Source organism: Poromitra crassiceps (genome assembly GCF_964638095.1).
Source record: "Poromitra crassiceps genome assembly, chromosome: 27".
NCBI classification, from domain to species: Eukaryota; Metazoa; Chordata; class Actinopteri; order Beryciformes; family Melamphaidae; genus Poromitra; species Poromitra crassiceps.
The window spans coordinates 792155-853102 of record NC_139650.1 but is presented as its reverse complement, the minus strand read 5'-3'; the positions used below and the strand labels follow the sequence as shown (position 1 = coordinate 853102).

Below are 60948 nucleotides of genomic sequence, written 5' to 3'. Positions count from 1 at the left end.
AAGGGATTTGGAACTCAGTCACGTCCCCATCGGCCTTTAAGGAAGCTAGTACAGGCTCATTAGGGTGACATGGCTCATTTATCTTTCCACTACTCTCTTCTGGTTGACACACAGGAATTAGCATATTGCTAGTGCCACCGCACTGAACTGTCACTTTCTGATTGGAAATGATTAAACGTTGAGTAATAGTCATTTAAATGTTTACTAAGCTTGTGCTATTGTTTTTTTTTAATGAATGCAGTGCACATTATCTAGACCAGGGGTTCCCAAAGTGGGGGTCGCGACCCCCCGGGGGGGGGGGGGGGGGTCGCGAGATGATTTCCAGAATGTGTGGTTGGTGACTGCACATGTATCGGAGGAAGCGTCCTAGTACAACTCTCCCCAGGTCGGCAGAGGGGGTGGAGCAGCGACTGGGACAGCAGGGGGAATTGGCCGAGTGAATCAAAAAAAGAAAAACTTGATCAAAAAGAAAAGACAAAAGATCACAGAGACCATCTTGCTTGATGGGAATCTGATGCTTGTGTGTCCAGACTTGTCTCTTAATTGTAAGTGTCTCCTCCTCAGCCTCATTAGAAGAGACTCAGCTGCCCACAAACTATGACGGCAGGAGTGTGAATCTGGCTCATGTTTTGCTGTGGTGTTTCCCTCTTCGTACTTCCCTGAGTTAACTGAGAAAGACTCAGAACAAAGAACGGTGGACTGTCCTCTCTCTCGTTTGAAAAACCTGTTTAATTTCAAAATGTTTTGCAAACTGCTCCACTCTTTTTTTCCTTCCCTGTCACAGATTCCAGGAGGAAAATAAAGAGTTCACACTCACAGAACACTTGAAAACATTCACACGACACGCGCACAACCTCAAACCATTTCAACGTCCCTGCGTACGCAGAGAGGCGCCAGCGTAGAGATGAGTGAGGATAAAGCAGCCGAGACGGTGGAAACTGCCCCGGCTGAGGTCAACGCCGTTCCCAATGGAAAAGGCTATGAGGCCGGGGATGAGACCACAGCATCAGCCAAAACGCCACCTGCAGAGGAGGACACTGAGAAGTAAGTAGACTCGTAATTATACCCATTATCATGAGCATTGATATACACCACGCTCATACATGTGCTACATGGTCACACTTTTAACCTGTCACAGTATTCAGAAACTCTTTCATTTGAAGATCCTGTCCTGGCTAGTTGTCATTATTTAAAGGGATAGTTCACAAAAGGGATCATGCTCACAGCATGGATTGTGCTGAGAAAGAACTCTACCAATCGACATCATCATTTGGGACCCCAGTAAGAATAGCTGTAGCATTTGCTGCAGCTAATGGGGATTCTAATAAACTAAACTAAATTGGTGAGTACTAGCAAATCGGGCTAGGCTTTAAAAAATGTGAACTACCCCTTTAACCCATTGATACCTGATGCAGCATTTGCGTGTATATCACTTTCAGACCTGCAGCAGCGTGTGTGTTGTTTTCCCTTTCATCCCGGCTGCGACGCAGAGGCGTAGTGACGTATATCGTTGTTTCAAGACATGTGACCGATGAAATGCATCGTGATTAGCTGAAATAGACTTGGCGAAGGTGAAATGCATTGTGGGTTTCGTAGTTTTTTTCTTTTTGCCTGGACGGTTTGGAAAGTTTTCCAAAGCTGAACTACAAATGACTGACAAGGCAAGTCAAGGAAGTGGCATTGATCCAGACGATTCCCAAACACGGCAACTCTAGTTAGAGGATGAAGTGAATGATGCTGATGTAATTTCAGATTTATTTATCTCATGTTCCAAATCTGCTCAGCCTCAAGGCTTTAGTGAACGTTGGCAATTCCGCACGTTCTGCTGCACGGTGGCAATTTAGCATGGCTGCGTTTCAGACAGTAAGATAAGTGACGACCCTGAACGGAGTACGACTTACTTTGAGGACGACAACATCAATGAATAAGAAGATTCAGATTATGATGTGACTGTTGACACGCTAGCCAAGGCTCATTGGGTGAGTGACAGTTTTGAAGAATTTGCTGTTGTATTTCAAGACGACTGCGAAACGGCGATTGCTAAACGTTACTGTTGCTGCAGTAAATGTCCACGTTCACCAAAATCTTCTCAGCCTGTGTAGTTGCTAGAAACATGAAATAAAACACATCTGAGACCTTAACCCCTTGGCTTTTCATTTGGAAGGGTTACATTTGCCATAATGTTCATTAACATTTCTTAAAATGCCTTTTAATTATTTTATTTTCTGGGGTTAAAGATGCAATAGGGCACATATAATACTATTACTTCTTTATCACATGTCATCTCTCATGTGTCACATCACATTGACATGCTGTGTGCCTTATCAGAGATATCACATGTCGCCTCTCATGTATTAGTATTATAGTGACTGTCCAATAACCAGAAGGTCCCAGATGCAATCCCAATATTGTGCACACTAACTTACATTATCTTTCCCAAGTGTCCTTGAGCAAGACACTGAACCTGCTACCTGATTCTGAATGCCTAAATGATCAGGACACTGTATTCTTGTCTTTATACTTCTATCTAATACAGTAGATGCTTCTATTCAAATGCATCTGTCCAGGACACAGTTGATTTGCATACAGAAGTCCCCTTCACTGTCATTATTTTGTCACTGAGGCTGTTGTTTTTCCACTTTGTGCTCTCGTTGGGTGATGGATGACGTCTCTCTACACTGCTTTGTAGGCAGGTTGTTCCCAATAGTGCCCAGAATGCCAGGTATGTACCAATGATCAGCAAAAAATGTCTTTCAAATTCAGTGTGCTGTCTGTTTCACTTATTATTATGAGTAAAATCGTTATGCCACATGGACAGAAAAGTCACTTTTATAAGTTATATAGTAACTTTTTTAAACGTTTTGTTCGTTTGCTCTCTCTCTTCTTTTCTTTTTGCGGGTTAGGGATATTTAGCTCTGCTCTTGTGAAACGAATGGATCCAGGGGTTGTGCTTGAGTGACTTCTGAGTGTTCTTACGAGTGTTTTCTCCCATTAGTCCCCACAGAACTGAGGGCACAGCAGAGAGCCAGGAGTTCTTATCAAGCATGGAGGACAAGAAGACCACGCGCTTTACAGATGTAAGTTCAAACAAAGCCAGCAAACTCTTCTTAATTGTAGCTAGGGATGCACCGATATGAACATTTTGGCCGATCGCCGATATTTACCGATGTCGATATGATCTGTACAAAAACACATTTGTATGATAATCAAATTGTGTACATAGTGAAAAACACATGTAAACACTGTGAATTTGAAAAAGTAATGCATTTCTTTATTTCCAAAACATTTGGAAAAGCCCGGATTTACCGCATTGTTTCCTCTCAATGTGAAAATGTTGGCTGATACCGATAACCGATATTAATATTGCGACATCGGACCGATGCCGAACGTGTTAAAAAATGACTAACATCAGCCGATACCGATATGAACGCCGATATATCGTGCATCCCTAATTGTAGCTTATATATTGTATATATACTTATACCTGTTTATTCATCTCTCTACAATGGCATCAGTTTGAGGGGAAAACCTCGTTTGGGATGTCAGTCTTCAACTTGGGCAACGCAATCATGGGAAGTGGAATCCTGGGTCTGGCGTACGCCATGGCCAACACGGGCGTGGTCCTGTTTCTGTAAGTGCATAGTATGAATGGATGGATGAGTAGATGGAACGTCAATACGTGACTGCATGTTTGGAACATTAGAGCTAAATGAGGTCTCACAGATGTTATCTGACTCATTTGTTTTCCGTTAAGCTCTTTCCACTGGAGGTCTGCTTCGCACAGAAATAGCACTTAATTGTTAGCGACTGTTAACCAGTAGCAGCACGCCTTTTGGTTTATGACAGCAACACATAAACTGATGAAGCGAAGCATGTTTTATAAATGAATATGCTGAGATTAATTTGTCTTCAAGGCCTATGGAATAATGTCAAGTATAAAAGAGGTAGGGCTCAGATTGACTTATTAGTGCTAAACCAATGTAATTACCATGATGGATTTCTGCATGGTCTATTCTCTGCAGAGACCATATGCATACTTGAGGGTCAGAGAACACCACTGTCTAATGCAGCTGCTACACTGATCATATGATTTCATTATGAACAGTAGGTGTTTTTTATCCTCTCTCTCTGGTTTAGATGCTCTGGTGGTCCCATGACCTTTCAGCTGCAGAGATGTCTAATCAGTTGTCACCCTTTGTGAGCAAGGATTGAACAGTGACACGTAGCACATAGCAGTAGCTAGCAGCATAGTCAACCCATCACTTGGAATGAGAGATATTGGGTATCAGGCCTGGAATCATCCCTCCCCCCTCAAAATCACAGAGCATTAAACCAACACAATGATGTGCATTTTGAGTGGTGTGGTGAGTTGTCAAGAAAGTTACAGCACACAACTCTTATATATATACTGTATATGTGAATTACAGCACACAACTCGTATTCACCTTATGTTCCAACACAGGGGTCAGCCAGTTACTTCCCATTGTGTTTACATTTCCTGTGACAGTGCGGTAGTGACCAGGTAAAACAGACAGAGGTGTTTTGAACAGGAAGTCATAACACAACTGGGTCAAGTCAAGTGGGCGGGACTACATAAGGTGAATACATATACTGTATATGTGGCAATTTGAATAAAAACTTTAAGCAGCGCAGCCACTTCTATAAGTGACTTTGTGCTTGTATGGTGAGATTTGGGGGAGTTCACCGTGATTTGGGAGAGTTCACCGCGATTTTGGGGAGTTCACCGCGATTTGGGGGAGTTCACCGAGATTTGGGGAAGCGCACCGAGATTTTGGGCAGACTGGCTCGAGGTGACAAGGAAGGGGGTGTGGCCCCGACGACCCTAGGTCCCTGGTCTGCACAGACAGACAGAGGACGGTAGCGTTCCGTTCGTCGGTAATACACGCACGCACGCACACACGGTCACACGCATGACACATTCACGCACACACGCACACAGTTTAAGACACGTCTGGAAATTAATGGCGAATTCATTTCCTCATGGGCGAGACTTTGGCACGCAAGTGAGTGGCTCGAAACACACACAGGCCAGTAATGCACGCGCACACACTAGGGATGGGCATTTCTAGCAAAAACACTATTCGAAATTCGCTGGCCAAATTCGAATTTAATTCGAAATTCGAAAATAAAAATAAAAATGTAAATTTTTTTTTTTTTTTTTTTTTTTTTGGGAGTGAAATGTTGCATTGTCTCCCCTGATTCTAAGTCTACGGCTTTATTAATTAATATAAAAAGCTTCTGCTGTGGATTTTTAGCTCAAACAAGCATTGCACCACTGAAGTAAAGAACATGTTACATGACATTGACATTTTCGAAAATAAAAAACAGTTTTGACAATCATGAGTGGTTCATTAAATATTTAGTAGGCTCAGGTCTGAGTGCCAAAGGGGTGCCAAAGTCACCCCCTCTCCCTCTTCATGGGATTTCATCCGCCATTCATTTTTCCATAAACCTTGCTTAAAATGCTTATAAAAATTGTTTTACTTGCTCAAACCAAGCGATTTGACTATACTTAGAATCAGGGGAGACAATGCAACATTTCACTCAAAAAAAAAAAAAAAAAAAAAAAAAAAAAAATCGAATTTCGAATTTCAATAATAAAAGTCGACCTTGATAATAACAACGATTATTCGAAAATTCGAAATTCGATGCCCATCCCTAGCACACACACACACACACACACACACACACACACACGCATGCACACACAGCACGGATGGGCACGTGGACGGACGCACGCACAGGTCGGACGTTTGCTTCAACACCTGGGTGTGATTTTTCACCTTTGTTTAGCTCCTCCAACAATGAATCTTTTTAACAGCTACTGTTTGCACAGGTCGATGCATTCAAAAGTTATTGTCTCTTCATGATTCTGCTGACTGCGTGTTTCTCAAAATAATCTGGCTCATGTTTCTAGAAGGCCATCTCACTAGATAGCATAGGAAACATCAACACCTGCACCTCCTCCTCATGCTGTTTTGACACCTCTTCCTATCAGTGTTATATTGCAAGTTGCCTCCCACTGAATCTGGCTGAGCCAACTTCTCTAAGCCCTCATAATACTTAGCTGAATACCCGTCTCTTTTTGACTGACCATATAGTCAGGCCTCGCTCACAGAGTAGGCATGCAGCCTCTCCTCTCTCTGCCCAGAGGGTTTTCATCATCCACTTCACTGGCTGATTCTAACTCCGCTCAGGTGTGTGCTGCTCCAGAGTTCACTGGCTGATTCAAACTCCGCTCACCTGTGTGTTGCTCCACTCTGGAGCTCTCCATGGTGCCGAACCTGTGTTGAGGCATTTAGGCCACTAATTAGCCATTTTTACCCATATTTAGTCGGTCCTAATTACCTAATTAAAAAAATCTGCCTCCGTTAGGTCACCCGCAGGGGTGCTCTTTACACTTCCTGAAAGATTCAGCACGATTGCACGTAAATTGGCATAGCTGTGGCCGAACACAATTCTGCTCACTCACTCACATATTCGGACACAAACACTTCGCATTCTTATTAGGATTAGAAAATTCAGGCAGCCCAAATTTTGAACCAAGCATCCCTGGATAGGATTACGATACAAAGCTCCGCCAAGGGGTCAAACAATGCTTTGGATATTTGTACTAATGCCATGGCTCAGCTTAATGGATTTGTAGCTAGGGTAGGGTGTAAACCTAGATGTTCTTGAAATAAAGTCTGCACACTGATCATTAAGGTTCCGGTCAGTTTATTGATGTTTTGATCATTACGATCTCGATCTCGATGAAGATCGTAATGAGCGAAACGTCAATAAACTGATGTGCGCACTCTACTTCCTACTCTTCATAAACCTATAGATGTTCTCTTCCCATTTTAGGTCACAGGCAGCAAGGACTTTCTGTATTCAAGCTAATTTCAATGCTAGACACCCATCGTCCACTCACATATTATTCAAGGACTGTCTGTATTCAAGCTAATTTCTTAGGCAGTCGTGTCTAGACGATTTTCCATCGTGTGTGAGAAAGCTCCTTATTGTGAGCTGAGTGGTGTGACCGTGCTTTTTCAAGTCGTCTGCTGTCTGGAATGACTGAACCCTGTGTCACCAAAGGCTGCAGTCTTTCTGTAAGTGATTATTCTAGGCTTAAGTATCTGATTAATACACTTTAGCTTTTGCACTAATGTTAGACCAAGTGTGACAGGTAGCTGCCATATGTATGTATTTATTTATTTATTCATTTATTTATTTATTTATCCAGTCAGTGTTACTCATTCCGCTGCTCGGGAGCTGCATGCAGCTCGTTAAGCTTTAATTGGCGGCTCGCAGCACACTTCATTCAACGTGGAATATTGCATCATCGTGCCCTCCTAGCGACTTTATTTCTCAAAAGAGATCTGGCGACTTTCTGACCGTTGAATCACAAAGCATTTGGCAATAAATTGGTATAAAATGGTAAAATGGTATGGCTGATGCCTTCAAAATAAAAGCGTTCACTCTGTATTAAACTAATTCACTCAGAGCCTTCAGATACGAGGCAACTCAATAAATTCCATAACAGTAGCTGAGGCTACATGACAGCTCAGTGCAGCTCATCAACAGATTCAAGACCTGAAGAATTTATTCAGGACTTTGTGGCTGTATTGTTTTATATACTATTATTAAAAACTATTAGAAATATACTGTTATATCTTATTGTTTATTATTTATTTATGCATTCATCACATTATTAGACACTCTGATGATTAAAAATAGCGTAAACAGTAAAATACAGACAGAATTCAGGTGTTTTGCGGTAAAAGTGTCTCTCCTATTGACTTGTCCTGCCAGTGCGGCTCTCATGGAAAAAATAGTGAGGATCACTGATTGATCCCATTCTAGATGTAAAGCTCTGTCCCTCTGTCTCCCTGCCTCTTCTGTGCACATCAGTGTTACCGCTGCCTTGCATCACATGAAAGCTACAGAGAGATAGACGCAGGGTCGTGACATATTCTCCAAAGAAATACAAGCAGTTTGTCTGTGGTCCACACAATGAGCTGCAGGGTGGCAATTGCCGCTATATACTCTCTTTTGTTGTTGTTGTGTCATTCTGAATTGTAGGCTGCACTCCCAAAGGGGACAGAAGACCTAAATGAAAGCAGTGCATTTTCCTGAACCCAGGGAGGAAAACTATGACAAATGAAAACCCAACAACAAAAAATCATCCAGATGTACTGTGGTTGTTCTTGTTCTCTCCACTGACCGGGTCACCTGGACTTTTGAACAGTTGAACCATAAAGGATTGTCAGGCCTTCTACTCATCCACTGTTCTTTAGACTGCTGTGAGGCATGACGCGGCCTAACGGTATATGAGGGTGTGACTCGATTTGGCCCCTGTCAGAATGCTGAAGCTGTGAGAAACGCAATCTGGTTTAGATTAGGCTTCCCCTGTCAGAATGCTTAAACTGTGAGAAACACAATCTGGTTTAGATTAGGCTTCCCCTGCCAGAGTGCTGAAGATGTGAGAAACACAATCTGGTTTAGATTAGGCTTCCCCTGTCAGAATGCTGAAGATGTGAGAAACACAATCTGGTTTAGATTAGGCTTCCCCTGCCAGAGTGCTGAAGATGTGAGAAACACAATCTGGTTTAGATTAGGCTTCCCATGCCAGAGTGCTGAAGATGTGAGAAACACAATCTGGTTTAGATTAGGCTTCCCCTGTCAGAATGCTGAAGATGTGAGAAACACAATCTGGTTTAGATTAGGCTTCCCCTGCCAGAGTGCTGAAGATGTGAGAAACACAATCTGGTTTAGATTAGGCTTCCCCTGTCAGAATGCTGAAGATGTGAGAAACACAATCTGGTTTAGATTAGGCTTCCCCTGCCAGAGTGCTGACTGAAGCTGTGAGAAACACAATCTGGTTTAGATTAGGCTTCCCCTGCCAGAGTGCTGAAGATGTGAGAAACACAATCTGGTTTAGATTAGGCTTCCCCTGTCAGAATGCTGAAGATGTGAGAAACACAATCTGGTTTAGATTAGGCTTCCCCTGCCAGAGTGCTGACTGAAGCTGTGAGAAACACAATCTGGTTTAGATTAGGCTTCCCCTGCCAGAGTGCTGAAGATGTGAGAAACACAATCTGGTTTAGATTAGGCTTCCCATGCCAGAGTGCTGAAGATGTGAGAAACACAATCTAGTTTAGATTAGGCTTCCCCTGCCAGAGTGCTGAAGATGTGAGAAACACAATCTGGTTTAGATTAGGCTTCCCCTGTCAGAGTGCTGAAGATGTGAGAAACACAATCTGGTTTAGATTAGGCTTCCCCTGTCAGAGTGCTGAAGATGTGAGAAACACAATCTGGTTTAGATTAGGCTTCCCCTGTCAGAGTGCTGAAGATGTGAGAAACACAATCTGGTTTAGATTAGGCTTCCCCTGCCAGAGTGCTGAAGATGTGAGAAACACAATCCATTTTAGATTAGGCTTCTGCTTTATGGTTGATTGTAATACACCTTGCAACATTCACATTGCACTAAGGACGTGTGTGAAGTAAGGATACTTTTAGTACCACAATGAGCCACAATGTGACTCCTGTCTGTTCAAGGTTGTTGAATATACTCGGATAGTGTTCCTATAACACGTGCTGTAGCTATACGCTTGGAAATCTTCCGTTTTTCCTAGTGGCCTGAAATGTCATGTTCCACACATTATTGTTGGCGGGCGCAGAGGCTTTGGCCCTGGCCCTGGTAGGAATGCAGTGGGGGGAACGCTGCGAGGAGGAGAGCTACAGTAACTCAAGTGTGTCAAACTGTCTGACTATCAGCACATTGGTCTGATTATCAGCAGATCTGTCCTCCCACCACCACTGCAGAAGCTGAACCCTTCACCACAAGTTGGCCTTGCATTTTTCCACACGCACGCACGCACGCACGCGCACACACACACACACACACACACACACACACACACACACACACACACACACACACACACACACACACACACACACACACATAGACACACACACACACACACACACACACACACACACACACACAAGCACGTGAATGGACCAAGAGTTGAAGTTGAGGTGAAAGACATGCCGCCTGGCCATTCCAAAGAGAGAGAGAGAGAGAGAGCTGGGTTGGATTATATATGGCATTGGTCGAGTGCCCAGGGGCACCAGCCAAGAAGTGCCTTGACGGGGGGCAGTGCACCAAATGATTTGCAGACGCCGGCATCCGCGGCCAACATTACTGTCTCTCAGAGGCTGTAGGAGGCTCATTTTTAAAGCTGGGTAGGGTGAAGATACTGTCTCAGAAATGACACGCTGAAGAACTTTTTGAGGAGAGTTTGTTGGGAGCATGGGGAATGACTGCTGTTGTGATTGGGATGGGTTATTCCACCATTGTGGTGCATTGTTAGAGAGTTCATCTGATGTGTGTTGTTACTTCCTGTGGTAGAGGGCAGATGTGTGTGGTTACTTCCTGTCTGTGGTAGAGGGCAGATGGACTGAGAGGGCAGCCCATGGTGAACTGGAGCCACAGGGAGTCCAGTCCTCCAACACATTCTCTGCTCCAGCATGGAGGAAATGTATCTCTATACTGCTGCAGCTGTATAAATACTTTACAGTGCTGTACAGCCAGAATGTAATCTAGAATTGCTTCCAAAAGTAAAAAACAAAACAAAACAAAAAACAGATAATAGTTATTATAGTCCTGTTTTTGCTGCTGATGAATATTTTGATTCAGATTATTTCTTCTTCTTCTGATTATTTGTGGTCTGTCTTTTTCAGGATACTCCTAACAGTGGTTGCAGTCCTCTCAGCATATTCCATCCATTTACTGCTCAAGTCATCTGGTATTGTAGGTATGTACTGGACTGTATGTAGGTATGTATTGTAGGTATGTACTGGACTGTATGTGATGTGATTTTGGAGAAACATTGTGAGTCCACACGGTTCTCATTTTCCCAGGACGCTTTGGGTTTGAGGACAGTCCAGCGCACCGACCCAAAGCGACATATTCTGATTTGCAAACCTCTAAATTATGAATAATAATGATAGGACTTATATAGCGCTTTTCTGAATACTCAAAGATGCTTAAATTACCCTCCAATGTCAGATCACAGTGTTCCAACTCCTAATTGCAAACCCAACGCCATCAAACGTAAGTTGAATCAAAATGTGTCCTTCACAACCCCAGGTATGGACTGAATGCACTGAGTTATGTTCTTGTCTGGTGCCTCAGGTATCCGTGCTTATGAGCAGCTGGGCTACAGGGCGTTTGGGACACCAGGGAAGATGGCTGCAGGCATCGCCATCACGCTGCAGAATATTGGAGGTGAGGCCTCTGTCACACACTCACTGCCATCTCCACACACACACACACACACACACACACACACACACACACACACACACACACACACACACACACACACGTCAAGTACAGCTAACTCACCGTTGCTTCTGGCTTCTTTATGCCTGTCAGAATGATGAAGTGAATCATTTTAGAATGTGTTGACAGCGGAGGCAGATATTAAGACTGACATGAACAACACCATGACACAAATGCAAATGGAGATTTGGTTCACAGATGATTTAAAAGTACGTGGTTTAGAAGAATATCTGCATAATGAAAAAGCAACAAGTGTTTTGTGCTTTTGTTTTGGATTGTGTGTGTGTGTGTGTGTGTGTGTGTGTGTGTGTGTTGTGTGTGTCTTTTACAATACAATCTAAATTTAGAGTGATAATCCCTCTCCCCCTCCCCTGTGACAGTTTCCAGGATAATAATACTCATAATATCCTATGATTGGGTGTTTGCATCCTGCTCGGGATTAACACGTGTGCTCTAGTGTGTATATGTGTGTGCTGCTGAGTGAGTGTGTGTGTTTGTTTGTTTGTTTGTTTGTTTGTTTGTGTGTGTGTTTGTTTATTTGTTTATTAAAAAACTGCTGAGAGTGTGTGTGTGTGTGTGTGTGTGTGTTGCTGAGTGAGTGTGTGTGTGTGTGTGTGTGTGTGTGTGTGTGTGTGTGTGTGTGTGTGTGTGTGTGTGTGTGTGTGTGTGCTTCCGTGCGTGTGTGCTAGCCTGTGTGTATCTCGGACTCATGGCTCCACCTGTACCTCCCCTCCACAGCCATGTCCAGTTACCTGTACATAGTCAAGTATGAGTTTCCTCTGGTCATCCAGGCCTTCCTGAAGGTGGATAAGCCTGCAGGGTGAGTGGTCCGCTCTATGCATAATGCAGAATGATTCATTCCATTCACACCGCAGTACTGATACACATCATATCATGTAGAGAGGAGTGCACATCTTCAAACTTACATGTATAAGAGGTTAAATCCATATATATATATATATATATATATATATATATATATATATATATATATATATATATATATTTATAAAACGGCTCTCTCAAATCAAGCAATCTGATTGGTTCACAGCCATTGTATAAATCCAATAACCCACTCCAATAACCCATGGCCATGGGTTATTGGTTGCCATGGCAACTCTCTTACTAAAAGCCTTTGGTTACCTCAAAAAAAACAAATGGCGGAGACAGCTGTCAGATCCTTGTGAATCGATCTTCGCTTATAACTTTACTAATACTTCGCAGATATATTTGCCACAACACACTAGCTCTCATGCTATATTGCTTAAATATATATATATATATATATATATATATATATATATATATATATATATATATATATATATATTACTGCTGTCTCTTTAAGAATGACGCGTTTTAAAACTTACTTCTTCTCCGGTAAAGACGGCCGCTTTGCATTGTGGTATACCGGTGAAAATGTAGGGTACTTTTGCTGTTCACTAGAAATCGCTGTGCATTGTGGGTATTGTATAGTGGACTAAATAGTGAATCAAATTAACAGTTGAGAATTCTGACAATATAAAAATAAATAAAGGCAACACACTAAATAGTCCACTATTTCTGTCATATGGACCGATTCCGAACAGGGTTAAGGATTCAAAAAGCAACATCACTTGTGCCTGAGTTCACACAGTCATGCTGGCTGGCTGTGCCAGTTGGCGGGCCCGGTGCCCCCGAGTGTGCCGTGCCGCTGGCCTAAGAACAGCTGTGAGACTGACCCCCGGGAGGAGAGGGCAGCGCGGCCACAGAGAGAGAGGCGCACATCAAAACACGGTTAGACTCCAGGGCTGCAAACGTAAACCACAGGATATCACTGGCCAGTGCAGGTGGCCTTGGAGACACAAACAGGACTCACTTCCATGGTTGGAAGTTGAAATGTAAGCCCACCTCCCCCAACCGCCCAGCGCAGTCTGAGCCTTTCTGTGAGACATGTAAAGCAGTGGGTGAGGAGCAGGGAGGAGGACAGCGGTGCACTCTGTTACACAACCCCTGGCCTGGATGAATGGAGTGTGGCACAGAGCTTCATGCTCATTTTGCCAGAGAGGGTTTGTACCCTCTCATTTAAATATACAGTGATGATTACACTTTACGGTGCAACGAATATATCAGAAAAGCGTAGGCACTTGGCACAGAACGCTTGAAGCTGATTCCAACTAGTAGATTAGTCAACTATCAAAACCACTAGTCGACACTGTGCATGATAGTCGACTACTCGTTACTTTCTGGTTTTAGGATTAAACAATATAAATCAATAAATCAATTGAAGATATATTTGTTTGAACAATAATTTTCTACGTGATGCCATGTTAAATCAACAGAAATGAAGGTATTTCGAGAGGGAAAGACTCCTGTCTACAGTATGTTGTTACTGCAGTCAAACAGGTGCTCTCTCCAGCGAGGACAGGTTGCTGGGGTTGTGCGGCTCATTCGTAAACAGCCTCTCCGTGCCAACCAGGACTATTTCACATAAGATGGGGCTTGTCCCACCTACATTAGTTAACCTTTTACTGGCTGTTTTTGAGACCTTTTTGACGAAAATTGATAATCTACATTATAATCTCCCACGATTAATCGACTAGTCGACTACCTTGTGGGACTACTAAAATTCAGTATTCCTGAATGCCCTTGCTCAGACATGTTGAGATTAGGGGCAGGAGGGTTCATGCCAGGTTGACTACAGGCCACAGTTGGCCCGCGGTATCGGCCGATAATGGTTATAAAATGAAATATCGCCCAACACGAACATTTCTGCCGATATGACAGGCCGATAAAATGATGCTTTAATTATACCCAAATGCTCGATGCTTGTTCAATGCTAGATAAATGCTCGACGCCATGTCCCCGGGGTGAGGGTGCGTGCAAAATTAATATAATAATATGAATACTATAATGAATGATGGAAGGATGAATCTTACAGTTTTGCTTTTATAATCAAATGTTACATAAATAAAAAAATATGACAATTTACATGAAGTACATTAGTTTTCTTATTTTGCTCAGTGAATGTGTACATTTGGAAAAACATTGTGTTTATGTCTGCATCTGCCAGTGGGCCATCACGATAAGAATAAGCATAATAATGTGTTCATTCCTTCATTCATTCATAGGGTGACTTGATGTTCTCTGAAATTAGGTGGAGAGATAATCCGTGCATATATCAGTAACGGCGTTGGCCAAAAGAGTTAGAAAATATCGGATATCGGGGGGGGGGGGGGGATCCAATATCATGCATCCTTAATTGATATACTAGTATATACTAGTATTTTAGTAGATTGGCTAAGAGCATGCTGGTTGTAAGTCTTCTGCTATATGTTCTGGTGTCAGGCAGTGTTGTTTTGCTTGTGTGTAGCAGTGTGCTGTGCTGTGGGCCGTGGCCAACAGACAGTCAGTGTGTTTATTGGAAATGACAGCCTGCGTTGTCCCGGTGGCATCATGTCACTCTCTCAGTGGGGGTTTTGTTTACATTGATATACTGTGTGTGTGCAGCTGCATACAGCGCTGCCTATTTGTGTCCGTGCGTGTGAGCAGCTCAGCGTGGATAATGAACTTCACAATCAATAAACCAATCAGTCCACCACTCCAGCTATTAGAGAGCTACTACTGGTGGTGGTCAGCATGGAGTGTTAGTCGCTGTTTCTTTATGCATTTCTGCCTGTATTATCAGGTTTTTGTCACTGCTTGTACATATGAGTGTAATTCTTGTGCATGTATGTGTGTAAATAAGTGTGCGTGTGTGTGTGTATCAGTGTTGATTAGTCGATCGACCGAAAATTAATCACCAATTATTTTTTTTATAATCGATTAATCGTTAATTTTTACGGAAAAACAAAAACAAAAAAATAAAATAATCTCGTTCCAGCTTCTTAAATGTGACTATTTTCTCGTGTCAAAAGAAGACATTTTTTGAGGACGTTATCTTGGGCTTTGGGGAAAAAGTGATCGACATTTTTCACCATTCTGTGACATTGTATAGACCAAACGACTAATTGATTAGTCGTCAAAACAATCGTCAGATTAATCGATCATGAACATAATCTTTATTCGCCAGCCCTAGGCCTAGTATAGTGTTGATGAGTGATTGTATCCCTGGGCCAGATGGCAGGGCAGCTGTAGAGGACAGACTGACAGGAGAGATGAAGAGAAACGTGTGTAGCCTACAGATGCTGTATTGCTGTGACAGTCTGTATCACCGTGACGTCTGTATCGCCGTGACGTGTGGATCGCCGTGACGTCTGTATCGCCGTGACGTCTGCCACCTCACAGAAGACATGGAATTAATCACTGACTGTTTCCGTCTAAAAATAGCTCGCAGTCTGTGTTTCTTCCCCTGGACGCGGCTGGGCTGTGTGAGAGAAGGCACCATGTGATGGCTTGTGTCAGTGGAGTCTGTGTGTCGTACTGTGTGTTTGCCTCACTTGACTTATTCCTCTCCTCCATCCAGTCGGGCTGTGGTGTCTTGTAGTGCACCAGTGGAATGTGTATCCACAGGCTGGACAGGGCCTGCACTCATAGGCAGCGTCTAGACTTCAGACCTCAGTTTCCACACCCTAACCTGCCTTGACCGATGGATGGCAGGAGAATGGCACCATGGCTAGGACCACTTTAGAATAATAAAAGTGCACCACCCTTACCAACCTAGGAGTGATTCATCAAATAATGTGCACCTTCTTTCCTAGCTATCGGTACAGTAGTCAATATATGACACATTGAAAATGTTTAAACAGCATACAGTACAGTGAGTGGAGTGTTTAAATCAAGTAATTCTAAATCAATACTGTTGATTTCTTTGTGTCTTTTCCCCTCTCTCCAGTGAATGGTATCTGGAGGGAAACTACCTCGTGATCATAGTATCAATTGCAGTAATTCTGCCATTGGCTCTGATGAAACAGCTAGGTGAGTGTGTCATATTTGGTCTCTCTTACAGTGTGATGCTAATCTAATCAGTGTTTCAGTCTGTGGCTACAAGCAAGGTTTGTATACAAGTTTGTCACAAAATGTGAATATTTTCCTCTTCTGTCTTTCTCCTCTCCTTCCTTTCCTCTCTCCTCTGTTTTCCCTTGACTACGTCCCTCTTCTTTCTCTCTCCGAGCTGTCCTGTCTGTCCCGTCTTACATGGCAGACTCCCCTGCCTTTTCCACTCAGACCAGATGCACAAGGCCACATGCCAGGGCACAAAGGCAATTGCTCTATTGACATCGTGAAGGGCGATTTTCGGGCAGGCTACATTAAACTGAGACCACTGACGCTTTTAAAGCAACTGACTGGTAGCAGGCTGGCAGGGCACTGCCAAGGTGGCCTTAGGGATCTCAGAGCATCATGGCCATGGGGAAGGGCAACAGAAGACATGGTCTCCATGGCCTCCATGCAGTTCCAAGGGAGGTAGGATAGTGTCCGTGGGATAATGTCCATGTAAAATGAAGTCAAGTGCCTTTCCGCAGGTTTCCTGTGTGTTTCTGGAGCCATAATTGTGTAAGCTCAGCCCCAGTTGAAACAGTGGGAAAATGCATCATTATGTCTGTGGGGCAGCAGTAGCTCAGGAGCTAGAGCAGTTGTCTGTGGGGGAGCAGTAGCTCAGGAGCTAGAGCAGTTGTCTGCGGGGGAGCAGTAGCTCAGGAGCTAGAGCAGTTGTCTGTAGGGGAGCAGTAGCTCAGGAGCTAGAGCAGTTGTCTGTAGGGGAGCAGTAGCTCAGGAGCTAGAGCAGTTGTCTGTGGGGGAGCAGTAGCTCAGGAGCTAGAGCAGTTGACTGTGGGGCAGCAGTAGCTGAGGAGCTAGAGCAGTTGTCTGTGGGACAGCAGTAGCTCAGGAGCTAGAGCAGTTGTCTGCGGGGGAGCAGTAGCTCAGGAGCTAGAGCAGTTGTCTGTAGGGGAGCAGTAGTTCAGGAGCTAGAGCAGTTGTCTGTGGGGCAGCAGTAGCTCAGGAGCTAGAGCAGTTGTCTGTAGGGGAGCAGTAGCTCAGGAGCTAGAGCAGTTGTCTGTGGGGCAGCAGTAGCTCAGGAGCTAGAGCAGTTGTCTGTGGGGCAGCAGTAGGTCAGGAGCTAGAGCAGTTGTCTGTAGCTCAGGAGCTAGAGCAGTTGTCTGTAGCTCAGGAGCTAGAGCAGTTGTCTGTGGGGCAGCAGTAGCTCATGAGCTAGAGCGGTTGTCTGTGGGGCAGCAGTAGCTCAGGAGCTAGAGCAGTTGTCTGTGGGGGAGCAGTAGCTCAGGAGCTAGAGCAGTTGTCTGTTGGGCAGCAGTAGCTCAGGAGCTAGAGCAGTTGTCTGTTGGGCAGCAGTAGCTCAGGAGCTAGAGCAGTTGTCTGTAGGGGAGCAGTAGCTCAGGAGCTAGAGCAGTTGTCTGTTGGGCAGCAGTAGCTCAGGAGCTAGAGCAGTAGCTCAGGAGCTAGAGCAGTTGTCTGTTGGGCAGCAGTAGCTCAGGAGCTAGAGCAGTTGTCTGTAGGGCAGCAGTAGCTCAGGAGCTAGATCAGTTGTCTGTGGGGCAGCAGTAGCTCAGGAGCTAGAGCAGTTGTCTGTTGGGCAGCAGTAGCTCAGGAGCTAGAGCAGTTGTCTGTTGGGCAGCAGTAGCTCAGGAGCTAGAGCAGTTGTCTGTTGGGCAGCAGTAGCTCAGGAGCTAGAGCAGTAGCTCAGGAGCTAGAGCAGTTGTCTGTTGGGCAGCAGTAGCTCAGGAGCTAGAGCAGTTGTCTGTTGGGCAGCAGTAGCTCAGGAGCTAGATCAGTTGTCTGTGGGGCAGCAGTAGCTCAGGAGCTAGAGCAGTTGTCTGTTGGGCAGCAGTAGCTCAGGAGCTAGAGCAGTTGCCTAGGAATCGAAAGGTTCTTGGTTCTCGGCTCGCTCCTCCCGGCAGCGTGTCCGGTCGAACGGTCCTTGAGCAAGAAACTGAACCCCTAACTTCTCCTGATGAGCAGCTGGTGCCATGGCTGCAGACACCATCGGTGTGTGAATGTGAGCGTGAATGGGTGAATGTAGACATTACTGTAAAGCGATTTGAGCGGTCGTCAGACTGGCAAAAAGCCCTATATAAAGTCCGGTCCATTTACTAATGACATGAAACTAAGAAAGAGAGAAGAAAGGAAGAAAATAGCAGCCAGGGGCAGCCAGTAAAGGAGAAAGAAAGAGGCGGATTGGCTGGCCTTTTATTGGGAGTCCATCAAGTCAAGAACAGAAAAACTGATCAGTACAACCAGAGGCCAGTGATGGCCTCCAGCTCCCAGCACATTAGATCAGTCTAGTCCACCACAAGACTCACAAGACTTGAAGAACATTCACCAGAAGATATCCCCTTTCTTAATTGATCATATGGAACATTTCTATTAACTCCCGCCCCCCTTGATTACTGTTGCTATGTGTCTGACAAACTTTGAAGATGGATGCTACCATAGACACCACAATCCCACTCAGTGGTTCCCCAAAAAACACACGTTTACAGTGTTATGTCCTTGTCAGAGTCAAACCGCTGCAACAAAAGCCGTACTTTCGTACTTCTGATCTGAGAGTCTTACTGCAATGTCAGAGGAAGTACACAGATGTTATTAGTATTACTAGTTATTAGTAGTGATGAGTTATTAGTAGTGATTAGTTATTAGTAGTGATGAGTTATTACTAGTGATTAGTTATTAGTAGTGATGAGTTATTACTAGTGATACAAAAAGAATAAAAACTACTCGCACACTGCAGAGCTCCTTTTCTCCAGATTTATTGTTGAGTTGTAACGCGTTTCGAGCTACATGCTCTTCGAAAATGTATATGCACACCAGGTGTAGAGAAAAGGGCAACACAACCCATCTGCCATTAACCATTAACAATGGAAATATAGAAATAAAAAATTATTCTAAGAGCAAAAGTCTAAACATGTCAAAACATCTAAACATGTCAACCTGACCCACCAATCATAGTGGAAAGAAACCATTTAAAAAAAAAAAAAAACGTACAGATACCATTTATCCCAAAGGGACAAAATGGACACGGGTCAATACGTTTAAAGATGGTCTGAAATAGACCAAATATTCCCTAGAGTTATTAGTAGTGATTAGTTATTATTAGTGATTAGTTATTAGTAGTGGGAGTTATAGCCTTGACGCGAGACTCAGCCTTCATTCTTCATTCTGAGTCTCGGAGTAGCACCACAATATGGGGTTGCAGGCTCCGCTAAAATGGCCTTACATCTTCAATAACATAGCAATCACAATAAAACAGGACATACTTCCCGCACAAGGTTGTTATCTGACGGATATGATAATCAATGTTCCCAAATATTTATATATTGTTTCCAATAGCGAGCCCTTGTAAACATGCCAGAGCCTGTGATTTCTGTTCTTCCTGATGTGTAATTACAGGTTTCCACCCATAGACACAACAACTGTTTCCCCGCCGGGAAGCAGAAGAACAACAGCCATTTTCAATGGAAAAATCAGAAAATACAGACTCTAACATGTTTACAAGGGCTCGGTATTGGGAACAATATATAAATATTTGGGAACATTGATTATCATATCCGTCAGATAACAACCTTGTGCGGAAAGTATGTACTGTTTTGTTGTGATTGCTAGTACGTTATCTTGAATGTGTAAGGCCATTTCAGCAGAGCCTGCAACACCATATTGTGGTGCTACTTCAAGACTCAGAATGAAGAATGAAGGCTGAGTATCGCGTCAAGGCTATGAGAGATAATGCCTAGAGCCTACATTTACCTTTTCCTCCATGTTAGCCTTAGTATGGTGTCATGCCCCTGTAATGAAGGAGTGTGATATCAGGTGAGTGATGTAATGAAGGAGTATGATATCAGGTGTAATGAAGGAGTGATATCAAATGACATAATCAGGGGAGTGATGTAATGAAGGAGTGTGACAACAGGTGATCTAATCAGGGGAGTGATGTAATGAAGGAGTGTGATATCAGGTGATATAATCAGGGGAGTGATGTAATGAAGGAGTGTGATGTCAGGTGATATAATCAGGGGAGTGATGTAATGAAGGAGTGTGATATCAGGTGATCTAATCAGGGGAGTGATGTAATGAAGGAGTGTGACATCAGGTGATCTAATCAGGGGAGTGATGTAATGAAGGAGTGTGATATCAGGTGATATAATCAGGGGAGTGATGTAATGAAGGAGTGTGATATCAGGTGATATAATCAGGGGAGTGATGTAATGAAGGAGTGTGATATCAGGTGATATAATCAGGGGAGTGATGTAATGAAGGAGTGTGATGTCAGGTGATATAATCACGGGAGTGATGTAATGAAGGAGTGTGATATCAGGTGATATAATCAGGGGAGTGATGTAATGGAGGAGTGTGATGTCAGGTGATATAATCAGGGGAGTGATGTAATGAAGGAGTGTGATGTCAGGTGATATAATCAGGGGAGTGATGTAATGAAGGAGTGTGATATCAGGTGATATAATCAGGGGAGTGATGTAATGAAGGAGTGTGATGTCAGGTGATATAATCAGGGGAGTGATGTAATGAAGGAGTGTGATATCAGGTGATATAATCAGGGGAGTGATGTAATGGAGGAGTGTGATGTCAGGTGATATAATCAGGGGAGTGATGTAATGGAGGAGTGTGATATCAGGTGATATAATCAGGGGAGTGATGTAATGAAGGAGTGTGATATCAGGTGATATAATCAGGGGAGTGATGTAATGGAGGAGTGTGATGTCAGGTGATATAATCAGGGGAGTGATGTAATGAAGGAGTGTGATATCAGGTGATATAAAACAGGGGAGTGATGTAATGAAGGAGTGTGATATCAGGTGGGAGTGATGCTAATGACGCTAACACACTGTGTTTCAGGATACCTGGGATACACCAGTGGCTTCTCCCTCACCTGCATGGTGTTCTTCCTCATCTCGGTAAGTCCTCTTACTCTTGGTGCCAATACAACTACAACTGTCAAGACATAAAACTACAAGTGTCAAGACGTCATGTCTTTGTCCTTTTCTTGCCTACCGGCAGAAATAAATGGGCAGCGTATTCAGATATACTGTACTGAGATCAGCCAGTAAAAAGATGTTGTTTTCTCTTCCCATCTACCCGTTTCAATGGGCTAGTATTTGTACCCTGCAGTTTCAGACTGCTGTGATGCTTCTGTGGGTTTCTCTGACCTAGTTTTGGTTGTGTGAGCTGTAATCCACACACTGCGCTCTCTCTCTCTCTCTCTCTCTCTCTCTCTCTCTCTTTCTCTTTCTCTCTCTCCCTCTCCCCCTCTCTATCTCTCTCTCTCTCTCCCCCTCTCTCTCTCTCCCCTCCTCTCTCTCAGTGCCCAACAGAGCCTTGCTATATTTTCTGCCTGTCTGTATGCTAGCTTCGTCCCACAGCCTTTGTTTCCAGTTAACGCCTTTCCTCTCTCCCCTCGACAGGTCATCTACAAAAAGTTCAACACCCCCTGTCCATTTGTGGACTTTTCTTTTAACACTAGCACTGTCAGCGGGATGACATATGTCAACGCTACAGACCCTGGTGGGGAGGTTAACCCTGCCTGTGTTCCCAAAATGGTCAACCTCAACCCACAAGTAGGTTTTACGCATGTCGCTCTCTGTCACCTCCATCACCTCCACCTCCACCTCCACCCACAGCCACCCACTTGCACTCATAGTCATCTTCAGCATGTTGCTAATGACGGTCTATAATCCGAATCACACACACACACCACAGCGTCTTGGCAGCATGGAAATCACACTTGGTTTGAGGCACTCCGCAAACCCCGGTGTCTTCTGAAAGGAGATCAGAGCTTTTATCAAGCTGTTTATAATATCAACAGGATAAGTAGTATTGCATAAGGTTGAAGAGATGGACAGTGTCAGGGACCCCTCAGATGTCTGCTCCTGCTAACAGTACAGTCCAAATGGCTTTGGCATTCTAATGCATACAGTGGGCTGAGGATGTTTGCCCTCTGTAGGTCAAATGAGTGGGGAATAAGTGAGATGGGAAAGACCTGGCATTTCGCTAAATAGCCCCATTTTTCAGTTACACAACCTGCCTTCACCACAGGACAGGGCCCAAAAAGACTCTTAATTACAGATAAATGCTTAATTGTACATTGCATTGTACCTGTTTGGCTGAATTGTACATTGTTTTACTTTCCAGTGCATCATAGCGAGCATTGACTAGCTGTTCCTAATATGAAGTCCTAAGTCTTTATTAGCAAGCCCTTAAAGATGTGAAAGATTTTCCTAACCCAGGCCAGTAAAGCCGATCCCCGCTGCTCAGCAGCTTACGAGAAAGGCATTCTTAAATAGGCTAAAGCTGGTCAGTCGCCCAGGTCCAAGTTAATCACAGGGAAACAATTAGCTCTCTGTGATGTGTCTGAGGGAGTAATGGTCATTGGGCTCTAAAGCGCGAGGTTGGTGGTAAGACGTCTGGGATGGCGCCTCTGTATCTATGGTGACTTGTCGGGGTTCATTTTCAGACGGCCTACACCATCCCCATCCTGGCGTTCGCCTTTGTGTGCCACCCCGAGGTCCTGCCCATCTACACTGAGTTGCGCAAGTATGTTCCCCTTCCCAGGATGCAACACTCCTGCAAAGTTTTGGACAGGAAATCAGTAACACGCCAAAGACGGAAGCTATACTGCGTCTGCTTTGTGCTTGGCTGATCATCACCGAGTCACATGCACTGCTTTCACTTCCTTTTCAGATACCAATGCACTCGTTTGCCTGGTATGATGTAGCATGTTGTTAGTTTCAGATTGTCATCCTGCTTTGACCACTGTTGCGTCTTCTCCTAAGATTCATTCGGGTGGGTTATTAAATCTTTGCACAAACCGTAACAAAAATGACCCCACAGCTCAAGATGGTATTTTATGAATAACTAGGCCACAAGCTCTCTGTGTGTGATGATTGTGTGGGCATTATATTTTGGATGCTCTGATTGTGTGTGTGTGTGTGTGCGTGTGCGTGTGTGCGTGTGTGTGTGTGTGTGTGTGTGTGTGTGTGTGTGTGACGTCACATGTCAATTTCTTCTTATTTCAGCCCCACCAAGCAAAAGATGCAGCATGTATCCAACATCTCCATCGCAGTCATGTACACCATGTACTTCCTGGCTGCTCTTTTTGGATACCTGACTTTCTATGGTGAGGCCTTCCTCCCTTCTCGCTCTACATTATCTATCTATCTATCTATCTATCTATCTATCTATCTATCTATCTATCTATCTATCTATCTATCTATCTATCTATCTATCTATCTATCTATCTATCTAATCTATCTATCTATCTATCCTCTGTCAGTCCTATTGCTCCACTGCCTCATTTGCTTCTAAATTTGTATATCAATGTTCCAGTGATTTAATAGCCAAGCCAAAGCACAAAAGTAGGAAAGCCAGATCATACTTTTGAATTTGATTTGTTGAGTGTTTATTTTCATATCAATATATTTTATTTGATCTTATCTGAAACGTTATCACTTTGCTAGGGACCATTTATCCATGAGGTTCAACAGCATTATGATGCACTTACCCCCTCTAGTGGTCATACAAGAATCATTTGCACGACTATGCTAAGCTACTTTTAAAAGGTGTTATAAAATGGATTTTATTACACTGGCACATTACAAAGGAGCCCTATTTCACCTACTGTATATTATGGCTGTAAATGGTTTCTGCATTACTCTAAGTTTAATTGAGCGTTTGCCAGCTGTTGCAGGATGGAGTGTTCTTCCTGGAGCCTCACTGCCCTGGAACCTACTCTATAATCCAGTGTGTCTGTCTGTTCTAGGTGAGGTGGAGGCGGAGCTGCTGCACACCTACAGCCGCATTGACCCGTATGACAATCTGATTTTGTGTGTGCGTCTGGCTGTGCTCACTGCTGTCACACTCACTGTGCCCATTGTGCTCTTCCCTGTAAGTACTGTACACACTGTGGCTGACCCGCAGCTTATACACACTGTACACACTGTGGCTGACCCGCAGCTTATACACACTGTGGCTGACCCGCAGCTTATACACACTGTGGCTGACCCGCAGCTTATACACACGGTGGCTGACCCGCAGCTTATACACACTGTACACACTGTGGCTGACCCGCAGCTTATACACACTGTACACACTGTGGCTGACCCGCAGCTTGTACACACTGTGGCTGACCCGCAGCTTATACACACTGTACACACTGTGGCTGATCCACAGCTTATACACACTGTGGCTGACACACTGTGGCTGACCCGCAGCTTATACACACTGTACACACTGTGGCTGACCTGCAGCTTATACACACTGTACACACTGTGGCTGACCCGCAGCTTATACACACTGTACACACTGTGGCTGACCTGCAGCTTATACACACTGTACACACTGTGGCTGACCCGCAGCTTATACACACTGTGGCTGACCCACAGCTTATACACACTGCACCTTGAATTGCCTTTGTGTATGAAAGGTGCTATATAAATAAAATTTGACTTGACTTGACTTGACACTGTACACACTGTGGCTGACCCGCAGCTTATACACACTGTACACACTGTGGCTGACCCACAGCTTATACACACTGTACACACTGTGGCTGACCCGCAGCTTATACACACTGTACACACTGTGGCTGACCTGCAGCTTATACACACTGTACACACTGTGGCTGACCTGCAGCTTATACACACTGTACACACTGGCTGACCCGCAGCTTATACACACTGTACACACTGTGGCTGACCCGCAGCTTATACACACTGTGGCTGACCCACAGCTTATACACACTGTACACACTGGCTGACCCGCAGCTTACAAGTACAGCTGCTTCCATACAGTAACTGTATCGTTGCTGTCCGGCGGAAACCTCTTATCTCCAAATTCAGCCATTTATTTATTTTTTCTTTCATTCTTTTTTTCCATAAAATTTATGGATTTACTGGGTACCCAAAAAATAAGCAGTGAAAGTTTCAGGTACTTTGGCCCGGCGGAAGATGTTATATTACTGTTATTAATGTTGTTATTACTATTACACTATGGTAAATTGGGATTGTTTCTTCTTCCTTGTGAAAAATAGCTTTTTTTTGGAGATATGAGGTTTCCGCCGGACAGTGACGCTATGTAGATTCCAGAGCCAGTGAAGCTTGTTCACTGACTGAAGGTGGCTTGCCTCTTGTTGCGACCAGGTACGGAGAGCGATTCAGCAGATGCTCTTCCCCAACAAGACCTTCTACTGGCCCCGCCACATCGCCATCGCCGTCATTCTCCTCATCTTCATCAACCTGCTGGTCATCTTTGCCCCCGACATCTTGGGCATCTTCGGCATCATCGGTACGTCAGACAAATCCTGGGTGGTTTTTAAAGTCCAACGGCACTACGGATGATATATTTTTACGGTCAACCAGAAATCGCCGCCATTTTGGTTCGTCAGGAGAAAAGTCTATGGGGTTTTAGATTGGGGTCAGTTCTGTGGGCTAAACATGTATGGCAGACTAAATCTGACCCACAGGCTTTTGCCAGACACATGCAGCTCTGGAGATAATTTATTCCAACACACAGTATGTAACATACTTTGGGAATGGGGGGGGGGGGGGGGGGGGGGTACAACGATTATTAAACATTTGGAGAGATCTTTTTCATTGACTTACTTTGTTGTGGCTTAATATGCAATACTTATCACATCCGTCCAACATGCCCTCTCATACAACAATTAAATTAAAAACTTGCATAATCTTAAAAGAACAGATCAGAACACAACATAACATAATAACATAACATTTCACCATACAATGCTGATCTCCTTTGAAGTAAGCACTCCTCAGCTGTACAGTGATGGATTTAAATATAAAGACATTTGGGCAAAAAGAGTGAAAATCACCTGGGGAAAGTTTAGTTTATTACAGACATCAATCAGTTTTAGTGCTGTATTTGGTGATAATATCGTTCGTTCCCAATCAATCCAGAATCACTTTTGAGGACTAAAAAGACTTTCTAATCTAAGTGTACAGCCATGGGGAATGAGCTACTGTACATTATATAATTTTGTGTTTTTCCTATGCTTCCCAGGTGCCACATCTGCCCCTTGTCTCATCTTCATCTTCCCTGCAGTCTTCTACATTCGTATTGTACCCAAAGAAGAGGAGCCCCTGCGCTCAACCCCCAAAATCATGGTGAGGCGTCCCCTGAGAATGAGAGAAAATTATAATTATTTTTTAATTGTATTTAGTTTAGTAATTTCAAAATAATAAAAACGCTACTCTTAATTTTATTAGACTTAGATTTAGAGCTGATTGTAAATAAATAAATAAATAAATAAATAAAAAGGCATAAACATTAAAGGGAAAGACACCTTTCTGACAGAAATAGTTGCTGCTATATATCCATATACAGTACATACAGAAACATGTATACACACTGCTCGCCCTGAGAAAAGCAATAAGGAAAGTATATATATATCTCTCTCTCTCTTTCTTTCTCTTTTCTAGGCTGCCTGCTTTGCTGGGATAGGCTTCCTGTTTATGATCATGAGCCTCAGCTTTATCTTCATTGAAAGGGCGTCGGGGAGCAGAGCAGCCAGCAGTGGTCACTAGTCACCACCTTCCACTTTTACACGTTTTATATCGTTGATTTAGATCTGTGTTGTATTTTTGCTGTTTTTGTTTTGGCTCATATTTGATGTTGAACATGCCCTGTCTTTTCCAGTAGAAAGTGTTGGCCACAGAGGGGCAGTCTAGAGTCCAGGAGGGCTCTCTCTCTCTCTCTCTCTCTCTCCCTCCCTCCGCACTAGCTTTCACTCTGATGACATGAAGCGATGCATCCAGCCAAACACTGACCACAGATCCTGGCCAGTAGACTTTCTTGGAAAGTTGATGTCAATCAATTTAAATTTCATTTCAATTTTATATTGATATTATATTGATAGGGCATTCACTAACAGGCCAGCTGCATAAAGACAGCTGCTGATGTTTGGAGGCTGTGCCTTGTGAGACAGATATGAAAATAGTAACAATGTGAACCTTGGCGGCCTCTAGTGTCAATATGCACCTGGCCCACTCGGGAATTGTGTTGGTTGTGTGGATCTGACGCCACTTGCTATCCCCATCCTGCCCTTAGATGACCTATACTCTGCAAACTGCCACTCAGACGACCATATACAATCTGAGACACCTCCCTGGTAGCTGCCTGGACTTACAGAAAATGTATTGAGTGATAGACATTTCTTTTATTATTTTTTAAGTTTATTTAAGTTATTTGGATAACTAGATCTTTGCCGATTCTGTGCAATTGCAGAGGGAATGTGATAGTAAAAAGCTATTGTTCAGAAAGAAAGATGAGATAAAGTATAGCCTTTGGCCCCTGCTCCACTGACTGGTGCTGGAACTGAGTTGTACTATACACACCAGTTATCATAACATTCCTCGACAATAGATAATATATATACAATAATATAAATGTACTACTAGCCTATATACTGTATTTTATGCCACCGCGACAGCCGTGGCCGGAGGCATTATGTTTTCGGGTTGTCCGTCCGTCCATCCATCCCATTCTCAGGAACGCATTGAGGGAATTTCTTCAAATTTGGCACAAACGTCCACTTGGACTCAAGAACGACTTGATTCATGTTGGTGGTCAAAGGATTAGATTTTGGTGGTCAAAGGTCAAGGTGACTGTGACCTCACGTCTGTCCCATCCTCATGAGCGTGATATCTCAGGAATGCCTGGAGGGAATTTCATGACATCTGGCACAAACGTCCACTTGGACTCGAGGATGAACTGATTACAATTTGGTGGTCAAAGGTCACTGTGACCTCACTAAATGCTTTTTTGGCCATAACTCAAGAATTCATGCACTAATCATGACACAGTTTCACACAAATGTCTAATAGGATAAAATGATTAAGTGATGACATCTTTTATATCCAAAAGTTCAAAGGTCAACTTCCCTGTGACAACATCATAATGTTTTGCTTCCACTGTAGATGAGAAAGCATTCTTGAGTCATTCTATAAAAATGGTGGATGTGCTGTCACTTACTTTTGCAGACACAAAAATCCTTAAAGTTGACCTAATAATAATAATAGTAATCTGGGATTCCTCTCTCTGGATGTCAGCCAGGACAGGGGGCGTGGCCTCCTGTTCCTCTGGTAGTCCACCACAAGCTCTTTGGTTTTGCTAATACAGTATTGAGCTTCAGGTGATTGTCATTGTATCGTGTGACAAAGCTCCCTACTGTATGAGTCCTCTCTTCTCTGTAAAAATAGCCTCTGAGTGACGAAAGCATGTTTCTCACTGGAAATTATTCACTGGAATAATATTGTCAATATAGTGATAACTTCCATTTAGAAAAAAAATACACTTAAAACCTTTTATTAAAGTCTTCACTACATATATTTTATGAGTCTGGCCAGACATGGATGTAATCTGCAACTTGACTTGTTGGCAGAGGCATACGACCGCAAGGCGGTTATTTCTAGTTAATAATTTATACTTGATAAAAACCTCACCCAAGTTACAGGAACTGATCCTCAGCTAGGGCTTATTGAGGCTAACAATATCAGACTGGCAGGTTTCATATCAGTAGCATTTTTTAAATGGTTCCTGGCTGTCCACCCTTCTATAAAAGAAAGCCTGTTTATTTGTTTATTAAAAAGGATACCCATTAGCTGACGCCTAGACGACCGCTAGTCGTCCTGGGGTCCAAGCCTATACTGGGATAGGAGCTTGGTTTCAGTATTACTGCATGTTAAAAATAACATGACAAACCTGATCAGTTGGATTGTGATCAAAGTGATAATTGTAATGAAAATAAGAATGGTAACCGCTCAGTGCTCTTCATGGAACAGGGATGATTTTTGCCTGGGATTTGATGCGTTGTTTCTGAACAATTACTGAAAGTGATTAGAGATAACCAAAATATGTATAAAACCACAGGGTCACTTCATTCAGTGGATAGTAACAGTTTGGTGTCTGTACATAATGCTGTGCCCAGCACAAGCCCGGCACTGAAATGACATGTGCCATAAGCACACAGGCCTGGCATCTGTCTCTTTAACAAACGTGCAACGTTGGTGGTTAGCTATAGCACTTTCATTTGAGAAGCACAACTTCTTGTCATCGTTAATCAGCTGACATACAATTTATTTGTGTAAGATGCTCATATATTTGATAGATGTGATCTAAGGGAATGTCCCAACGTATAACTAAATATTTGATAAATTAATCTTATGTAGAGCACAAGAAAATTAGCAATGTATCTATGGTCTAACATGGTATAAGGATGTTTCCTAAAAAAAATTACTTGAAGTTATCTTGAAATAAACTTTCCTGTGCTTTTTCCTGTGATCATTAGTTCCCTCCTCTGCTCCATTATTGAGAGAAAACAACACATATGGTGGATGTACTGTGAGGGGTATTCAAGTGTCCGTGTTGTTTGAAAAGAAAACATCACTCTACTGTATTTGAATTGTGGTACTTATATGCATATGTATTGTCAAACCTGGACCCTTATAATGATCGGATCAGAAGTATTGAAGTGTTGGTCTTTTATCATTGATAGATTAACTGTTGTTTTAAACTCAATACCTGTTCATGCACATCAGTTGAATCTGATTCAGAAGCATGTCTCTCTTGTTTTTGATTTATTTTTTGTCTTTGACAGTCTTGTCCGACATGAATCAGTGTGACAAACTAGTTTGGGTCATTTCTAACACATCCTCGTTGCTGCTTTTTGGGATACATGACTAACATAGAGCTGCTAGTGAGCTGGTATCCCTGACCCCATGTAATAGTTTTTTTTTAAATGATAAATCATATTACAGTATACCAGACTACAGTGTGTGCTGTATGAGTACTACAATTGTTCTAAGTGGTCTGACAAGTTGTTACACTTGGTTATAAAGCACATCAAAGGTCTTTTAATCATGTTTTATGTTGCTGTTTTTGGATGCGCACCAACCAGTATACAGAAGGAATCATCTTCATCATTAGTGGAGGTATTGTTCAACCAATGCAAGGGTTGTTCCTAGTTTGACCTCAGTTTTTGGGTGTATGTTCAAAAATGGAGGCATTACACCTTCGGCGAGTTCAGTTAGTGTCATAAACGGTTACTTTGTTCCATGGTGCATCATGCATACAAAACACTTTGAAACCTCAAAAGACACAAAAGAAGGCATCAACGAGAGGAGAGACACCGTGTTAGTGGCTGGGACAGGGTGATAACCTCGCTCTGACAACCTCTCATTAGGCCTCAATGTGCTTAGTCTTATATCCTCATTCTTCATATGATTAATTGAAATGTGTATGATTGAATAATAACATATTAAATATTGACGTCAGCCAGCATTTATAAATAATGTATATAAATGTAAACCCTTTATATTCTATATGCATATCTAGTTTGTATAATGTAAATAGGTACAGTTTTAGTCTGATTATATGTAATCATTTTTTAAAGTGCTTTTAAACCCTTTTGTCCTTCAATTTATGTCTCTATTTTCTTGTATCTCTATATTTTAATACATTGCTGGCAGTTGTTGTACTGTAAACAATGTTGCAATAAAGATAATGAGGTAACATTACTTTGGAAATGTCATCATCTGATTATTGACACCACCCATGCCTTCTTTTTAATCGACAATATTTTTAGAAACAGACATTTTAGATTACATTGTGAGTTTTTCAAACTGTTTTTGTCGTAGTAGTAGTAGTAGGTTTTACGTAGAGTACTTGAGGAGACAGTCCACAAGGTGTCACTAAAGAGCTGTGATAGGAATTAGACATTTTGCATTAGACTTGGCTACATCTTCTGCATTACAATCTATTAATAACCTGTTTGTCAAATAATACAACATAATGTTAGGGTTTGATAGAGTTTCTACTTAAAGTTTTAAGTTTGTGTTAGGCTTGACTCTCAGTAGTGACTTTACACTGTCATACAGGTTGTTTAAATCAGTTAAACCCATTTGAGAATATAGAAGAAGAATGGACGTTTTTTTAATTATCATAGTTATCTCTCTACCTACAATACAGACAGTCATTGAATGCTGGACAAAATCATTGGCTATCTGACAAAAAATATTCTCAGATTTGGGTCCTAGACACAAATCCTAATCGAATTGGAGTCCGAGGCCCTAATGTGGACTAAATTAGGGGCCTTGATATGAAAAAGGTTGTGAAAAACACCTATAATTAAAAGCTGGGCTTGCTCTGATTCAGATTCTGCTCTAAAAATGTATGAAATGTGATACGGCATTAAAGGTCAGAACTTACGTTAGTTACTAGATATAACAAGGATTAATTATTAACTACTCTGTGATGTGTGCACCTACAACACCATGCAGACTTGCCAAAAATGTGGGGAAATGGACAAATCAGCTTCGTCCACCCCTATGCCAATCTCAATGACCATGCAGTTTCAGATTGATTGATTAATTAAGTTTTATGCTGCCTTCAAGTGCTCATCATAAGCTCCCACTTCCGATTTTATCAATACAACTTGACACTCATTCAAATGTCTTGGGTTGAATATAAAAGCAAAGTAGAGGCTATAAAAACACATTTGTCTCTTGTTTTATTTTAGAATTCAAGTGGCGCAGAGATAGTTTGTGTTTCAGAATGAAGATCATGCGCAATTAAATCAGACTAGATTTTTGCCCTAAAAATCACATCTCGTCCAATGATTTCGTCTCGTCAACTCAACTCGTAGCCTACATTTCCCATGAAGCATCGAGAGGGGGCGTTTCTCTTCTTGAAGCCTGGCAGTGCTGCTGAGTTGGGGAGGTAACGGGCTGTCTTTAGTCTGTCGGGCGGAGGGGAACTTCACAGCGGCTACTCTACGGGTGTGGCTTCAAACGTGATCAATCTCAACCAGGGGGGAAATAATGCATAACGGCATTTACAGATTCAAATTAAATACACCAGAAACCGTTTGACAGCTTATGCGAAGCGGGTATGCCTGTGGGTTTCAGTAGACCTACTAGTTACTGGCACCAGGAGTCCGTCTGTTCGGTTTCAACAGCTGGGATACTTTTAGCTGAACTTCGTGGCCCGTTTTCGTGCGTCTAAACCTGTGCGGATGATACATGTAGGCTGAAGGATCTGCTCTCAATTTGTTAAAAAACCACTAAAAAGTTCCTAAAAGTTTTTGGTCCCCGGTGACAACTTCTCCATTCGCGTAGGAAACCACCACCGTTGCTGGCTTTATTGACTGGAGTCATTGACTGGACTGGACTCATAAACACTGGACTACAACGATCGAGTCTTTGGGATTATCTTTGAAATCGGCACTCTTCAGAAAGGGAAGTCGAGCCCGGGTCCTCACACACGGCTCCTGTGTGCCTTCAACACGTTTCTCTGGTGATTTGCTCCACTAAGCAGCAGTCCTGAAGCGCGCACTGGGAACCATGGGGTGTACAGTGAGTCAGGAAGATAAAGCCGCGGCGGAGAGGTCTAAAATGATTGATAAAAACCTGCGAGAGGACGGCGAGAAGGCGGCCAGAGAGGTCAAACTGCTGCTGCTGGGTGAGTAACGTTAGCCTGACCTGCCTCATATCTCTGTGTCATCATGATGACCACCTAACGTTAGCAGCAGCCCAAACAATGATGGGCTGTTGACGAGATCATGCAACTGACAGTCAGAGATGACTCGAAAGTACAGTGTGGAGTGGACTCCTGGACTTGGCCATGGTCAGGTTGTTTGGTTTTATGGTTTATTTATTTGTTGCTGCTTGCCTAAGCTGATAAGTAGCCTTCAGTAGCCAGCTAGATCATTCATGAGGAATAAGAAAGTAAACACATTGGATCAAAACTGTAAGTGTGACCAAGGATTAAGCGACAGTTGCCACTGCTGTTGCTTAATTAGACTGGTGATGTAATTAAGGTTACATAGCTAAATATCCAGGCCTACAGCACCATGATATCATAAGGAGTATTTCTGGCGTCACCAATTTTAGCGTTCAGAGACTTTTGCACCTTTTTGGGGATGTTTGACCCACAGCAGCACAACTCTTTCTGTCTTGTCTACTGTCTACTACTCTGTACTACATGTTTCCTCGCCCCCCTGCAGAGACAGTGCAGGAGGTGATGTCATAAGAAATGGCATGATGTATGAGTGTCCTGTGAACCTGAGCTCCCGCAGTGCTGCCTCTGCCCCGTGTCACACATAGCTCAAAAGCAGCATGTCAAAAGGGAATGACAGTCATCTGGCCACAGAGGCTTGTGCCGGGGGCAAAGGTCGAAAGGCAACGCCCCCCCCCCCCCCCCCCCCCCAAGGTCCAGCGCAGACAGACAGGCTCCCTGCCTGCCTGCCTGCCTGCCTGCCTGTGTGTATACTTGGCCTTCACTCTTGGCACTGCTTTGACAGAAACATGAGCGCTTTCATCGAGAACCCTCCGGAAATCTGGAGTCCAAAGAGGTCAGGTTCACTTCACGCTGCGCGCAAACCAACTACAACTAGCTAGCAAACATGGATACATGGCTCAAACAAACGTTTGGATTTACTTGTACAGCCACAGTGAGGGGGAACTATTGTCATGAAAAAACCAGCTCAACTCAAGGGGTGCATTATTATAATAACTGACGGAAAAGTTTGGGAACCGCCATCCTAGAGTCAGAGCAGCGTTCCCTAGTTGTGTTCGGGTCAGGCGGTTGTAAACACACTGTGATGCCCTACAGCTGATAAGCCGGTAAGTTCATAGAGAGCTCGACTTCACTCTTGTTGTTGTGACAGTAGTGGTCAGTTGGAGGCAGCCATTGGTTTGCAGTGGCTTCCTCCCACCAGGCCTGAACTGTGGGGTCAGACATGACGGTGTCTGCTTGATAATGAGTGGGTTGATGTTTGGACAGAGGGTGAACAGCTCTCACTGTTCCCAGCAATGAGTAGAGCACACACACACACACACACACACACACACACACACACACACACACACACACACACACACACACACACACACACACACACACACACACACACACACACACACACACACACAGCATAATAAGCATTGCTTAGTATGAGAGAGAAGGATCTTCTGGCTCCTCTTATCTTTAAGGCTGAACTCGGCGTTGGGCAATGATGTGTGTGAATGACTTCCTATGACTTCCTGTCTGTGTTCACTTTGTGGTTCCTCTGCTTGATTATTTCAACGTGATTCAGGAACTCCCTTCAATTGTTGCCGTCATCAAAAACACAGCTGTTTTTCAAGCACGTAATTCATTCACACATGTGACGACAACTAGTATCAGTACTTGGCATCACTACATTCTGTGGGGCTTACTATTACCGGTAATTCATTTTGGTATTTTTGATTTCCCTCCCTCCCTAAATAGAGTGATGTTAATTCTGTTTATTTGAGCTAGACATATTGAATGATCAGTGCCCCTAATGCAGTATGCAATGCGTTTGTCTTGTGGTGGTGAAGCACTAAAACATTGATTTGTTGTTTTCTTTCCTAGACAGAACATAGAGAATTCTACTTAAACAGACGGCGAGTGCTGCTGGTTGGTTGTGTGTTACTCTCTCCTGAGTCTTTGATGAGATGACTGGTTTCTAAGTTGTGCCCCTGCCTGGTTGGGACGCTAATGATATACTCTGCTCTGTACTCTAGCTTTCATATCAGTCATTACTGTCTGGTGCAGTCAGTGTGTGTGTGGGGGGGAGTGGAGAGGAATTACAGTCTGTATCTGAACTGAGTCTGCAGACGGTTGTGCTTCAAGACTTTTGTCATGCAACTAAAAAAAAAGGCTTCCATTCACTTGTGCAGTTTGAAAACATGCCGCGCGGCACCTGAAGGCAGCACTCTGATTAGAAACCGCTCTCGTTTTTGATGAGTGAAATTCAAGGACCATCAGAGAAGGTAAATGCATCAGATCTGTGTTGCAGTTGTGGACATCTTGGCTTCAGACTTCAAGATGATGATTTGAGTTTGACACATTCTTTCCTTAGTGTCTGGTAGTCTGCACTGTTTGTATTTTCCCCTCTTCTCTAAGGCACTAGTTGATGGTACGGTGATCCAGACTTCATTGAGTGTAGCGCTATTTTTTACTCATTCCTGAAAGATAGGATGCACTGAATAAGGTCTTGAAAGGGTCACAGTCTCTCGGCAGTGAAATCCTGAACTCTAGAGTGTTTGTCAGTCATGATCGAAGTGTGACATCCTCCTCAGAGAGGTGCTACCTCACGCCTCCAACACGTCCTTTCAGCCTCACACCTGCAGAAACAGCTGACAAAAGCCTCGCTGCTGCCTCCTAGGGCTGGGCTGGGTATCGCCACCGATTTCCCGATTCCATACGAATCCGATACGTAAGGTCCCGAATCGATTTCCGATTCGATATGATTCAATGTGGATATTGCAGGTGCAATACCAGCTTTGCTTGGATATGAACGAGATTCTCAAAGAACTAATGTTGTAAATTGTACAAGGAACCTTCTAAGCTGGTGCATTATTAAAAATACTCATGTTTACAGAGGCTTACCAGATCTCGTTGCGCTAAGAGCCAAACCACGCGAGTCTAATGGGGTTAAAGCTCCAAGCATCCACAGGAAAATTAATATTAAAATATCGATATTGGGATTTATGAATCGATATCAGTCCCTTCAAATGAATATAGATTCAATTATCAATTATCTTTTTTTTTTTTTTTTACCCAGGCCTAATTCCTCCACATGGCCTTAAAACCAAAGAGAAATGGATCCCGCCTGTCCGATAATAAACATGGCTTGTGGATTGTCCTCCCCCATCTCTCCTAAAGCGAACAGAAGAGACATGGAGAGGTGTTACATCATGGTTGAGCTGAAACAGGCCTGGCTGCTATACAGTAGGCAGTCTGGCAGATAGGAGGAGGAGGTGGTGAGGGATCTCTGAATCAGGGCCTTCCTTCAAACAAACAGCTGAGGAAGTTGAAACCACAAACAGTTTTGTCGAACATTGGCACCGTATATTTTACCTCCTGGTGTAAACAAGTGGATGTACGGTAATTCGATATTTCCATGGTAACCGTTTTTATCCAATTACAGAGTATCAGAACGAAGGGCCGTGCTAACGTTGTTGCTTCCCAGAGGAATCCATTAGTTAATGTAGCTTAAGCCCTTCATTAACAGGAAGCACCCATTGGTTCCTGACAGATTCTGCTCTTTGATTGATATTTAATCTCCTCCCCCTCTACAACTAAACCGGGATAGATTTTCTGCTGCTCACTTTATTTTCTCTATCCTTCAGTTTTTATAACCTCTTTTTCCCCAGATCAGCAGAAACGGAAAGTTCCTTTTGGCAGCTTGCTCTGCTTAACTGTGAGAACAGCAGCATTCTGCATAGTTCACTATGCGCACGCACGCACGCACGCACGCACGCACACACACACACACACACACACACACACACACACACACACACACACACACACACACACACACACACACACACACACTTTCCAGAGTAAATGTACATCAACACATTTGCTATGAGGTTTGACAAGTAATGCAGTTATGCAAATATGTTGGCATGAATGCACGCATGCTGCCCCCTGTGGGCACAGTAGACAAGGATGTCCACTTGTATTATGATATATAGACAAATGATATACCCTAAATACCCTAAATATTAACCTTTCATAATATGCAGGCTTGCAAATCTGTGCACAGCTACACATTGAAGGAGTGTGTGCTCCATATGTTAGAGTGTGATTGGGGAGAGGCGGGTCTTGGAGAATCCCCTCTTTGCTGCACAGCTGTCTGCTTGACGGGGGGGAAGAGGTGATTGATGGAGGAGAATAACGGACAGGTTTATTGGGCTGTAGCAGCTCCAGAAATGCTGATCGAATTCTCCGAGGAGACCGAAGCAACGCGGTCGATTTTCAGTTAAGTTGAAAAAAAGCTGAAGATATATCGTCTCAGTTATTTCATTTCCATTGGGGATGAAAGATGTGTTGTTCTTCTATGAAATGATAAACAAGCCATACACTGCTTTTCACATTTATTATAGGCTCAATTTATCACTAGCTTACTGCTCCACTATTATGGGCTTGGCCTGGATTTATACTGTAGGCTGCCTCCTCATGGACACTGCAGTGAAGGCCACTGTATGTAACAGTGTGACTGATACACTGTGTAGGCTGCCTCCTCCTCATGGACACTGCAGTGAAGGCCACTGTATGTAACAGTGTGACTGATACACTGTGTAGGCTGCCTCCTCATGGACACTGCAGTGAAGGCCACTGTATGTAACAGTGTGACTGATACACTGTTTTTGCCTGCAGCAGCTTTTAGTCATGGTGAACGCATAAAATGGTTATGGAAGGCGACAGCCCGCATTACATCACTCACGCCACTGGGGTGTGAAATGTGCCGTGAACATTTCAAAGCTACATGTGCTGTATACTGTTATCTCTGTGCAGAGGGGGTTTTAAAGAGAAGCCTGTGTGTAGCTTTAGCAGTGTCCCATTTTTTTTGATTATTATTTATTTGTTTCAGACAGTGGCCATTACTTGAACCAACATTCAGTCTTTTTTAACCACAGACAAAAGAGAAGACACATGACACAAACGCAGTCATTTTCTCTTCCTCTTTGACTCTCCTGCTCTGCAGAGCATGTGAGGCTTACATGCTCTGCTGAAGCGTTGCTTAGAAATGAGCCACATGGGCTTCTGTACTAGGGCCCACACATCATATTCCTGCATTTATTGGCTGATATCAGCTACCGCAGATACATTGCTATCGGCACATATATACTCCAATAATGCAGATTGGTGGTAATCAGGGTTTTCTACCAATTATCCAGAGAATTGATTACCGACTCCTTTCCAGCGGGCTACTTTCTAACAGTACACTACAGTATTTTTTACTTTTAATTAATATATGTGCAATTCCCCCAAATCGAATCATCAGACCGATCTATCTCCACACTTTGTTTTAGTCAAATAGATGGTGTGATTGCACTCGAGTTGTTCAAAAGTGCCCCGATATGTAATAATATGCAAATGCCAAATAAAAAGTTAATTATCAACACAATCAATCTAGACTGATGGGAAATAAAATACTAATATTAAGAGAGAAGTGGGAAATGGCAAATAACCACATCACTTATTATGTCCCCAGCAACCAAAATACATCCCATTTGCCTTTTCTTATCTGTTTTGCAAATTGGTCAGCCTCTCACAGACTGACAGTACAGTAACAGTAACAGTACTGTCACTGTACTGTCAGTCTGTACTGTCAGTCGGCCTCTCACTGACGGCACGGTGACAGACTGACAGTACAGTAACAGTACTGTCACTGTACCACACTGTCATCCACAGAAAGACTCAATCTCACTTGTTCTATACCAAGGTCATCATAACAACCAGACTGTACAATAAATATGATTCTTTCTCATACTTTTCTTACCTTCTTAATGTCCTAGGTTGTTGCCTCAGAGGCACTGTAGTGTCCAGCCAGTTCAGGACACAAAAGAAGAAAACTCTTATATGATGTAATTACTTACATACATACAGCATTGGTACTGGGATCAAGCTTATTATTAGTAGCTGCACCAGCCTCTGCAATGGCAAAGTGAGAGCCAGGGTCACTGTCAACACCTGAAGGGTGAGACGGCCACGTCTTTTTTTCTTTTAATCCCAGAAAAGTTAGCATGGCGGTCATAACAACAACGTTGTGAAATCAGAGCTTGTCCGTTCTTGTCACAAAGTGGAATTACCTGATCATGTTTATTTCATCCGACAGTAAGTCTCAGATCACCTGTGCCAAGGTCTCGCTTCAGTAGCCAAGGTCTTGCTTCAGTAGCCAAGGTCTTGCTTCAGTAGCCAAGGTCTTGCTTCAGTAGCCAAGGTCTTGCCTCAGTAGCCATCTGATAAACTACAGGCATCATGGAAGTAATGGCCGGTTATGCCTTCTTCTCTCAAGTGGGCTTTTAAAGGCTCACACACAGAAATAGAGGGCAAAAACAAAGGTTAACTAACCCACGCCTCCTGTTGGCTCTGAACTGTCATGTTTTGACTCGGTCATGCACCCCCCCCCCCCCCCCCCCCCTCTCAGAATTCAATTTTGTTCTGTCTATTTTCATTCCCAATGGCAAATAAAGGAGGCACTCGCCTGCAACGGGGTGAGATGTCAGTGAAACTCAGCAGATTAGATCTCTGTCACACACCTGCACTGCACACACACACCTGCACTGCACACACACACCTGCACTGCACACACACACACACACACACACCTGCACTGCACACACACACCTGCACTGCACACACACACCTGCACTGCACACACACACCTGCACTGCACACACACCTGCACTTTCCTCCTGTGGGTTCTTGAGGAACAAACAGTTAGGCTACCTTTTGATTTCTGCTAAATGCTTTGATCGGCTAACTTCTTCAGAGCCGGCCACAGCAGACTGGGTATTGATCAGAGGGAGGGGGGCGGGGCTTCTATCGACCAGCCCACTTTGTGAAAGGCCATCAGTCTAAGCAGAGTTGAGATGGAAACCTGAGCTAACTGTGATGGTATGGTGGTCAGAGTAGCAGACGGCTCTAGCCTCTGTCTGATCTTATTCTGCTATCAGGCTATTTGCCAGGTGGTGATTAACTGTTCTGCAAAAATGCTGCAGAGCCGTTTCTGCCCAGTTCCCTTCTTCCCATTTGTTCCTGTACCTCTCCAGTTTATACAGGGAGGATCGCCGGGAAAGCAAGAACAAAAAAAAGAGAGAATCTCCCAAGCGATTGTGTCTGTCCAAAAAACAAAAGCTGAAATCCTGGAAAAGCCCTGAGAAATTGCATCCTTGAATATTAGAATTCCGTTTTCATATCACAGAGCATGTGTTGTACAGTATGAAAGCGTTCACTTTTGGCTGCTCGCTCGCTGTGTGGACCAAACTGTCCTGTGTGGACCAAACAGTCCAGTCCAGAACGTGTCTCCAGTGGAGAAGTCTGAATATGAATAGAAGCATGTTTGATGGCTACATGAGGAGACACTTTGTATTGCCGGGCAGTGCGTGCGTGTGTGTGTGTGTGTGTGTGTGTGTGTGTGTGTGTGGTCAGCAGCGCTGCAGAGACATGGAGGTCCTCCCTCTCATTATAGCTGACTTTTAGTGAGTGTTTGGTGTAATTACAGTGGGCCGAAGTGATTATAAAGAGCTGGTTCCTCTGGAGAAAGTGAGTCAGAGACTGACCTGCTCCTCAGGTATAAACACACTGTATGCCTACCCCGTCATCTCATGAACCTCAGCTAGAAGGAGTTTGTGACCTACAGTATATTCTTAACGAGCAACACTGCCAATATTGGCCGCGTGTACCCGTTAACCCATTGATACCTGATGCAGCATTTGTGTGTGTATCCCTTTAAGACCCTTTTAAAGGGATACACACACAAATGAGGGATACACATGCAAATGCTGCATCAGCTGTCAATGGGTTAAAGTGATTTGTGAACGGCTGCCCTCTGCTTTCTGTGCCCGTGACCTTGTTGACTCAACGTCTGCAGCGCTGCTGTGCTGCCTAATTAACTGTGTGACGCATTGGACATCAGGTCTGTGTGCCGTCTGTGCAGCGTCCTGCAATTACAGGCAGAGAGAGAGAGAGCTGAAGATCAAGTCTGCTCCTGCAGACTGCGTGTCTCAATGTGAGTCCACAGGGACTCCGGCCAGCACTCTCCACTCTCCACGCTGACACTCACTTCTTCTCAGTCTCTGTCTGTCCACTTCGCTCAACTAGAGACTGAGAACTTTCTCCCAGCTCGTTGTGGAAACGGAGAGTAAAAACAGCTGCACCGCAGATAGGGATGGGGCCGATCCGATATCGGGTGCCGATATTGCCACTAATTCACGGATCGGAATCGGATTTTTTTTTTCTTTTCCCGTAATTTGCCCATGTATAATAGTATCCTTCTTTGCCTTGTATATTTTCTTAATTTTGTCTGCTTTTTGCAAGGTATATTTAAAAAAGAAATCTTTAATTGGCCAAATCTTTGCCTATACTGTATATTCAAGAAACATATTGGTATCGGCATAATATCGGTATCGGCAGATGTCCAAATTCAGGTATCGGAATCGGATCGGAAGTGAAAAAATGTGGATCGTTGCATCCCTAACCGCAGAACCAATCAGAAAGTCTTTAGGGCAGAACGGGCGGTGACATGAGGACATCGTGTGCTTGTAAATGACTAAAACTGAATCAAATGATGTAACGTTGCTCGGGACACATCCATTTTAGGTTAGTAGTAGCCGCTCATGCCGCCATTGAAGCTACTATTTTTGACAAGAAGTTCCCAGACAATTGGTAGGCGGAGATCTCCAAATTGTCTGGGAGCCAAGACTCCCAGGCAAATGTAGCCCTGCTGGGCTGAGCCCTCTGAGCACAACGCACAGTACATAATATCCCTCTGTTTCATAAGAGTACTAGAATAGCATCGCGTTGAATATTTTAGTGAAGGCCAGGCTGTCGGTATGAAGCCTTTTTAGTTGTTGTCGTCTCTTGAGCTTAGCGAGTGGTGACTGTTCAGACTGTGGCGCTGGCTGGGATAGCTGTGCTGTGCTGTGCTGTGCTGTGCTGGGCTGTGCTGTGCTGTGCTGGGCTGGGCTGTGCTGTGCTGTGTTGTGCTGTGCTGTGCTGTGTTGTGCTGTGCTGTGCTGTGTTGTGCTGTGCTGTGTTGTGCTGTGCTGTGCTGTGCTGTGCTGTGCTGTGCTGTGTTGTGCTGTGCTGTGTTGTGCTGTGCTGTGTTGTGCTGTGCTGTGCTGTGCTGTGCTGTGCTGTGCTGTGCTGTGTTGTGCTGTGCTGTGCTGTGTGTGTGTGTGTGTGTGTGTGTGTGTGTGTGTGTGTGCGCGTGCTGTGCTGTGCTGTGCTGTGTTGTGCTGTGTTGTGCTGTGCTGTGCTGTGCTGTGTGTGTGTGTGTGTGTGTGTGTGTGTGTGTGTGTGTGTGTGTGTGTGTGTGCTGTGCTGTGCTGTGCTGTGCTGTGTTGTGCTGTGCTGTGCTGTGCTGTGCTGTGCTGTGCTGTGCTGTGCTGTGTGTGTGTGTGTGTGTGTGTGTGTGTGTGTGTGTGTGTGTGTGTGTGTGTGTGTGCTGTGCTGTGCTGTGCTGTGCTGTGCTGTGCTGTGCTGTCCTGTGCTGTCCTGTGCTGTGCTGTGCTGTGCTGTGCTGTGTGTGTGTGTGTGTGTGTGTGTGTGTGTGTGTGTGTGTGTGTGTGTGTGTGTGCTGTGCTGTGCTGTGCTGTGCTGTGGTGTGTGTGTGTGTGTGTGTGTGTGTGTGTGTGTGTGTGTGTGTGTGTGTGTGTGTGTGTGTGTGTGTGTGTGTGTGTGTGTCTGTGTTGTGCTGTGCTGTGCTGTGCTGTGCTGTGCTGTGTTGTGCTGTGCTGTGCTGTGCTGTGCTGTGCTGTGTTGTGCTGTGCTGTGCTGTGCTGTGCTGTGCTGTGCTGTGCTGTGCTGTGCTGTGTGTGTGTGTGTGTGTGTGTGTGTGTGTGTGTGTGTGTGTGTGTGTGTGTGTGTGTGTGTGTGTGTGTGTGCTGTGCTGTGCTGTGCTGTGCTGTGCTGTGTTCACACCGGGGTGTCAGGAGGTGGGATGTGTGAGATGGGGGGCGGGGCCAGATCACATGGCTTATTGGGCTCTGGCCTTTACCCCCGATAATCTGTGTAGGAGGGGGAAGTAGGCCTCCAGATGCTGCAGCATGTAGGCCTAGTACACACTGCCGTGCGTGCAACAGAGACAGACACAGTCAGGGGCTGTTGAGTAATTGCAAAACTGTGCAAACTGTGTGTGAGTGAGACTGAAGGAAGAAGTTCAGGTGACGAGTCAAGAAGAAACCATTATTCTTGATGCTCCTGTGCGTCAGTGAGTCAGTCTCAGTGCACTGAGCGTTTGGAGCGTTTCCGCTAGGAGAAAACGGGGCCAGTCAACGTGTCCGGAACGTGCCTGGACAATTGGAATAAATTCCTATCAAATATTAGATCTGTGTTTATTGAGCTTAAAAAACAGTTGATACTGCAGGCTATATAGCCTAGAATCTCCATATTGCCATAAATTCCCTGGGCCAACCATGCGTCTATAGATCGGTCAATCAAACGGAATGAAATGCAAGCTTCAGGGTTAATTAATTTCTCCGTGAAGCGCAGCGTCGACTTTGATACACGTAGCCTATTCAAAGAACACTGGCAAGGCCTTTCAGTCCTCAGATGAAGGCTACAGGTAACTAACAATAATTGCCTTTTCTTTCCATTTAAAAGTTAAGCAAATATTCCCAGCTGCGCTTGTGAAGTTTAATTAACCTATTGTCCGCGTGTCAATCAGCTGTAGTCTGCTTTTAATAACATAATTGTCGCCATTGACAATAACGTTAGACCCGCCCGGTTTCTGAAAATACTTTATAGGGTGGTTTGATTCACGGTTCATCTCTCTCTTTCTCTCTCTGCATGCCAATATGCAGGCGCGGTAAAGACACACACTCCACCTTTTGAGAGCTGCTGCTCGTGCATCCTAATTGTGAATTAGGCTATGTTTTGTTGTTTCGTTCATAATACAATAGCCTACACTATAACCCACACATAAAAAAATATTCATTGAGGCTATTTAATGGGAGGAGCTATGTGTGGAAATGTAATTTGAGCCTTATTTTAATACAACTCAAATTGTGCTGAGAGGGGATTATTTTCACTGGACCGGCAGATTTTAATTTGTCTGACTTTGATTCATTATAACGGTTAAAAAGGCCCCTGCTTTTATTCCATCGTCCCTCCATCTTGTGGCCCCGGGGCAGCAAGATGAAACCTGTGTGTTGTGGTTTGGGCCCCAACACGACCCTGCAGCAAGATCCACTGACCGCTCCCTAAAAGCCAGCTTATTTCGCCCCCGGGGCCTGGAAAGGAGAACCATTCACTCCCCAAGTTCATGACCCGCATAGCAACACCAGAAAATGTCAAAGTTCCCCTCATCAGATTTGTTTACATTCTCCAGTGTCTTTTGGGAGCGGGGGGGGATGGGAGCTTGCTTTGTCTGTCCATGTCATTAAACACACGTACTGTAAACCATTACCCCTCCCTCCCTCCCTCCCTCCCTCCCTCCCTCCCTCCCTCCCTCCCTCCCTCCGTCAATCCATTTCCTTCCTCTTACAGGAAATGAGCTCACCTCACTCCCCCTCCTCTTCATTGGGTTCTGCTGTGGCATTGGAAGGTTCAGTGCTCCTGGGTTCTCCTGGGGCCCAAATGCACTCTCAGCCTCATGCCTGTGTACAGTACAAGTAGAACTCAGTCAAAGTGCTGACCAGCGGCGGCGCTGGAAGAAGTTGGTCCCCCACCCGGGCGCTCCTGGCCAGCCAGAGGAGGACGAGCCAGGATGAGGAAAACGCAGAGGGCCAATGCCACTGCGCCTCTGTGTGTAAACTGTGTATAATGTGTATTGTGCATACATTGGTGCATTGTGGGAAATAAAAACGGGGTTGTCTGTCCTGTACCTGTAAAAAAAGAAGAAGAAGAAGAAATCAGTCAAAGTGTATAGTCTGTCAAATGTCAGACTGTCACCCCGCTGTAAGAAAAGATCTCTACTGTAGTTTTCTATTATTAAAGCCACAACTCCTGGGGACGTCCTGCCCTCATGACCTCCCTCTAGAGGCGAGAGAGGGGCTCTGGAGCACTTGGGGGTGTGGTGTTCCACGGGATGGGGATGAAGGAGAGGACGAATGTCGTGTGGGACACAAAAGAATAATCATTGTTGAAAAAGCTCACGACCCACAAGGAAAAAAAGAGAGGATTAGAGAGCGGGGGGGGCGGGCTTCAATTCATACTTAACCAATGGAAAGAGACCGAGCAGGACTGTATGATCAGCAGGTTAGCTTTGTTAGCTACAGCTAGCACAGCTGCTTTCGTTGGCAACACGGCTCGTGTTTGATCAATTCATTGTGTCTTCATCGTTCCTCTAGGTTCCTCTAGTACAGTTGCTACTAGAGGACTTCAGTGTGAATTATGTTCTGAGTGGCAGAGAGACATCTTGGCAGGCAAAATAATTTGTATAAAGAAAAGAAAAGAAAAAGTCTGTCAGTTTCAAATGAGAGCAGAAGTGAGCTACATCAGAGATGTCATCTCACTTGGTGAGTGACACAGGTGGTGTGACTAGACTCTGTATGTACTCTGTAGCTGTGTGACTGTGACTAGACTCTGTATGTACTCTGTAGCTGTGTGACTGTGACTAGACTCTGTATGTACTCTGTAGCTGTGTGACTGTGACTAGACTCTGTATATACTCTGTAGCTGTGTGACTGTGACTAGACTCTGTATGTACTCTGTAGCTGTGTGACTGTGACTAGACTCTGTATGTACTCTGTAGCTGTGTGACTGTGACTAGACTCTGTATGTACTCTGTAGCTGTGTGACTGTGACTAGACTCTGTATGTACTCTGTAGCTGTGTGACTGTGACTAGACTCTGTATGTACTCTGTAGCTGTGTGACTGTGACTAGACTCTGTATGTACTCTGTAGCTGTGTGACTGTGACTAGACTCTGTATGTACTCTGTAGCTGTGTGACTGTGACTAGACTCTGTATGTACTCTGTAGCTGTGTGACTGTGACTAGACTCTGTATATACTCTGTAGCTGTGTGACTGTGACTAGACTCTGTATGTACTCTGTAGCTGTGTGACTGTGACTAGACTCTGTATGTACTCTGTAGCTGTGTGACTGTGACTAGACTCTGTATGTACTCTGTAGCTGTGTGACTGTGACTAGACTCTGTATGTACTCTGTAGCTGTGTGACTGTGACTAGACTCTGTATGTACTCTGTAGCTGTGTGACTGTGACTAGACTCTGTATGTACTCTGTAGCTGTGTGACTGTGACTAGACTCTGTATGTACTCTGTAGCTGTGAGACTGTGACTAGACTCTGTATGTACTCTGTAGCTGTGTGACTGTAGACTCTGTATGTACTCTGTAGCTGTGTGACTGTAGACTCTGTATGTACTCTGTAGCTGTGTGACTGTGACTAGACTCTGTATGTACTCTGTAGCTGTGAGACTGTGACTAGACTCTGTATGTACTCTGTAGCTGTGTGACTGTGACTAGACTCTGTATGTACTCTGTAGCTGTGAGACTGTGACTAGACTCTGTATGTACTCTGTAGCTGTGTGACTGTGACTAGACTCTGTATATACTCTGTAGCTGTGTGACTGTGACTAGACTCTGTATGTACTCTGTAGCTGTGTGACTGTGACTAGACTCTGTATGTACTCTGTAGCTGTGTGACTGTGACTAGACTCTGTATGTACTCTGTAGCTGTGTGACTAGACTCTGTATGTACTCTGTAGCTGTGTGACTGTGACTAGACTCTGTATGTACTCTGTAGCTGTGTGACTGTGACTAGACTCTGTATGTACTCTGTAGCTGTGTGACTGTGACTAGACTCTGTATGTACTCTGTAGCTGTGTGACTGTGACTAGACTCTGTATGTACTCTGTAGCTGTGTGACTGTGACTAGACTCTGTATGTACTCTGTAGCTGTGAGACTGTGACTAGACTCTGTATGTACTCTGTAGCTGTGTGACTGTGACTAGACTCTGTATGTACTCTGTAGCTGTGTGACTGTGACTAGACTCTGTATATACTCTGTAGCTGTGTGACTGTGACTAGACTCTGTATATACTCTGTAGCTGTGTGACTGTGACTAGACTCTGTATGTACTCTGTAGCTGTGTGACTGTGACTAGACTCTGTATATACTCTGTAGCTGTGTGACTGTGACTAGACTCTGTATGTACTCTGTAGCTGTGTGACTGTGACTAGACTCTGTATGTACTCTGTAGCTGTGTGACTGTGACTAGACTCTGTATGTACTCTGTAGCTGTGTGACTGTGACTAGACTCTGTATGTACTCTGTAGCTGTGTGACTGTGACTAGACTCTGTATGTACTCTGTAGCTGTGTGACTGTGACTAGACTCTGTATGTACTCTGTAGCTGTGTGACTGTGACTAGACTCTGTATGTACTCTGTAGCTGTGTGACTGTGTCAGATGGAGGTGTGGGGAAGCACAGACAGGACAGAGGAGGTGTGACTCCTGGAGGAGCAAAGTGACAGTGTTTCCTACAGAATTCAAATCTACTTCTGGTGGTTGGGGGGGGGGGGGGGGGTCAGTGCCTTGCCTGATTTTCGCTAATATCAAGTATCGTGATATTTGCCACAACTTTTTTCACAATATCGGATATAATTTTTGCCTGCTGCCAAGTCCGACCCGCATTTCACTGCTTTGCTTACTGTACATTGCATACAATACAACTTTGAACTGTTGTTATTTTAGTGGCAGCGCAGCATCGTGGAGCTTTTATTTTGAAATGAAAATGTAAATGGGGGACGTCAAGGAAGTGAACAGCATATCAACCTCTCATTCCTTTATTCATACTATTAATACTGATAATCATAATATGTAATGTATACCCAAAGCATATATTTGTCTTTCAAGTTTACATATAATATACCTGGGCGGCTGTTAATATGCCTGGGCGAACCGCCCAGGTAAAGTCTATATGTGTGGGAAAGACGGGGCTTCATGTACTTTCCTTGGTCTGCTCCACTGCCCTCAGTACCAGCCTTTCCTCTGAAAACTGGCCCAGAATCAGATTTACTTATGAGTTAAGCCCAAAGGAAACTTTGTACCTCAGTTGGCTCTCTCACACTATTGCTTATGAGCTGCTGGCTTCTGTCGCTGTTAGCTTTGTGCAGAGCGTTGTGTGCTGTAGTGAAAGTGTATCCAGAGGCCAGCCAAGCCCCAAACATAAGTGCACAGCAGGCAGCTACCTGTGAAGGTGATAGATGTTGGAGGGGGTAGCTGAGGTGTCACAGCGGATGAGGCATGTCTTGTCCCCAGGGGGCCCAAGGTGGCAGTGTTGTGACAGCTGCTCTGCCAACACTGTAATTGAACGGTCAATTTGTTTCAGTGGGATTGGCTTTCGTCTGCTCTCCAGCATCTGACATCTGGCCAAATACGATCCGTAAGAGCCGTGGCATTCTGTACTCTCGCTTTCAACCAGTGTTACTCACAACTTTACGTTACTTCTTGTAAATTAATAACAACAACTAGGGGTGTCACGATACACTCAGTTCACGATACGATACGTATCACGATACTGGGTTCACGATAACGATACGATACGATTTTAACAATATTTTTTTAAACTTGAATAATGACAATATATGACTGGAAAAGTAGTATTTTATTTGAAATGCACAAATACAAAACATGCTGTTGTGGGAAATTGTTATTACAATAACAACTAGAAAAAACATGAGATTGGAGATAAGGCTTATCTTGAAATAGAATGAGTTACACCGTCACTTAGATTTACTTTGAACTAAAAGGTTTCTCAGCAGTATAAATTCTCATTATGCATCTTCAGTTTTTCTTCAAACTCAAACAACAAGACTTTTCTTAGTCTATTTTTTATGCATCTTCAGTTTTTCCTGTCAAGTAAACAGTTTTGCCAGAAACTCAATTGAATGGTTTCTCTCCTGTATAACTTCTCATGTGTCTCTTCAGAGACTTGTTCAACTGAACTACTTTCCACACATTGAACTTCAACAAACAAAGACGTTTCTTTGTCTACTTTTGGAAAAATTTTTTTTTTTTTTTTTTTTTTTTTTTTTTTTTTTTTCACGATATGAGATTTTATCTCAACGATACATATCGTGACGTTTTACTATCGCGAAATTTCGTGGGACGATATATTGTGACACCCCTAACAACAACTAAATGTCCTCTTAAAGCCGCCCTCCAGTCAGTTTTCAGCCTGTGTAAATCCTGGGTGTACGGTGGAAACGCAAAGCTGCGCGCGCCGTAATAAACTACGTCACCAGTCATTATTTGCGCCAAGGATTGTCTATTGGTAAGAACCGAAGGCTTATACCTTGTTCCACTGCAACATCATGGCTGGAGCACTGTTGTCCACAAAGGATAAGAGCCTCGCTCCTGCCTTCAATATACGATCTTTGTCTCCTTTCCAGGCAGTAGACCGGAAACAGTATGGCTGCCTCTATCTCTGCAAAATGTTTGTCTAGAAGCCACAATATTCTTATAAATATCAGCAACCAGCCAACAGATATCAAAGCTGGTGGGCTTATATAGAAAAGATATGGATAGAGCGTGACTTGAACTGGTTAAAAGTGACTATCGCAGCGTTTTGAGCGTGGTGAACACTTACTTAGCAAACGTAGGCTAACACCAAGCTAACGGCAGCTGGTATACTGTAGTATTAAATATTGTATTTGTCTATGACACGTCATCATTAGACAACATGACGTCAGTACCCCGTTTTTAGTGCGAGACAATTTTTATGACTTTGAGCCCAAATTAAGGTTATTTGTCAACAAAATACAGAACACTTTTGCTAATTAGCAGAGCAGGGAAAAACAGCTACACATGAAATATCTTAAAAATGACAAAACTGACTGGAGGGCGGCTTTAATTTCTTTAAATTAAAATTAAAATGATCTTGTGTTCAGTTTATTAACTCAGCAGGTGTAACTTACGTGCCATTTGTGTCTTTTTCAGACCCACACAAACCAGGCTGTTGTTGTTGTTTCTGTGGAGCTTTATGTTCTCTGCTGCTCAGAACTCATTGCCTTAGCTGCACCTCCTGCCAAAATAACCCCATCAATATTAATGCCACCAAAAGGATCAAATAGGTACTGCAGTCTGCAAAGTCCATTTAGGGCAAGGAATTAGATTTGGCCGCACTGTAAGGAAATATAGGATTTCCTTTTGAGAAATTACTCGGTACATGATCAAACCAGTGTTCACCGTCCAAAAGTAATCAGAGCCCCCTTCTGTTCTTCAAATTAAGATTGTCTCTGGATACCAAGTCATTTCATGGTTATCGAGTAAGAATAGCACATATGGAGAAGAAATTGAGATCTGAACCACTCTTTGTTAACATTTCTTTGTGCAGGGCTTTTATTACACGCAGTAAAATAAACGATTCGCCTGTTTCCCAGAGCAAATTGGTTACACGCTAAACCTGAGATGTTGCTTTTCGGTCTTTTGCTGTTCAGTTCATATAATACCTGCCCCTCCCCCCCATCTCTCTCTCTCTCCCGCTCTCTCTCTCTCTCTCTCTCTCTCCCTCTCTCTCTCTCTCTCTCTCTCTCTCTCTCCCGATCTCTCTCTCCCGCTCTCTCTCTCTCTGTCACCAGTTCTGATTGAGATGGTTGCTGTGCTCAGTGTGCTGCCTGCAGATGGTTTTGTTGTCATTTCCTGTTTCAGCCCCGTCATCTGTCACTTCCTCTTTCAGCCCGGCTGCAGATGCAAAAGAGAAGTAGATGTTAGTCCTTTGTGTTGGGCTCGGCACGAGGAAACCAACCAGCACAGCACAGCCATCCTGTGTCAGTCACCTGGCTCTGGGCTTCACACTTTAAACACGCGACAGTAAAGCACAAGTCTGTCACAAGTTTGTCAGAACTTTTTTTTTTTTTTTGCATCACACAACATAGGGCAGAACCATGTGTTACAGGGTTTATTACAGGGTTATTATAGTTATTTATAGGGCTACAGGGTTTATTACAGGGTTATTACAGTGTTACAGGGTTTATTGCAGGGTTATTACAGTTACTACAGTGTTACAGGGTTATTAGTTTCTTATAGGGTTACAGGGTTTATTACAGGGTTACTACAGTGTTACAGGGTTATTAGTTTCTTATAGGGTTACAGGGTTTATTACAGGGTTATTACAGTTATTTATAGGGTTACGGGGTTTATTACAGGGTTATTACAGTTATTTATAGGGTTACAGGGGTTATTACAGGGTTATTAGTTATTTGTAGGGTTACAGGGTTTATTACAGGGTTATTACAGTTATTTATAGGGTTACAGGGTTTATTACAGGGTTATTACAGTTATTTATAGGGTTACAGGGTTTATTACAGGGTTATTACAGTTATTTATAGGGTTACAGGGTTTATTACAGGGTTATTACAGTTATTTATAGGGTTACAGCCAGGGTTTATTACAGGGTTATTACAGTTACTTATAGGGTTACAGGGGTTATTACAGGGTTATTACAGTTACTTATAGGGTTACAGGGTTACAGCTTATTCTTTGTCATAGCAGAGATTCCAGGCTGTCCACATGTCATAACGCAGCTGAAGTGTGTGCAGAATATGACGGATGGTCTGCACGCCACGTGATTGGCCAGCAGAATGCCGCTGTGTGAATCCGGTGTGAGCTGTGTTACTCTGGGGTTTTTACACTCATAACTCATCTTCTCAGTCATAACTCATACTGTACCCACTGTTGTTGTTGTCTGAACGCACCCCGGCCCCGCGGGCTGTTAACCATGTTGGAAAGAATGAAGGACCAGAACGTTGTTGTACTTTGCTGTGTTGTTTTGTTTTCCACCCCATAAAAACAACTCAAGCAGCAGGGCACTGAAGAAATGTGGACAAAACCCACTTCTCTCGCTCTCCTCTCCCTCTCTATCTCGCTCACTCTCGCTCACTCTCGCTCTCGCTCTCTCTCTTTCGCTATCCCTGGCAAGTACCAGGCAGGGGTGTTTGTTCATAACTTTTTGTTGTTGTTGCAATTTTACAAGAATAAATACGGCCCGGTGGCTCAGTGAAGGTAAAGTCCCACTGATTGTCACACACCTGAGTGTGCGAAATTTGTTCTCCGCATTTGACCCATCCCCTGGGGGAGCAGTGAGCGAATCATATGGTGATCTAACCCCCCAATTCCAACCCTTTGATGCTGAGTGCCAAGCAGGGAGGCAAATGGGTCCCATTTTTATAGTCTTTGGTATGACTCGGCCGGGGATCGAACTCACAACCTCCCAGTCTCAGGGCGGACACTCAACCCACAAGGCCACTGAGCTGGTTAAAGTGGTTAGCGCTGCTGCCTCACAGCAAGAAGGGCCCGGGTTCGAACCCCGGTCCATCCCAAGTCCTTTCTGTGTGGAGTTTGCATGTTCTTCCCATGTTCGTGTGGGTTTCCTACGTGTGCTCCGGTTTCCTCCCACCATCAAAGACATGTATGTTAGGGTTAATACCAGAGTGCGAATTAGGGGGAGGGGGCTAAGGGGAGCTTGGCTCCCCTGAAAAGGACATGGGCTCCCCTGAAATAATAATTTGAGACATTGAGGGGGAGCCCTAAAACTAAACTATATAAAAATAGGGGTGTTTCACCAAAATCACCTACCACATCAATACTCGTGTTGGTTATACTTTTGCACTTAGTTTAGATAAATATAGTCTTTTTTTGTAGTATGCTATTGCTATCTCTTTTTGGTGTTCCACTTTTTAGGCGTAGTAGGCTACGGCACGACAAGTGTAATTTGGCCAGCTCGGAGGACGGATGGTTTTGGTGAAAATCAGGTTGTAGCTTGTTGTTTACCAAAGAGGCCTCCTTTGTGCTTTACCAACGTTTCACTTATGAGTTATTGATCCGGGAAGTCCTAATCTGTCAATATATTTCCAACTACCGAACTCAATCACACTCGGCTTTTCCGCAATCAGCCACGTTAATCCCTCTCATCATGAGTGGCACCGTATCCCTCTCGTTGTTCATTCATTCTTAAAGAGGTGAAGCCACAGATGGACTGGACAGCCCATGGAGGATGTAAACGGCAGGCTAGTAGATTGTTTTTCACATTTTCTTTAACCTGGCAATTGGCCGTGCTGCCTTCACTGCATGCACGTGCATGTAGGGTCTCTCTGCTGTTTGGCAGCAGTGTTTTGAAAGGGGAGCAAATGGATAAATTTCTTTTTTTTTTTGTTTGTTTTTTTACATACCAGGTTTTACATGTTGCCAAATACAATTTGATTGCCTGTATCTCATAATAGACAGGACAGGCAGTGATTGAGAAAAGGAGCAAGGTCTCTTGTGATTGGTTAGGGAAAAGGAAATCCCCCTCGAGGAATCCATTCATAGAAATAAATAGGTTAAACAGAGGGCAATCTCAGACTAGAAGATGGGAATGTAGGAGTGTAATGATGAGTTGACAATTCATTCTGATATCAGGCTACAAGAAAGCTAGTGGAAATGGAATCACATGGGATTATTTCTACGTCGGTGTATTTCAAATCAATTGAAATGTAGCCTGATAATCATTTCATTTGGAACGCTGTCTGACTTTCTCGCTGACACACACGCACGCACACACACACACACACACACACACACACACACACACACACACACACACACACACACACACACACACACACACACGCACGCACACACTAGGGTTGGGCAATCGTTTCTATTTTCATATCGTCCAATGGTGGTTACTCAAGATCACAGATAGGAGATCCAATCGCCATTGGCTGTTTTTGTTTGTTTAATAATAATGAGACCATAAAAAAACAATTGATCATAATATTATTGAATATAGCCTGCAGAAGAACGTAGATTATGCAAGAGAAAAGATGATCAGAGACACCGACCGTGCGTTGCCACCTCTTGCTCTCCATGACTTTTTTGTCCCTGATGTCTTCTTTTTCATTTTCATTTTGGATGACTTCACACCGGCTGTAAGGTCAATGTAACCCAGAGTTTAGGCTTTGCACTCTTCATACAAAGTAAGAACACGGAGGCTGGAGTCAAGTTGGAAGTAACGAAATGTCATCAGATTTATTCACAGGTGTGTGGATGGATGCAGTGACGGCTGCAGAGGCACAGAGATCCGGAGACAGTAGTTGGGTTTCCATCCAAGTGCATCGCAAATTTGAACCGAACTTTCAGAAAATCGGCTAAAGAAAATGCTAAATTATGCACATTTTTTCCATCCACTATTATGCAGATATTAGGAGTTAGTGCGCAGTCAGTTGTGCTGTCGACCGAGCTGTTAAAAATCTATGACAAGTTTTTTGATTATCCACAATGCTACGCCATGAAATGGATTACCAGGCGCCACTCTTCATTTTGGCATACCTAATTAGCATACCTAATCGGAGTCAGTTACTGTATTCCTGTTTTCTTCCAAAACACACAGCGGCGGGCGCTCTCGAAACCTTCTAATTGGCTCAATGCCTTCCTTATTTACCTTACAAGTGTATTGTGATGCCGGCCAGCATGTGGAGTGCATGCTATAGCCTACCTATTCATTATAACACGCCTTTCACATTCAGGGTGTCACTTTTGGCAGTAAGCAAGGCTACATGAAAGTGTGCAGAAAATTTTATGATATTAAATTTGTTAGAATTGCCTAAATATCAGTGGAGGAAACACCAATTGGCGATCATCCCTTCAATTTGGCGATTCCATCATCAATCGGAAACACCCCTACCACACGCACGCACGCAAGTGCACACACACACACACACTCACACACACACACACACACACACACACACACACACACACACACACACACACACACACACACACACACACACACACTCTCTAAAAAGTGATTCAGATTAAACTTGATTCAGATTAAGAAGGAAGGCAGACAGAAAAGCACTACCTGAGTTCTGCTGTGTGGGGAAGTGGGAAGAAAAAGAAAAGGCTGACTCAGCGCCTGCCTCTCAATCGACAGGGATTGTGTGTGTGTGTGTGTGTGTGTGTGTGTGTGTGTGTGTGTGTGTGTGTGTGTGTGTGTGTGTGTGTGTGTGTGTGTGTGTGTGTGTGTGTGTGTGTGTGTGTGTGTGTGTGTGTGTGTGTGTCCTGCCAGGAAGGTTTGAATCAGACCTGCTGGCTACCAGGGGCCTGCTGGCAACATTGCTGCTGCAATGTGTGATATTATGAGTCCCAGGACTTCCTCACAACACATCTTGTAAAAGTTTTTTGATTGCATAAGTGTGTGCCTGCGTGTTCATACAGTATTCGTGTGTGTGTGTGTGTGTGTGTGTGTGTGTGTGTGTGTTTGTGTGTGTGTTTGCGCGCGTGTGCGTGTGCGTGTGTGTGTGTGTGTGTGTGTGTGTGTGACTGTGTGTGTGTGTGTGTGTGTTTGGTTACTTGGGAAGAAGAGCACCTTGGAGTGGTCATGCTAAATGTTAGCAATGAAACTACCGTAATGCACTCATGGTTTTTGAGAAGCTCCCAGGGGAAAGTCTTAAGGTCAGGGGAAGCTTAAGGTCGGTTTCATTGAAATGGCCTCATCAATAATTTTGCACGTTGTTTGAAACGGACAGATATGTGTATTTTCAACCCCCAACTCCCCCGCTGCACAGTAGATTATCATTTGACTGGGATTATGACGGCCTGATATAAGCATAGATCACTTTTTTGCATGAACAATTAAGAGATGGAATAAAAAGAATCAAACTAAAATAAAAGAAGAATAAAAAGAAAAGTGTGACAGTGTTCTCAAGGAAGCCCTACTACTGTACTAGGGATGTATGGCGGGTATTCAACATATTATCTGAGATCGGAGAATTGCAAAAACTGAACGATGACGCAAAACACGTGAGCCATTTCGTGGCGGAGTTGAAGTCATTGTAGCAACCTAAAACATGTGTGAGGTGTGTGGACTATTACAAACTGTGTGAGACTGAGACAGGTGTCATGCCACTACCTACCAGCATACAATACCTTGTGGGGGAATCAACTAGCTGTTTGTCAGCGACTCAGCAAAACATTCAAGCAGGAGGACTGCGGCTTGTCACAGTTTCACATCGTTTACTTCAGTTCTCCACAGCTGAAGTTACAGCAGAGATTAGCGAGTGTCAGACCTGATCTGCGCTGGTTCACTGAGGTTAGCTAACGTTAGCTCTTAACGTGACTTTACAAGGCAGTTAGCTAGCATTAGCGAGCTAGTAGCTACCAAACAGCTGGCTGGTTATTTAACGAGGCAGCGGCTAACACACCATGCCCTAACGTTAGGGGGGCGAGCTGACCTCATCATTAAAAACGAGGCTTCACCTCAACGTGAGATATCTGCTGTGTTTCAGGACGAGGGTCGTGTGGTTAGCTCGCTTAGCCCGCTAACGGCAGACAGACAATGCTGTAAATCTATGATTTATGGACAATTTCACAGTGTTTTTCAGTATGTACACCATTTTGATTATCATAAAAATGTGTTTTTATACCGATCGTATCGCATCTGTAAATATCGGTTATCGGCCATAACGGCAATGTGAATATTTGTCCAAAATGTTCATATTGGTGCATCCCTCCATAGTACACCATGTCTACAAAGTGAAGTTGGTTCCACTTCATCATTTGGAAGCAATGCTTATTGGATCCTTCTCTACTTCTCATGGCGATTTGATAGGGAGCAGCATCTCTCTTCTAAAGACAGACTCCTGCAGCTCTACGCCTGCAGTCTCACACCAGACCACCCCTGGTGCAGTGTGGGAGTCATTTAACTCTTAATTGATTTTTAACTTGCAGGAGAGACTTGCCACTCACACTAATACGGCTTAATGATTGCTTTGGTTTGTTTGCTCAAAGCTGCAGCTCTCGCTTTGTACGAGGTCTTTATTGCTCAGGCTAAAAACCTTGACTATTAGAATCGCTTTTGTTCTTGTGTTTTCTATCCAGGGCTAGCTTTATAATAATACACATGTGTGTCTCTCAGCTCCCTAGCCTGTACTTTGTGACACAGACACACCATACTGCATGGCAACAACTGGCAAGCAAAAATATGAAGTTTCCTTACGTGAATTATTTTGATCAAAAGCGTCGACGTTGATTGTATGATTATAGCGCTAGTAGTAGTAGCCAGTGGTGCATGTAGCCCTGTAGCTAGTGTGTTGCATTGTGAAAACAGACAGGTCTGATCTCTAAGTGTGTGTATTATATTCTGCTTGACTTTACATCATCACAGTCTTTCGATCATGTCCCAACTGAAAGGTTTCTAGGTCACCTCCCTGCCTTCTCAGCCCCCCTGCATAGAAAACACTTGATCTTTTTCCACAAGGAATCAGGGATTTGCAAATTATGCCTCTTAAATTGTGTACTCGCTACTCGGCATGTCTCCTTTTACATGGGAATGCTTACAGTATTCTAGTGTGTGTGGGTGTGTATTTGTTTTAAGTGACTGTACTGGTGCATGGCTGCTGTAGGTCATTTGCTGTGTGTGTGTGTGTGTGTGTGTGTGTGTGCGTGCGTGCGTGCGCGTGCGCGTGTGGTTGTGATGGGGTTTTAGTTGTTAGAATCAGCTCACTGGAGATCCTCTGTCCAATAAATAGGAGAGCTCCAGCGTTTAAATCATTGAACTGATAAACTGTACAGCGCTCAGTAACCCAGACAACAATCAGGCTGATTGAGAGCGTTGTCCTCCTGGGTGGTTCTTTTACATCTGAAGTGGTCAGTGTGTAACAAGTATGGTGAGAAATATTCCCTTTTAACTTAATATGGAGATATAATAACGGACTCACTTCCTGGTTAAATAAATAAATACATAAGATAAAAATGTGATACTTTATTGGGAATTTCTCAAAGCATTTGGTGTCGAAGCAGGTCTCCATCAGCTCTGACGGAGAGAATGAGTGAAGGTGGAGGAAGGGGAGGAGTGGCAGAATGGAATTAAAGAGGTGATGGGGGGGGGGGGGGGGGAAGAGGGAGAGCAGAGGAGAAAGTGATGGAGCACCATAGCAGGCAGGGACCGGAGAAGGAGAGAGAGAGAGAGGGGCACAGGAGGGGAGGAGGGCATGGGTTTAGCGCAGTGAGAGTGGGGGGAGGGGAACTGAGGGGCTGGAGTGGGACAGGGTGCAGCTGAGCCTGTGGCGGGGACACAGCACTGAGGGCTTTATTGTGATTTGTAATTATGTGGTTTTGTGTGGGGCCTCAGTTTGGTGCTCTCCCACACTGAGGCTCCTTTTAGCCCGGGCATACTGAGTAGAGAGAACAGAGAGAGAGAGGGTGGGGCTCGGCTCGCCGTTAACCCTTTCACTTCAGCCCAGAGGAGGGAACACACATGGCCAGAGCTGCACGGGCTCTGGGTGTCCAACTGAAGCCACACGAGGAGGCAGCACCCAGGAACACACTGTCGGTATGACTGATCATCACCAAGCTATATTCTTTTTTTCTTTTTTTTATAATATGTTTATTAAATTTTTCCCTGTACAATTATCAACTGTTATTGCAAGTATTACAATATAGGTTTTGTACAATAAACACAACAAAACAAATACAACCCTCCCACACACACAAACCCCCACTCTCTCTCCCTCTCGCTCTCAACATCTATCGACCAGTGGTACCTAATAAAGTAAAGACAATTTTGAACAAAAAACAAACATTAAAACAACATTTTCAGAAGAAACCTGGAATCTACCACATACTGTAAGCCTTCAAGATCCCTGTCCTGAGTCCGCCTCCTGTATGAGCTCCCCTATATCTGCACTTGTGATGAAATCATTAAATGGTTTCACAGAGTTATATTCAGTTCGTGATTCTGTTGGAATAAAAAATTGCCTTCTTCAGCTTTTCAATAGTTTTCCCTTGGTGGGATGGATTTGTGTAGCCTATGGTCTATATAAAATTTTTGAACTGTGCAATTGAAACATTTGGAAAACACTTGGAAAAAATAGCCATAGGTCTTACAGTTGAATAAGTGAATAGATATGGTTGGCACGTGTGAACTGGTAACTTAAAACTGTAAGAAGAAAGTGATTCTTTGAAAAATTAATGAATTAATGAATTAAATTTAATTTGTGGCACAGCACAGGCGTTGAACATTGTTTTACCTCAGACAATCAGAAACAATTTTTCTGCAGATATAAACCTGCCCCATAACACCTGGCTACTACTACCCCAATGTAATGGATTTTTTTTACAGCCATTAGTTAGATGTGACACAATTAGAACAGATTATTATTATTATTAACAGTATCATTGTTATTTACTGTAGCTTTAACCTTAACCACTTGTGCTGTGTTTTATGGAGTAAACTAAACACCTAGAGCAGCATTTGCCTAGTATCTCCACTGTAGCACCGCTAAGTAAAGGATATAAACAAATCAAAGCTATGATGCTAAGCTATGAGCAGAATGTTCTGTATGCATCTTCATTCATGACTATGAGCCTGTGGAAGTCTGCCTGCAGGTCAGCTGTGTGTTTGTGTTGTGAATGAGGAGGTAGTCTGCTGTGGAATGGCTCTGCTCTGCCAGCCTTGTGATGAATGAGACCTTAGTCTTTATTCTGGGCTGTCTCTGGAGAGCCACAGAGGATCTCTTCACTCAACGGTGGAAGGACGAACACACAGGCTGCAGGGAGAAGAAGGAGCGGAGCGAAGCGGGGGGGGAACACAGCAAGATGGAAAGAGAGAAAGAGAGAAACAAATATAGCAAATCTCAACTCAACAGGATGAAGGGGAGTGATGGACAGGATGAAGGGATAGATGGACAGCATGAAGGGGAGTGATGGACAGGATGAAGGGAGTGATGGACAGGATGAAGGGAGTGATGGACAGGATGAAGGGAGTGATGGACAGGATGAAGGGAGTGATGGACAGGATGAAGGGAGTGATGGACAGGATGAAAGGAGTGATGGACAGGATGAAGGGAGTGATGGACAGGATGAAGGGAGTGATGGACAGGATGAAGGGGAGTGATGGACAGGATGAAGGGAGTGATGGACAGGATGAAGGGAGTGATGGACAGGATGAAGGGAGTGATGGACAGGATGAAGGGAGTGATGGACAGGATGAAGGGAGTGATGGACAGGATGAAGGGAGTGATGGACAGGATGAAGGGAGTGATGGACAGGATGAAAGGAGTGATGGACAGGATGAAGGGAGTGATGGACAGGATGAAGGGAGTGATGGACAGGATGAAAGGAGTGATGGACAGGATGAAGGGAGTGATGGACAGGATGAAGGGAGTGATGGACAGGATGAAGGGAGTGATGGACAGGATGAAAGGAGTGATGGACAGGATGAAGGGAGTGATGGACAGGATGAAGGGAGTGATGGACAGGATGAAGGGAGTGATGGACAGGATGAAGGGAGTGATGGACAGGATGAAGGGAGTGATGGACAGGATGAAGGGAGTGATGGACAGGATGAAAGGAGTGATGGACAGGATGAAGGGAGTGATGGACAGGATGAAGGGGAGTGATGGACAGGATGAAGGGGAGTGATGGACAGGATGAAGGGAGTGATGGACAGGATGAAGGGAGTGATGGACAGGATGAAGGGGAGTGATGGACAGGATGAAGGGAGTGATGGACAGGATGAAGGGAGTGATGGACAGGATGAAGGGAGTGATGGACAGGATGAAGGGAGTGATGGACAGGATGAAGGGAGAGATGGACAGGATGAAGGGAGTGATGGACAGGATGAAGGGAGTGATGGACAGGATGAAGGGAGTGATGGACAGGATGAAGGGGAGTGATGGACAGGATGAAGGGAGTGATGGACAGGATGAAGGGAGTGATGGACAGGATGAAGGGAGTGATGGACAGGATGAAAGGAGTGATGGACAGGATGAAGGGAGTGATGGACAGGATGAAGGGAGTGATGGACAGGATGAAGGGGAGTGATGGACAGGATGAAGGGAGTGATGGACAGGATGAAGGGAGTGATGGACAGGATGAAGGGAGTGATGGACAGGATGAAGGGAGTGATGGACAGGATGAAGGGAGAGATGGACAGGATGAAGGGAGTGATGGACAGGATGAAGGGAGTGATGGACAGGATGAAAGGAGTGATGGACAGGATGAAGGGAGTGATGGACAGGATGAAGGGAGTGATGGACAGGATGAAAGGAGTGATGGACAGGATGAAGGGAGTGATGGACAGGATGAAGGGAGTGATGGACAGGATGAAAGGAGTGATGGACAGGATGAAGGGAGTGATGGACA

At 44.0% G+C, this 60948-nt stretch overlaps 2 protein-coding genes across 2 annotated transcripts in view; both read left to right on the top strand.

The window, feature by feature from the left end:
- Window positions 1-904: 904 nt before the first annotated feature.
- On the top strand, window positions 905-26841 carry LOC310799000 (sodium-coupled neutral amino acid transporter 3-like; the record flags this gene model as incomplete). Its single annotated transcript, XM_083661569.1, has 16 exons — window positions 905-1044; window positions 2690-2722; window positions 2996-3077; window positions 3516-3631; window positions 10753-10826; window positions 11207-11299; window positions 12095-12176; window positions 16170-16252; window positions 21140-21198; window positions 21706-21858; window positions 22755-22834; window positions 23317-23417; window positions 24060-24184; window positions 25438-25582; window positions 26318-26421; window positions 26737-26841. 16 exons carry the CDS (start codon window positions 905-907, stop codon window positions 26839-26841), a joined length of 1575 nt encoding a protein of 524 aa, XP_083517695.1.
- Window positions 26842-32066: 5225 nt separating this feature from the next.
- Window positions 32067-60948, top strand: part of LOC310799243 (guanine nucleotide-binding protein G(i) subunit alpha-2) — a 112706-nt gene continuing 83824 nt past the window's right edge. The window contains exon 1 of the mRNA XM_083661814.1: window positions 32067-32773. Coding sequence (XP_083517940.1) covers window positions 32656-32773 — 118 coding nt within the window. The 5' untranslated portion in view covers window positions 32067-32655. The remainder of the gene's footprint in view (window positions 32774-60948) is intronic.